The sequence below is a fragment of the Poromitra crassiceps genome, assembly GCF_964638095.1.
Source record: "Poromitra crassiceps genome assembly, chromosome: 2".
Classification (NCBI taxonomy): Eukaryota; Metazoa; Chordata; class Actinopteri; order Beryciformes; family Melamphaidae; genus Poromitra; species Poromitra crassiceps.
Window position 1 is genome coordinate 120030970 of NC_139624.1, and position 72089 is coordinate 120103058.

The 72089-nt window shown below is 45.0% G+C and overlaps 2 pseudogenes across 2 annotated transcripts; both read left to right on the plus strand.

Annotated features, from left to right (window-relative positions):
* The first annotated feature begins 16337 nt into the window (after positions 1–16337).
* On the plus strand, positions 16338–17666 carry LOC310771532 (calreticulin pseudogene; annotated as a pseudogene). The gene has a single exon. The product of its transcript is annotated as a calreticulin pseudogene (transcript).
* A 16580-nt stretch (positions 17667–34246) lies between these two features.
* LOC310771543 (calreticulin pseudogene) lies at positions 34247–35462 on the plus strand (annotated as a pseudogene). The gene has a single exon. The product of its transcript is annotated as a calreticulin pseudogene (transcript).
* Positions 35463–72089: the final 36627 nt, after the last annotated feature.

The following is a 72089-nucleotide window of genomic DNA, read 5'->3' on the forward strand; positions in this document are numbered from 1 at the left end:
TTCGGTTTGTTTGAAGTGGGGTCCTATCAGCTAGTTCGATACACTAACTTAATTAGGTACAGTGTTCTGGAGGCTGGGCGCATTGTGTAACGAGACCCGGCACTCAGAGCAGCAGCCAAACCAGCTTTTTCTCTGTAAGTACGTGGGGTCAACAACTAAAACGTAATTTAGGCACCTAAAACAACGCCCACCTAAACAAATCGATAGGCTATCTGTGTACATGCACGCTCTATTTTGACAATTTTCAGCGCTTTACTTTTCCGCAAAACAGCAGTTTTATTCGGCACTGCTTTTTCTCCCAACCGTACAACTACCGTATTCCTCCCCTAGCCCCTCTAGCCCCACTGAAGGATGGGAACTATCCATGTGGCCATTGTGCCCAGTGTCACAACACATGGAGGACTCCAGTTTTTAGACATCCTAGATCAGGCAAAAGCTTCCCTGTCAAGGGCTTTATCACATGTAGTACAGAAAATGTCATCTATCTATTGAAATGTCCATGTGATAAAATTTATGTAGGTAAAACAACACGTATGCTGAAACAAAGGATTAGTGAACACAAGAGCTCCATCAGACGAAATGATATTAATTATCCTGTAGCTCGTCACTTTAATTTGTGTTCTCATCCTATTTCTTCTTTTCGTTTTCAGGGCATCGAACATATTGAACTGCCAAGAGGGGGAGATATAGATAGGAGATTATGCCAAAGAGAGCTCTTCTGGATTGATACCTTAAATGCTTTAGAACCCACTGGCCTTAATGAGGATTTTGACATGAGTGTTATGCTGTAGATCAGGATGTTTTTTCTGTTTTTTCTGTTCTTGTCTTGTTCACTAATTCTTTCTTTCTTGTGTAGAGTAGGAGGCCTGACAAATGACGGCTCCAACCTGAAACCCTTTCATAGCTCCCTGCTCTATTTTTGATATTTAGTTTTTTATCTTACTTTGATAAAAAATTAAGGTATTTTCTATACCTGTGATATTAGTTTTTTTGTGGCACTTTACTGTAATATGCTTTATGATTGTTTCTTTGTTTTTCTGTATTCCCTGTGTTACACTTTTTTTCAGTTAGTCTGGTAGGTCCCTTCAGTGGGACTCACAGCCTGAGAACTACAAACACCAAAAACTACAATTCCCAGAAGGTGTTGCTTCTACCTGAGTGTGCACAGGTGTTTGGCATACTGCTGATGACCAGAGCAGGAGTCTTAAGCCTGCCTGTCATTTGTGATCTGTATGCTCTGATGAAGGTCTAGTCGACCGAAAGCTTGCTTAATAAATGTGAAATCTGTACAGATTCAAGTGTCCGGAAATTTCTAATTGTTTCAATAAAATCTGTAAGATACATACTGTAGATTGTTTGTTTCCACCAGTTTGATGGTAACTTATTCTTACAAGTCTACACTCAATCTGGGTGAAAGTGTATGTAAAAAAAAAAGTTGTTTAGCGGCCATATTGGTAGCCTACTTACTATGCAAAGTAGAGTGCTATAGATAGATTCAATCATAAATCTGAGTATTACAATGTGTTTCTAAAACTCAAAAACCATAAAATGGACACCGAGTTTACTAAAAGCATCAACAGTTATGGTAAAACTCATATTCAGGTAGTCGCCATCTTGGAAATATGCAGATTAGGGGTCCACACACATCTTCATTAGTAAAGATAAGCATTCCAACACCTTTCTAATGGTCAAAAAACATAAGATAGACACCAAGTCTGTATTTCTAGCTCATCTCTTTCAAAAGTTATAGCCAAAATCTTTTTCAGACAGTGGTCATATTGGATCTGGCCGCCATGGTGACCCCGGGGGTCACCGGCTCGGGCACTCTGGCTCAATTGTTAGAGCATGCCCTGGGCTAATTCTGGGCAAAATCTGGTGCTTTTAGACTTGATTTGCATGAATTTACCCTCAAATGTCCCTAAAAGTCCCGCAACTATTATGTTTTGCATGGTGTTATAAATCGAGTGATAACACACATTTAGCTACCATTGGTGCAATGCTCTCACATATTTTCTAACTCTAGAGATGTATACCTTGCCAAAAATCAATATGAGCATTATTCCCAACCCTTCTGGCCCATGGACTAATATGTAGATAGATTTCTTTTGCAAGATTTTGAGAGTAAATTAGACACTTTTTTCAAATGTTTTTGAGTTTTACTATACCAAACCTGTTAAAATCATTAAAACAACCCTCTCAATCAATTCCTCATGCAGAAATCATACAGAAAAGTGGTGTCATTTGTCTCTGTATGACGTCTAGTTCAAAAGTTATGACCTTATCCATTTTCATCAGACATCGCAATATGCCCGCAAAGATGGCCGCCAAACGGACCCATGGGACACTATTTCAACGGGGTAACAACAAAATTTGTTTATTAGACACCTTGAGGAGTACAAAAATCTATGTTAGAAAAATATATCTTTCGGGTGCGCGGGGACCCCCCGTTCCTACTAGACTAGTTGTAGTCCAGTGAACAGTAATGATGATCACAGGGCATTAGTTGCAGTGATTGTTAAAGGATGGCTTTACCGTGGTGAATATGAAGATTTATTAAATGTAACGCACCTATGGATTTGGAATCCATTGAAATTTTTTGAATCGGTTGTTCATAGCCTGATAAATCAAAGAAAATACACTCTGTGGGGTGGGGGGGGGGGGAGGGGAGGGGAGGGGAGGGTGCCGGGTGCAGAAATCCTCCACTTCCCACAATGCACTGGGCTCGTGGTTTTCTAAGTCCACGCCCACCCCTCAGGCATTTGGCTGATACCAAACTCCAGTAGGTGGCGGTAATGCACATATGTTTGCCAACCGCCATAAAACTCAAAGAAGAAGAAGAAGAAGGCATTTGGCTTGGCTACTCTGAGTAGCTAGCATTAGCAAGCATAGCTAGCAGAACAGCTACATTACAGCTCGTTTGGATCTGGGAGTTTGCAGTCGCCATTTCAAAGAGGACTATACGTGTATGATCCACAATGCTAAGGAGTAAAATAAAAATGGATCAAGGCTTGATATAATAATCCAACGTGAATTCAGCTGAGGGGTTCCCTCCAGAACGAGACTGGCTCAGCCTGTTTCAAGGGGGCTGTTTGCGGTGTCTGCTAACGTTAGGCTATTGTCTTGTTGTATTGGCGTTTGTGGTGTTGTGGCTTTTATTCAATATTGGACAGTAAATATGCCTTCTTGCGATGCAGTTGGCTGTATTAACCGTACCTCAAAGAAGGGTGCTTTCCGCTTTTTCCGGTGAGTGAATGAAGTTGTCAGTGGTCACTGCTAACATTTGACCATGGACTGTAAATAGCGTTTTACATAGCCATCTGTGCTAATTAGGGGTGTCACGATACACTCAGTTCACGATACGATACGGATCACGATACTGGGTTCACGATAACGATACGATACGATACGATTTTAACAATATTTTTTTAAACTTGAATAATGACAATATATGACTGGAAAAGTAGTATTTTATTTGAAATGCACAAATACAAAACATGCTGTTGTGGGAAATTGTTATTACAATAACAACTAGAAAAAACATGAGATTGGAGATAAGGCTTATCTTGAAATAGAATGAGTTACACCGTCACTTAGATTTACTTTGAACTAAAAGGTTTCTCAGCAGTATAAATTCTCATTATGCATCTTCAGTTTTTCTTCAAACTCAAACAACAAGACTTTTCTTAGTCTATTTTTTATGCATCTTCAGTTTTTCCTGTCAAGTAAACAGTTTTGCCAGAAACTCAATTGAATGGTTTCTCTCCTGTATAACTTCTCATGTGTCTCTTCAGAGACTTGTTCAACTGAACTACTTTCCACACATTGAACTTCAACAAACAAAGAAGTTTCTTAGTCTATTTTTGAAAAAAAATAAAAATAAAAATCGCGATATGAGATTTCATCTCAACGATACATATCGTGACGTTTTACTATTACGAGATTTCGTGGGACGATATATTGTGACACCCCTAGTGCTAATAATGCTAGCCTAACTATCCTTTCCACACACACTGAATATACCGAAATGCTAGACTTGATCATGGACAAACGGACGCACTCATAACGTTATATTATCGTTTGACCTAACGATAATATAAATATTCACGTTAATGCACTCCTACTACTGTACTGACATCAGGTGACAAGCTGAAATGTCAATTCTTCTAGCAAATCTAGGTACATTTCAGACTTTAACGTAGTGTCCAGCAGTCTTGTCTGAGGTGAATGCAAGTGAACTATATTTTTCAATCCTGTCTTTGAATAAAAGTTGTACATTGTGTTATACTTGAAAACCATGGCTCTGCTCCCTTTGTTGTGTTTACAATTACAACAAATCTGTATGGTTTATCTGTTGGCATTAAACCATGGTATTTCCTTGGGTGATATTCCATATTTGTCATTAGACCTGTTCACAAATGCATTTTCTACAAATTGGGCTAAATTTGCAATGGTAAATCAAAGCCACATGTGAGCACAAGTACTTTTATTAAAACACCAACGAAAATAAAATGCAAAGAGAGGTTTCCTTCTCTAACTATTGGTGCTTTCACAAAATATTTACACAATGAGATTTTTTATAAATAATCATCGATAACGTGGATAAAGACATAAAGAGATGATGGTGATGACGTCGACGACATCTGCTGCTGCTGGATGAGAGACCGAAGACCAGTCCACCTGAAGGAGATCCACAAGATCTTCCAGCGTGCCACACTCACCCAAGATAAACGCTGCTGTAGGAGTAAAAATAAAGTATGCTTCAAGGAATGACATGAAAAAGTTACATAATGGGGTGGCTATACATTGTTGTTTCACAGTAGCTAATATCTGGCCATAATTCTGCAATTGCCCACTATAATGTCAATAACAGATACATCTTTGGTTCAACTTTTTTATTGTAATTTCATGTAAAATTAGTCTCTAAAACCCAACGATCTATGGTCCAAAACTTTGATGCAACCTTACACACCTTACACAGTGACTTCTTCAAGAAGAAATTGGCCTCTCGCTGTAGCAGAGCGATCCATCGGCAGCGGCACGATGCAGAATTTGTCCCCGCACGGCGAGCCTCGGGGGCCCCGGCCTCTGGTTCGTCTCCGGCGGCCTGTTTAACTGCCTCTCCTTCCATACGGCGCAATTCCTCTGCACTGTATTCTGGCTCATATAAGTAGCCCTGAAAGTCACTGTTTAGTAGCACACTTTCAAAAGTCTTCATCCATATCAAACTCTTCAATTTCATCGGAGATATTTCCTTCAGCCATGGTTCTTTGCTAGCAGCTAGGGGAGCTAAGTTAGCTAGCGTAGCAGGCTATGCTATGGCTGACTGAGTGTTTTGGTTTTGGAGCTGTGGAGGGGTGTGGAGGACCCCTAGAGGCGGGACCATGGCAGCACACACACAAAAGAGTTGTAGTTTAAATCTGCAGCTCTTCCGCATGTGTGGTACACTGCTCTGACGCGGTCGTGACGTAAAACGCGTCAGAGCGGTGTACTAAAAATGTGAATCATAAGGGAGTACAGCCAAGAGGGTTTAGTGAGGGGAAGTAAAGGCTGCCCATTTAATCATACTACTGACATTGTAATGATACAAATCTGGTTGAAAATCAGTAAAGCCGTCCTTTAAGCTGATAAATATAGTATTATAGAGAATGGTAGATTTGAATAATTAAAGGGATTTAGAATAATAATATAGATTAATGGGAATTAATGACCATGTGTTTAGAATATGTTTTGGGGATTATTGAATGTGTTTATGTGCCAATTGAAATATGTTGTCTAAAGAAGTGTGAATTGAAGTGAATATTATTACGGCTATATGAGAAACTGTTGTTAATGTGATAATGTCATAAGTTGGAATTGGAATATGATATGACGTCATCGTTTGCCAGACAGGAAGCCATGTTAGATTCAGAAGGCTACAGTGCGTGAACAGTGACAACGAGACAAGAGCTAACTGAGCTAATCTGAGTGTATTGTGTGTTTCACAGCACCCGGACGAAAACAAATAAATTAAATGTGTTGGCACAAGTTGGACTCCTCGTTCATCTAATAAGTGTAACACTTGCTTCATTTTATCCACAACTTGTCCAACAATATTAATTGACATATCATCCATCCAAGCGGAGACTGTGGGCTATATCTTCCCAAAAGCGCTAATTTAGCATTTGCACTCGTTTAATGCTGTGCGCAATGCAAATTGGGGGCGGACACAAGTGCATGCCTGTGATAATTGTTCTGGGCATTGCCTGCCACAAGCCAAAGCAGGCGTTTCAGCGCAAAAATGTGGTGATAGATTATTATGCATTATGCTATCGTCAGCAGCGTGCTTTGCGCTAAGAGCTTTGAAAAGGACCTCTTACGCGCAAATACCTCTCTGCGCTGGGTTGCACACCATAATCTCCGTGCAGCGCACCGCAGTGCAAGTAAAATCCCTTTTGGATACAGTATGTCATTACAGTATTGTAGCGATCCAGGTAATCGCAGGTATTGTGGTGTTTCCATGCTTACCTAGGAACTGATATGTGTGGGTGTGTTCCTAGGGGGAAGGGGGTATATGGGACCAGCGGCCGCGTGCCGGATGTGAGTCTAGCTATGCGAGCGAGCTGACCGGGTGTCATGTGTAGAGCTAGGTGTGAAGCTAGCTGCTAGGAGCTGAATGAGCCTGTGAATAAAGAACCTGTACCAACTACAAGTCTCCGTTGCTGGACGAATACTCAATTCGTTACATTGGTGTCAGAAGTGAAGCGGTAACGCCTGATTCGGTCGAGAGGGGAGAGAGTGAGGAGGAACGGCGGAGGAAAAGTTGGAGATCAGACGGCTCGAGCGACCTAGCGGTAGCAGGCTAGCTGCGGGTGCTAGCTGCTAGGAGCGCCACGTGTGATGGTGCGCTTAGAAGAACGCCTGTCGGTGGACGGGGAGGAAAAGGAGCTACCGACCCCTGAGTTTAGCTCGGTGCGTGTTAGCATGGAGGGCCGACTGAAGCAGGAGCTCAGCGCGGTACTTGCCGGCGTGGAGGCCCGCTTGATGCAGGAGATCAGACGGCTGTTGGAGGCAACGCCAGCCTAGGCAGAGGGGCTTATGGAGCTGCTACGGGAGGTCGCGCAGCACGGAGAGAAGCGGACGGAGGAGCCGCAAAGAGAGTGTTGGACCTGTGGAGAACCGGGCCACGTGGCGAGGTGGTGCCGAAGCGGTCCCGGGAGACGGACCGGGTATGCAGAGCAAAGGTACTGGGGACAGCAGGGAGCCTGCTGGGCATGCGATGCCTTGGGGCACATAGCCAGAGAGTGTCAAGAAGCTGTCGGGGACTGGAGAACAGCGGGAGAGGAGAGACGTGCAGGCGGCGGACAGGTGAGACTTTGTTGGACATGCCGTTCGCCTGAGCATTTAGCTAGAGACTGCACTAAGAGTGTGAACGCTGGAAGAGACACACAGCCGGGGGAGCAGCCGGAGCAACAGGCAGAGGAGCAGCGGAGTAGCGGAGGAGTGGAGCAGCCTGAGCTACAAGCAGCGGAGCAACGGAGCAGTGCACAGCCGGTTGTTCTGGGCAGGAGAGTGACGTTTGAGCCGGCCCAGGCTAGCTGCTCTGCATACCAGCCGGTAGAGGGTGACATCATCATCAGCGACGAGACCATCAGGAGAGCGGGGATCGTTTTGAACAGCCAGAGGGAAGCGAGAGACATCACCTGCAATGCTGTGGCAGTCGGGGAAGCGACACTCGTGTCTCTGGGTGAGCCTGGGGGGTTACCGCCGGGGGAACCGGCCCAGCCTAAACGCTACACCCCCCCCACGGTTGCACTGCAGAGAGCCGAGGTGGAGATCGACGCCGGTGGTGTTCGCCCTGCTGTCCTCAACACGCCGCCCCCTGGGGGAGCGGGACGGGAGGACGAGCGAGTGCAAGAGGTGGAGCTGACAGACGAGGACATAGACGCCATCATGGATGTCGACGGGGAGGAGTGGAGACGCAGACAGATGGAGGATGCGGATATCGGTCCGGTGTATACGTGGGTATGGGCCGGAAGCCGGCCCCCTGTGGAGGAGATTCACACGTGTTCCGGTGCCACGAAGGGACTGTGGAACCTGTTTTCGGACCTGCGTCTGGATGGAGATGGGATCTTGAAGAGAAAGGGGCACGGAAGCGCGGGGTTCCAGTGGCTTGTACCTAGTTGCCTGTGAGAATTGACACTGAGGGCGACGCACGGGGGGTGCGGCTGGAAGGGTCATTTCGGGCCTGAAGTGACACTCAGCCGGGTTCGTGAACTTTACTACTGGGGCAAACACAAGGAGGATGTGCGGGACTACTGCCTTCGCTGTGTTGACTGTAATGTGCTTCGGGTGGGACAGAAGCTGTAGAAGGGGGGATGGAAATGATGGGGTTGAGTTAAATTGAAGATGAGTGTAAAGAAAAGAGGGAAAACGAAAGAAGGTAAATGTGGGGGTTATTGGTGAATTGAAATGGGTGTAAAGAGAAAAGAGGGAATGTAAATGTTGGGGCTTGTGTTAATTGAAAATGTTGGTGAAAAGGGTGCTAATGGGAAGTAACTAAATGATGGTGGGAGTGAATGCAAAATTAAGTGGTGTTAAAGAAAAGGGCTATTGGAATGGGAATGTTAACTGAAATGTGGGTTGAATTTAAAGGAATGGGAAAAGAGGGAAGGAATGAAAAGGAATGCAAATGGTGGTGGTGGAACGAAGATTAAAGCAGCTACGAGCAACTTTTTCGATTGTTATTAAACAGTATAAATTTAATATCAATGCATCACATCTTACCTCTAATAGTCGACGAGACCAAAGCCGTGTGTATCTGAGATTGCTCCCTTAGGTGATTATTAAGTCTATAGTCTGTCTAAACTCGCGCCAACAGGGGGCTCTCTAGAGCGACCGGACCGGGTAACCCGGAAGTGAAACGCGGAAGTGAAACCAGGAAGTGAAACGCAGCTGCCTTCCCACGCCATTTGCGCTGCCTAGCAACATAACATAAACAATGTGAACGCCACGCATACTCGCGGGAACATCTCTCGTTATATTCTAACAGGTTTTTTGGAAGTTATTTTGTGGTTATGGCCGAAGTGGCTGCTGCAAACCGTTTCATTTCACTTCCTGATCTGCCCTGGCTACAGACACACTAACACTGGCCGATTCACTCGGGGTTCAAGCGAGACTACTCTGCGTTGGTCCGCGGAGACTATTAGAGGTAAGATGTGATGCATTGATATTAAATTTATACTGTTTAATAACAATCGAAAAAGTTGCTCGTAGCTGCTTTAAGAAGTGGTGAAATAAGAAGAGACAAATTGGGGGAATACAAAAAGTGTTGGTGTTGGTGTGTTTTGGTACAGGGGGGATATGTGTGGGTTGTGGGTGTCGCGTGGGAGCGACAATTAAAGTTGAGTGGGGGATATGTAGCGTCCCATATACCCCCTTCCCCCTAGGAACACACCCACACATATCAGTTCCTAGGTAAGCACGGAAACACCACAATACCTGCGATTACCTGGATCGCTACAGTATGCACAGCCTTGTCATGCCAGGATATCAAATTATGCTGCTAAAATTGGGTATTAGTAGATAATTCAGTGAGGCAATCAACTATAACTCACTAAGAAACTTTTATCAGATTGCAAAGAGGGAAATTAATTGAGAAAACTTGTTGGACAATGGACATAGGCTATTTACCTTCATAACCACCCAGAGGATCGTTGGCACCACAGACGATCTGTCAATAAGCTCTCTCTGTCCTCGCACGAGTGAGTACACTCTATTACGCATGGAGAGAATTACAGCATATTGCCTCGCGCAAACAGCCATTGCAAGACAGGAATCTGATTGGTTTTGATTGACGTAATGCCCAGCCTTGCCTGGCCATGCCTGTGAATAATTCTGGTAGTTAAGACCGCCCAAATCCCCTTTGCGCAGGCATTTTGAGGCGCAGATGATTTTGGCAGGGCTCTAATTTGCGCTTGCGACACGTGCCGTGAACCTTTCCGCATCCCGGCCGAGAATTGCATCCCCAACATATTTCAGGGCTGTTTTAACTTAGAGATCATGGAGGTCACGTCTACCAGACAATAATATCACGTTTAAACAGTTACATTTCTGTATAAATCATTGCAAGTATGCTCCCGTGAGGTGGCTTGAGGTGGATGCTTTTTTTATGCTGGGCGGGGGAGCAAAACTCGGCAGAACACCTGGCGGACGGCGGAGTGCTATCTTCCGTGCCTTAAGGCATGCGCAAACAGGTGCGCAAACGCTATTAGGGGATAGCGCCTGTCGGAAGATAAAGAGGCCTGTGTTGTTTGACACTCAGTACGTTTACATGCACTTAAAAAAATCTAGTTATTGCGTTAGTCCGCCTAAAACCGGTCCGGTCCGGTGTTAGCTCGACTGAAATCGAAGTTATAAACTTCACTGTCCTTCACTGGCTTCCCATCTCGGCACGCATTCAATTCAAAACACTGGTTCTGGCCTACAGGGCAGTACACCAGACAGCCCCTCGGTACTTACAATCTATGGTCAGGCTCCAAATCTCTCACCGTTCCCTCCGCTCCTCCACCACCAGCGCAGGACGCCTCGCCCCTCCTTCACTACGGGGGCTCAAAAGTCGCTCATCCCTTTCGCGACTCTTCTCGTCCCTGGCACCTCAATGGTGGAATGAGCTTCCACCTTCGGTCAGGACGGCCGAATCACTGCCGATCTTTCGGAAAAGACTAAAGACACACCTTTTCAGGCTCCATCTGTGCCCTTCTTGATCTAACTTCTTTCTCTCTCTTAAAAAAAAAAAAAAAAAAAAAAAATCTAAACTAACCTTAAAGCAGCTACGAGCAAGATTTTCGATTGTTATTAAACAGTCTAAATTTAATATCAATGCATCACATCTTACCTCTAATAGTAGACGAGACCAACGCAGAGCAGTCTCGCTTGAACCCCGAGTGAATCGGCCAGTGTTAGTCTGTCTGTGGCCAGGGCAGATCAGGAAGTGAAATGAAACGGTTTGCAGCAGCCACTTCGGCCATAACCACAAAATAACTTCCAAAAAACCTGGGTTTATCTGGTCCGCCGGTAAGCAGAGAGAGAGCGAGAGCCCCCTGGTGAGGCGAGTTTAGACAGACACAGACTTAATAATCATCAAGAGAGCAATCTCCGATTCACACGGCTTTGGTCTCAGCTACTATTATAGGTAAGATGTGATGCATCAATATTGTAATTATACTTTTTTAATAACAATCGAAAATCTTGCTCGTAGCTGCTTTAACTTGTACACTGTTCCTTCAGAAGTTGTAGTTATCATAGACTGTTACATAGTGGATTGCTCTATTGCTGACAAAAATGTGTTATTGTAAGTCGCTTTGGATAAAAGCGTCTGCCAAATGACGTAATGTAATGTAATGTAATGTAAAAGTCCGACTAACACACCCAGATAATGCGATTGGTAGTCGATTTACTCCTGCAAGGCTAGTCGGACTGGAACTGAACGAGGCGATCAGCGCATGCGCTGACGTTCTTTGACCCGGAAGTCGAACAGCGTGTAAAACTCTTATGTTAGCGGCCAGGGAGTGATTAGCTAAAGCTAAATGTGAAGTTCATTGATGTAGAGCTAAATCTGTGTCTAGAAAAATATTTTTTTAATGGAATATCTTCGTTTCAACTGTATTCAGCTAACAAGGGGCAGCTTTGTGTTACCTGACCAGTGACCATCCCTGCGTTTGAACGGTTTATCGGCGCTCTCTCTCTCCACATAAACACAACCTCGCTCGACCACATAAACACAGAACACAGAAAAACAATGTCCTATCACTAAAATACACACAAGGCGCAGCATCTCTCAACATGAACACACTGCCACACTTATATCGGCCAGAAGTGATCATTTTGAGGGTAAACGTTTGTATAATTATATCATTTTTTTTAATGAAATAGCTGCATTATTAAGAGACTTGCTGCTGCAGCTGTTAGAATTGGCGGAGCCTGCGGGGAAAGTGCATATCATCACCTATCGTAGCAGAGGCAACATGATTCCATCAAAAAATCTGTTTCCCACCCGTGTTTGTATAGTGGGACAATACAGTAGTCCGAGTAAATAGCCTAATCAAGCTATAGAGACAGTCGGCATGTCTGGGAACGCCCATACAGGCGCTAGGAACGCCCACAATAGATGCTGGGTTAGCTGGCTCAGCCTGGCTGGGGACGTGGTCAGGGTGGGGTAAATCCCCCGTTGTATCCATTCAGCAAAGTTAGAATTGAGCTGCTAGCCCAGCCCAGGCAGACACGACCGGGGATTTAACCACCGCAGTAAACGCACATCTGAGCAGACGTCTTGTGTTCTGCTCTAGAACCCCCAAACCTGTAGTTTAGAGCCGCAGCACCGTCTTTTGGTGAGTCAGCCCATGAGATATATCGGCGGTTTTACCCCACTCGCGCGCCAGCCGTTTACCATTTTGTGGGCGTTCCCACACATGCCGACTGTCTCTATAACCATAGCTCAACTTAACTCTGCATGTAAACGTACTGAATGAGAGCATTGGCTGCTTTCTTGTTGCAGGGAGAATCAGATCTTCAATGATTGAATGAGGCTTTTTTTTTTACTTTAGCCACAAGCAATGACACAGCGTGACACCTCCAGTGCTTTGCTTGACACACTTCCAGGCCAAAGCACAGTGTAGGGGAGTTAACTTACAGGATTTTGGCTGCAGGTGAGTAACTGCGCGGCCCCTCCGCTCAGGCTGAAGGAGCCCAGAGGAGACCCCCGCGGCCCCACCTCTCTGGCCTGTAACAGGAAACCAGTGAATGGGGTCGAGCTTGGAGCCTGGAGCAGAACTGGAAAAACAATTCAGTTAAGTAGGCTATACTCAAAGCCCTAGGTTCACATGAATCACATAAAGAGCATCTCACATAATAAAATTAGTTACACTTATAGCATACCCTGTGTAACTACTGTAGCAGATTAATTACATTAAGCAATATTTTACAGCAGCATAGTACGACTGCGTAGAGCTGCCACAGTAGAAAAGAAATGTGTTCAGGATCTTATGAGAAACTTTTCTCATAACAAGATATTTTCATGTTATGACATCTTTTCTCGTTATGACATACCAACTTATCTAATTATAACAAGGAACATTTCTCATTAGTCTTGTTAATCTCATAACGAGAAAAGCTTCTCGTTATGAGATTTGGTAAGTCATAATAATGAGATAAGTTGGTATGTGATAAGAAAAGATTATAGAAAGATTATAACATGAAAATATCTTTTTATAACGAGAAAAATATCTCGTCATAACGAGAAAGGTTTCTCATTATCATTATCATTTCAGCTGGGTGGTAAATCTGCCTCTCTTACCTGTGATCTCCTCTCCCTCTCTGTAGCTGCTCCGGTCAGTGGTGATGGTGAAGGGCGCTGGGTTCGTCTGCGGGCTGCTGCCGGAGTGGCGGGGTCGCATGTCGTCGCAGCTTCTCATAACCTGACCCGAACTGTAGGACCGAACCGGCGGTACAACGCACGCTAACAGCAACACAACACGGTCCATGGTAATGGAATTATTTGAGTTTATTTAATCCTTTCTATTCAAGAAATGAACGTGAGGTGGAGAGAAAAGAGAGAAACCTGAGATCATTCCCATTCAGTTGAGCAGAGGTTGGTTGCAGTGGAGATACATATGAGGGGGGAGGGAGGTCTGAGCTGTGGGAGGGACTACAGATAGCAACGCACCTGTTCTTTTCATCTGGCTCACAACTATTTCACTGTATAATAATTCTAATCTTACTTTATCATCAAAAGTTCCACATAAAGTTTATTATATTATCAGGTATAAGAATACGAACAAGTAACCTTTATTCTCTCTCTTTCTTGCCCTGTCACACACACACGCGTGCACAGAAGACTGACATTTCCGAGCATTAAGATAAAGTTGAGCCGAGCGTGACTGAGCCCACTTATGAGCCCACTTTGTGACCCAAACCGTGACCCAAACCAACCAACAAAAACAGTGTTTCCAGGAAGAGCTGGCGTGTGTGTGTGTGTGTGTGTGTGTGTCTGTGTGTGTATGAGAGAGAGAGATTGAGTGTGTGAGTGTGAGTGTGGTGTGTGTGTGTGTGTGTGTGTGGGGGGGGGGGGAGTGGGGGGTCTGAAATGATGAATACACTATGACTTGGCAGAATTTGCTCGTGGTGACTCGTCATTCCAGCAGCACTGATGTCTCTGGACTGGAGCAGTCAGAGTTTTGTCTGTGTGGTGATCCATGATGGAAGTTATTGACGAGGGGAAAACTGTAGGATGCCCCAATATAATTGTGGTAACCTCACGTTAAGTGAGCCACTTTAACCTTGACAACACCACCTTCAGGTTTACTGAGCAGAAGGAGCTCAACTTGCAAGACCAATACCATAAATTGCTTTGGTTCGTAAAAAGTCACCCAGAACGAGACATGAGTCAGATATAGCAAAAGTACAAAGTTTTTAATAAAATAAAGAGTAAGTTTACAAAATATGTTAAAAATTCACTTGTTCAGATAAATATATCTGTAAGTAAGTATATCATTCCTCTGGCCAACCTATATAGCACAGTGTCCGTCCTGGTGCTTGGAGTGCACTCCACCACAGCAGCTGTGCGCCTGCAAAGAGTAGAGAGACAACGAGGGGAAAGGCCACAGCACCACAAGACAGCATGCAAAGAAAAGCAAATCACACTTTAAAAAGAATGGGAAACATGCGATCCCTTTATCACTACAAACCATGTGCACACTTATTTTGTATCACTACAACACCTGAGTACAAGAAGAGTTTCCCTTCATCCACCAGCACCAAACCAGAAGCTGCAATGGAGTCGGAACGGCTCTACAGTCTACCCAGGACCAGGACGCACCATGCCGCTGCGAAACGGTGGCCAACTAGAGAGGAGTACAATAGACCGTTCATACAGCACCACAATAATGCACTGTTACATTGACTGGCTGTTCTGATATGATTCACAAGATAGAAATAAAATAAACCCTATAAGGAAACAGTGGCTGATCCTGCACGTTTACTCGTCTGCCCGTCTGGACTGAAACAGAATAGCAACACTATAAGCAATATATTTAACAGAGTACAGAATATGAATGATCAAAAGGCAGAAAACATACTTTGAGTTGTTGCACTTGGCACTGCCAACATACCCAGGTTAGTCTCCTGCATTAAGTCTGAAAAGAGCAACATGACAGTTTACATTTAAGATGCAAATCAACAGAGTCAAAAAACATACTTGATGAATGTCACAATTGGTCAGTTCTCTTCCTACTCCTGACTCACTGGCTTGAGTCTGTGGGCATAAAGGGAGAATTGAATGCACAATCACTACCACACATGCACAGTTAGGTCATGAAACAAACAAACATTGGGGCCTACCCGCAATTGCCTGCTTTGTTACCAAACAAAGAGTCTGTGGCATGACCTGGCTGTCTGAGAGTGAGAGGTGCACACCGATTGAATGCCAAGCCTGGCTCCCTGTTCCCTCAATGGGACTAATAAGCCCTCCCCGCACACATGCAGTGGTGGTGGTTGCACTGTGCCTGTAACTGGCAGCCAGACCTGATCAATTAGGCCTTCACTGGTCCAGGACACCACATAATGGAGGTTTGGTGTCCATGGCATAATGTCCATGGGGGGAGCCCCAGTCATTGCAGAGTCGGTTGTGCTCAGGGGGTCTCAGGGGGGGGGGGGGGTCCCTGTGTCGAGAGGTTCTTGTACTATACTGCCAGACATCAGTCTTCTGCCGTGGGGGAGGACCCTGGAGTTTCTGTCCAGGGTGGGAGTTGTCAGCCATCATTTTCTGAGACTGCTTTAGCATCATGGCCGTGTGTAGGTCCTGAAGGGAGGCAGGGTGCACCCGACCACCTTTTCAGTGCAAAAAGAAAAGTGGCCAGGTCGCCGATGATGTCATACAGTTCTATTTCCACACGAAGGAAGTAAGGTCGCCAGGTCGCTGATGTCCTTCTCCTACGCTGATGTCACCCTGATGACACCGAACAATTGTGATGTCATCGGTGATGATGTCATCAGTGAGTGATGTCATCAGTGATAATGTCATCAGTGAAACAATTGTGATGACATCGTGACGCTGTCAGTGATGATGTAATCAGTGATGTCACTCGAGCAATTGTGATGTCATCAGTGATTATTATGTCATAAGTCACTGATGATGGCATACCCACTGATGATGTCATAGACATTGTGACACCATCAGTGATGTCATAAAGCCTTCCCTGCTGAGGTTATAAATTGGACGACTCACATTTCTTCTAGCCATGCTTTATAACCAGATCCCACCACTAATCATGGTCCTGTTTACTCTACCTGCATGGCTACATATGATGAGGCTCCCAGTGGCAATCCTCACAGTTTTGGCATCAATAGCAGTCACCATTGAGGCTAAGGTCTACTTCAAGGAGCAATTTCTGGATGGAGATGAATGGATGAGCCGGTGGGTGCAGTCCAAGCACAAGTCAGACTATGGCCAGTGGAAACTGAGTGCTGGAAAGTTCTACGGTGATGCAGAGGCTGATAAAGGTCTCCAAACCAGCCAGGATGCCCACTTCTATGCCACATCTGCCCGCTTCGACGCATTCAGCAACGAGGGCAAACCCCTAGTCGTCCAGTTCACCGCCAAGCACGAGCAGGAGATCGACTGCGGGGGCGCCTACGTCAAGATCTTCCCCTCTGACCTGGACCAGAGTGACATGCACCAAGAGTCGCAGTATTACATCATGTTCGGCCCCGATATCTGCGGATACCGCTACAAGAAGGTCCATGTGATCTTCAACTACAAGGGCCAGAACCACCTCATCAAGAAAGGCATCAAATGCAAGGATGACAAGCTGACCCACTTATACACATTGATCCTGAATCCGGACCAGACGTACGAGGTGAAGATTGACAACGAGAAGGTGGAGTCGGGCAGCATGGAGGAAGACTGGGACATGCTGCCTCCCAAGGAGATCAAGGACCCCAAGGTCAAGAAACCCAGCTACTGGGACGACCGGGCCAAGATTGATGACCCCACTGACACCAAGCCTGAGGACTGGGACGAACCAGAGACCATCCCTGACCCTGAGGAAAGGGAGCCTATCTACTGGGATGAGGACACGGATGGAGAGTGGCAACCCCCCATGATGACCAACCCAGACTACCAGTGGAAACCCAAACAGATTGACAACCCTGACTACAAAGGAGCCTGGGTCCACCCTAAGATCGACAACCGTGAGTACTATGCCGATGCCACTATATACAAGTTTGACAAGATTGGAGTTTTGGGCCTGGACCTGTGGCAGGTGAAGTCTGGCACCATCTTTGACAACTTCTTGATCTCTGACGACGTCCAAGAAGCAGAGGAGTTTGGGAAGAAAACCTGGGGAGTTACTAAGGAGCCCGAGAAGAAGATGAAGGAGCAGGAGGAGGTGGAGAGCAAGGAGCATGACGAAGAGGGCGAGGAAGAGGAGAAAGAGAAGGAAAATGAAGCGGAGGAAGAGGGCGAGCAAGAGAAAGAGGGCGAGGAAGAGGAGGAAGATAAGCAAAAGGAAGATGAGGAAGGGGAAGATGAGGAAGAGGAGGAGGAGGATGAAGAGGAAGAGGAGGAGGAAGAAGAGAAAGATGCTCTGACAGGAGAGGATGACGATGCCACTACGCTGAAGGACGAGTTTTAGAGGCTTTTTGGCATCCACGCCTTGCAAACTGAACACCATCGGGGGCCTTAATTAAGCAAAACCCTTTGGGATGCTTTCCAAAATTGGATAATTTATAATGATCTAAGTATTCTGATTCCAACAGGAAATACTTCATACACAAAATAATGTCTTTTACTATTCCAATATTGGCTGTATTTCTAAATGAGATAATATACAAAGAAATATGTAAAATGTAAAATTCAAAAAGCCTGATGATAACTATGACTATCTATGCACCTTTAATATCTGTTACTACCTGACGGATCGCCACCAGGTCATGAAAGTGGACAACCGCACCTCTCCACTGACCATCATTGTAGGAGCGCTGCAGGGCTGTGTCTCCAGCCCCTTCTGGTATGACCTCTATACCCACGACTGCGTGGTGACACAGACTTAAAACACTCCAACGGGCTGATCTCCAACGGTGATGAGACGGACTACAGGAAAGAGGCGAATGCCCTGGAACGGTGCCATTTTTATTATTCATTCTATTTTATTGCTACTCTATAGCTAGCCCCCCCCCCCCCCCCACACACACACACACACACACATTGTTTTCCTTATTTGCCTTAGTATTACTGTACTCTTGAGTATAAAATGTGCTTTTCATTGTGCAAAAAAAATTAAATAAAAAAATACAAACTCTGGGCCTTAATGAAGAACTGCTCGGGTGTTTTCTCTGAAATGGCATTTTGTGCTTTGCACAAAGTATTTCTGATAACAGAATGTCTACATACCTGTGACTCATCTATTTGTAAATAGGAGGGCTCTTGTGGTTTGAACCTACTGTATGTGTTGTTGGCTAGCTGTCTGGAGAGGCTCTCAATTTTTGATAATTCTGTGTTTTACAATTATTCTGAGTAGAGCTCAACAGTCGTGTGACATTTCTTGCCCCGGAAGTGTTTCCCATTCATTTTCCCTAGACACCAAGCCACCCCGTGACCTACTGAATTGTGAGTGACCATAAAACATTATATTTCATTTGGAGCAAAAACAAAAAACTAGAACGACCGCAAGGCGGACTTATGCCTCCGCCATTAGTTCATTCTTGAGTCCAAGTGGATGTTGGAGCCAAATTGGAAGAAATTGCATCAAGGCGTTTCTGTGCAGAATTGGATATTTGAGCCAAATGTGAAGAAATTTAGTCAATGTGTTACTGAGATATGGCGTTACCGAGCTTGAAAATGGCATTTGTTAGGTCACTGTGACCTTGACCTTTGATAACCAAAATGGAATCAGTTCATCCTTGAGCCTAAGTGAATGTTTAAGGCGAATCTGATGAAATTCCGTCCAGGCGTTCCTCAGATATGGCGTTAACAAGCTTGAAAATGGCGTTCGAGAGGTCACAGTGACCTTGACCTTTGACCTTTGACCACCAAAATCTAATCAGATCATCCTTGAGCCTAAGTGAATGTTTAAGGCGAATCTGATGAAATTCCGTCCAGGCGTTCCTCAGATATCGCGTTAACAAGCTTGAAAATGGCGTTCGAGAGGTCACAGTGACCTTGACCTTTGACCTTTGACCACCAAAATCTAATCAGATCATCCTTGAGCCTAAGTGAATGTTTAAGGCGAATCTGATGAAATTCCGTCCAGGCGTTCCTCAGATATCGCGTTAACAAGCTTGAAAATGGCGTTCGAGAGGTCACAGCGACCTTGACCTTTGACCTTTGACCTTTGACCACCAAAATCTAATCAGATCATCCTTGAGCCTAAGTGAATGTTTAAGGCGAATCTGATGAAATTCCGTCCAGGCGTTCCTCAGATATCGCGTTAACAAGCTTGAAAATGGCGTTCGAGAGGTCACAGTGACCTTGACCTTTGACCTTTGACCACCAAAATCTAATCAGATCATCCTTGAGCCTAAGTGAATGTTTAAGGCGAATCTGATGAAATTCCGTCCAGGCGTTCCTCAGATATCGCGTTAACAAGCTTGAAAATGGCGTTCGAGAGGTCACAGTGACCTTGACCTTTGACCTTTGACCACCAAAATCTAATCAGATCATCCTTGAGCCTAAGTGAATGTTTAAGGCGAATCTGATGAAATTCCGTCCAGGCGTTCCTCAGATATCGCGTTAACAAGCTTGAAAATGGCGTTCGAGAGGTCACAGTGACCTTGACCTTTGACCTTTGACCACCAAAATCTAATCAGATCATCCTTGAGCCTAAGTGAATGTTTAAGGCGAATCTGATGAAATTCCGTCAAGGCGTTCCTCAGATATGGCGTTAACAAACATCCGTACGGACGGACATCCGTACGTACGTACGTACGTACGTACGTACGGACGGACAACCCGGATCCATAATGCCTTCGGCCTGGCTTCGCCGGCGGAGGCATAATAAAGATGGGGGGGGGATGTATTCCTTTTTTTTCCCAGTGTTATTTTTTATTTCTGCTCCAACTGAAATGTTTTATTGTCACTCATGATTCAGTAGGTCACGGGTTGGCTAGGTTCCAGCCTTAAAACTCTTTTTCGAAATGTCTATGGAGAAAATGAATGGGAAACTCACTTCCAGTGCAAAAGATGTCAGCTATATTGTCTAAATTTCTTCTCCCATGTAATGCTTTCTACTATATAACGTTTTCTATGATGAAGTTGGTGTACGTCTTCCCTAATATTGTTCCTCATGGTTTTCCACACTGAGTGTAATCATTTTCTATGTACCTGTTTGAATCCCTACCCCCGTGTATTTAAACGTCACGTCCGCTTTGTACATTTCAACACTGATGAAGGCGATTTTCTGAATCTGTCATGATTTTCCCCCCATGTCATGATTGTACATTTATTAGTTAGGATTTAATGCCATTTTTTGATGTCTCTGTGCCCAGCTTCCCCTCTGGCACAACCCCACAAGCCTGTTCCCCATTTTTAATCACAGTAATGAGTCTGATGCAAGGCCAGCCGTGGAGGATCAGGAGGGCGTGGTGTGGCCAGACTGGAGACTACAAAGAGGCAGACTGCTGTGGACTCTGGATCGCACTGTCACATTTTCTTCCGTGTTAACTCTTGGCCAAGGTCAGTTATTTTCATTGAACCAAGCCAAGCAAGCTGCCAAGATTTTTGAGGCAAGACATTTAAACTCTAATTGTTTCACCTACAGGACCAGAGCTCCCACCTTTGTTTCCACAACCCGGATTTCATTTCTGGACTGGACCTGGAGAAATTCCACTGTTTGGCGTTGCCAAAGGACTTTTCATTTCCCGAAATAAAACGTCTGGTTTTTTCTATTCAAGCTATAAATAAAAGCTTTAAAACTTTCTCTGCCTCCTGCGCTTGGATCCTCCCATCACTGGTTCTGACAGAACAGTGCGATCCATGGATCCAGCAGAGGCCGACCATCTGCGCCAGGCTGTTGGCAATCAAGGAAACTTACTGGGCCACCATGACTCGGTTCTTCAAGATCTCGCTGCCGAGGTTCGTGGCCTTACCCAAGCCATGGCTGTACTCCAGATGTCTCCACCACCAGCATCTTCCAGCCCCATGCCATCTGCTCTCCATGCCACACCCCGACCATCTAACATCAAGGCTCCTCACCCTGAACGGTATGACGGCGATCTTGGCAAGTGCGGGGGCTTCATTCTCCAGTGCTCCCTGGTGTTTGAACTTCAAGCTGAGGCTTTCACCACCGACCGGTCCAAGGTGGCGTTTGTGATCAGCTGCCTGAAAGGCCGGGCTCTGGATTGGGCCAAACCTTTGTGGGAAGAACAGGGCAGGCACGCCAATTCGTATGTGGCCTTCACCCGGGAGATGAGCCGAGTATTTGATCATCCCGTCAGAGGTAAAGAAGCTGCCCGCAGGCTGCTACATCTACGCCAAGGTGCACGCAGCGTGGCAGAGTATGCCGTGGAGTTCCGCACCCTGGCCGGTGAGTGCGCCTGGGAGGCTGAACCTCTCACTGAGTTATTTCAGAATGGGCTATCGGAGGGCCTCAAAGACGAGCTGGCTTCTCGAGACGAGCCAGGAGGTCTAGAGGAGTTAATCGCTTTGGCCATCAAGATCGACAACAGGCTCAGAGAGAGAAGACGGGAGCGCCGAGTCCAGTCGCCCCGTAGGACGGACCTGACAGCGATGACCATGCATCACCCGTCTCTGGAGACTTCAGCTATGGCCGAGCCGATGGAGGTCGGTGCCTGGGTCCCGGGACGCGACAAGTGCTCTCCTGTGGAGCGGCTCCGCCGACGTCTCACGGGGAGCTGCTATTACTGTGGTAAGCAGGGCCACCAAAGCTCTGCATGCCCTAACCGACCGCAGGGAAACGACACCGCCCGGTAGCAGGACTTGGCCTGCTAGTGGGCTCTAGTACGACCATGCCCAGCCATGCCTCGCCACACCAGGCCATGACTATGCCTGCCGATCATCGGGGACGGATTCACGCCACCATCCTGTTTCAAGGTATACAGAAATTCCTGTAACTGTATGAATTGATTCTGGAGCTGAAGGGGACTTAATAAGTGAGACTTTTACTAAATTACATAATTTTCCCCTTCAACTGCAATCTCCTATCTCCATCCGAGGACCTTTTAAAGAGTCCAACGTATCTGACATCACTCATCAGACGCTCCCGTTGGTTCTCTTCATGAACGGTAATCACCAGTCGGAGGGAATGTTTGTGGTTACTACTATGACGTCGGATTTTGATATCATCCTAGGTAGACCATGGCTAGCTCTGCACAACCCTCAGATTGACTGGGCCACGTTAACCATCAAAGGGTGGAGTGATTACTGCCATCAACACTGTCTCATGTCTGCTCTCACTCCCTCTCCTTCCACAGAACAAAGAGGACAGCCGGAGGTGTTCCCCGATCTGTCCAAAATCCCCATCGAGTATCATGATCTGGCCCCGGTATTCAGTAAGTTCAAAGCTAAAAGTTTGCCTCCCCACCGTCCCTATGACTGTGCTATTGATCTGGTTCCACACGCTACTTTCCCTAAAAGTCGGTTGTATTCCCTAGCTAAAATGGAACGCGCCGCCATGGAAAACTATATTAAAGAGGCACTTGCCCTGGGCCAGATTCGCAGATCCTCGTCTCCCCTGGGAGCAGGGTTCTTTTTTGTTGAAAAGAAAGATACCACTGAGCTCCGACCTTGTATTGATTACAGAGGACTTAATGACATCACAATCAAAAACGGTTATCCCATACCCCTCACGGAATCCACGTTCACGCCCCTCCAGGGATCCAAAGTTTACACCAAATTGGATCTCCGGAGCGCCTACAATCTGGTTCGTATTCGAGAGGGTGATGAGTGGAAAACTGCGTTTAAAACCCCCCTCGGACATTTCGAGTATCTTGTCATGCCCTTTGGATTGACTAATGCCCCCGCAGTCTTCCAAGCATTTATCAATGATGTTTTGCGGGACTTTCTGGATAGGTTTGTGGTAGTCTATTTGGACGACATCTTGATTTTTTCTCCTGATTTGGCTTCCCACAAAAAGCATGTACACCTAGTGCTCCGCCGTCTCCTGGAGAACCAATTATATGCTAAACCTGAAAAGTGTGAATTCCATGTCAGCAAGACGACATTCCTCGGCTACGTCATATCAGAGGGACAATTTAGCATGTGCAAAGCCAAGACTGACGCGGTGGCGGAGTGGCCTGTACCTACCACTCGCAAACAGCTTCAGCGTTTCTTAGGATTCGCTAACTTCTACCGTCGGTTCATCCGCAACTACAGCCAAGTTGCTGCCCCTCTCACGGATCTGACTTCCCCCAAAATGCCGTACAAATGGTCGGACACAGCGGACGCGGCGTTCCAAGGCTTAAAAGCAAGATTTGTTTCTGCTCCCATCCTCACTAGTCCCGATCCTGCCCTGCAGTTCATCGTTGAGGTTGATGCATCAAACGCGGGTTTGGGCGCGGTACTGTCCCAGCGCTCTCCTGTGGATCACAAACTGCATCCCTGTTCATTTGTCTCACGCAAATTGGACAAACATGAGCGAAATTATGATGCAGGAAATAAGGAATTGCTGGCGATAGTTTGGGCTCTCTTGGAATGGAGACATTGGCTCGAGGGCTCGGCCCAACCATTCATGATTTGGACCGATCACAAGAACCTCATTTATATCCGCAAGGCCAAGCGTCTAAATTCACGCCAAGCTAACTGGGCCATTTTCCTCAGCCGCTTCAATTATGTCCTGACCTACAGGCCCGGGTCAAAAAATATCAAGCCAGATGCCCTCTCTCGCCTATTCCTTGAGGAGAAAGATGAAGAGAAGGCAGGAAAGAACATTGTGCCCTCAGAGCTCATTATTGGGACAGTTATATGGGAGATCGAAGAGTTGGTCAATAAGGCCCTAGAAAACCAGCCAGACCCAGGAACGGGCCCCCCCGGCAGAAGATTTGTGCCCAATTCAGCAAGGGCCCAGGTACTAGACTGGGCTCATTCTTCCAGGCTCAGCTGTCATCCAGGTATTCGCCGGACCAAAGAGTTTGTGCAGAGACATTTCTGGTGGCCTACATTAACAGCTGATGTCATGGAGTTTGTAAGTGCTTGCAATGTATGTCCTTGTAACAAGACTTCAAATCAACCCAGTGCTGGCCTGCTCCATCCTCTGCCGGTGCCACATCGGCCGTGGTCCCACATAGCCCTGGATTTCGTCACGGGACTACCACCTTCTGAAGGTAACACTGTAATCCTCTCCATTATTGACCGATTTTCCAAAGCCTGTCACCTACTTGCCCTGCCTAAACTTCCCTCTGCTAAGGAAACCGGAGCATTGCTTGTGCAACACGTCTTTCGCATCCACGGGTTGCCCAGAGATATGGTGTCGGATCGGGGGCCACAATTCACTTCCCAGGTATGGAAAGCCTTTTGCCAAGCCATGAACATTTCTGTCAGTCTGTCCTCCGGCTTCCATCCTCAGAGCAACGGGCAGACCGAACGTCTGAATCAGGAACTGGAGACGGCACTTCGCTGCCTGACCTCGAGACACCAAACGACGTGGGCAACACAGCTGCCCTGGGCAGAATACTCTCACAACACGCTCATCAGCACGGCGACAGGTATGTCACCCTTTCAATGTTCCCTTGGTTACCAACCCCCACTATTTTCCGAACAGGAACGAGAGGTGGCAGTACCGTCAATTGAGGCGCATGTGCGGCGGTGCCGTCGCACGTGGAGGATCGTGCGGAAATCGCTCATGAAGGCCACGGGACAGTATAGGCAGCAGGCCAACAAACGCAGGAGGCCCGGACCGGTTTACCAGGTGGGCCAAAAGGTATGGTTGTCTGCTTGAATGAATGAATGAATGAAAAAATTTATTGGTCACCACCACCACCACCAACCATACACTTAGGTCATAACCAAAGGTTAGGGGCAGAAGCAAACGCTTATGTAAAGCCCCCCCTTTTTCTTAAAATTAAAATAAGAAAATCATCATGTTCAGACATCTTGGACATTGTCCTTACTTGCCATCATATTAACAACAAAGGATTTCAAGGAAAAAATATCCTAATACAGGAAACAAAAAACACCATTCTGACCTACCATTGAAGACGGAGTCACGGAAACTATCCCCTAGGTTCGTGGGGCCTTTCGAGGTGGAGAGACTGATTAACCCGGTAGCGGTACGGCTGAAACTCCCACAGACCCTGAAGGTACACCCTGTATTTCATGTGTCCAAAATTAAGCCGGTGATTAATAGTGAACTAACCCCCACAGACACACCCCCGCCACCCCCTCGGATGGTCGAGGGTGGGCTGGTTTACACGGTAGCCCGGATTCTGGATGCACGACGCAGAGGCAGAGGTCTGCAATACCTAGTGGACTGGGAAGGATATGGCCCGGAGGAACGGAGTTGGGTTCCCCGGCGTCATATTTTGGATGCCGACATGGTTCGCGGCTTCCATAGACTCAACCCGGACAAACTCCGGCCTGGACAGAACGTCAAGGGACGTCCGTAGGGGGTGATGTCATGATTTTCCCCCCATGTCATGATTGTACATTTATTAGTTAGGATTTAATGCCATTTTTTGATGTCTCTGTGCCCAGCTTCCCCTCTGGCACAACCCCACAAGCCTGTTCCCCATTTTTAATCACAGTAATGAGTCTGATGCAAGGCCAGCCGTGGAGGATCAGGAGGGCGTGGTGTGGCCAGACTGGAGACTACAAAGAGGCAGACTGCTGTGGACTCTGGATCGCACTGTCACATTTTCTTCCGTGTTAACTCTTGTTAGTGCACGGCCAAGGTCAGTTATTTTCATTGAACCAAGCCAAGCAAGCTGCCAAGATTTTTGAGGCAAGACATTTAAACTCTAATTGTTTCACCTACAGGACCAGAGCTCCCACCTTTGTTTCCACAACCCGGATTTCATTTCTGGACTGGACCTGGAGAAATTCCACTGTTTGGCGTTGCCAAAGGACTTTTCATTTCCCGAAATAAAACGTCTGGTTTTTTCTATTCAAGCTATAAATAAAAGCTTTAAAACTTTCTCTGCCTCCTGCGCTTGGATCCTCCCATCACTGGTTCTGACAGAACAGTGCGATCCATGGATCCAGCAGAGGCCGACCATCTGCGCCAGGCTGTTGGCAATCAAGGAAACTTACTGGGCCACCATGACTCGGTTCTTCAAGATCTCGCTGCCGAGGTTCGTGGCCTTACCCAAGCCATGGCTGTACTCCAGATGTCTCCACCACCAGCATCTTCCAGCCCCATGCCATCTGCTCTCCATGCCACACCCCGACCATCTAACATCAAGGCTCCTCACCCTGAACGGTATGACGGCGATCTTGGCAAGTGTGGGGGCTTCATTCTCCAGTGCTCCCTGGTGTTTGAACTTCAAGCTGAGGCTTTCACCACCGACCGGTCCAAGGTGGCGTTTGTGATCAGCTGCCTGAAAGGCCGGGCTCTGGATTGGGCCAAACCTTTGTGGGAAGAACAGGGCAGGCACGCCAATTCGTATGTGGCCTTCACCCGGGAGATGAGCCGAGTATTTGATCATCCCGTCAGAGGTAAAGAAGCTGCCCGCAGGCTGCTACATCTACGCCAAGGTGCACGCAGCGTGGCAGAGTATGCCGTGGAGTTCCGCACCCTGGCCGGTGAGTGCGCCTGGGAGGCTGAACCTCTCACTGAGTTATTTCAGAATGGGCTATCGGAGGGCCTCAAAGACGAGCTGGCTTCTCGAGACGAGCCAGGAGGTCTAGAGGAGTTAATCGCTTTGGCCATCAAGATCGACAACAGGCTCAGAGAGAGAAGACGGGAGCGCCGAGTCCAGTCGCCCCGTAGGACGGACCTGACAGCGATGACCATGCATCACCCGTCTCTGGAGACTTCAGCTATGGCCGAGCCGATGGAGGTCGGTGCCTGGGTCCCGGGACGCGACAAGTGCTCTCCTGTGGAGCGGCTCCGCCGACGTCTCACGGGGAGCTGCTATTACTGTGGTAAGCAGGGCCACCAAAGCTCTGCATGCCCTAACCGACCGCAGGGAAACGACACCGCCCGGTAGCAGGACTTGGCCTGCTAGTGGGCTCTAGTACGACCATGCCCAGCCATGCCTCGCCACACCAGGCCATGACTATGCCTGCCGATCATCGGGGACGGATTCACGCCACCATCCTGTTTCAAGGTACAGAAATTCCTGTAACTGTATGAATTGATTCTGGAGCTGAAGGGGACTTAATAAGTGAGACTTTTACTAAATTACATAATTTTCCCCTTCAACTGCAATCTCCTATCTCCATCCGAGGACCTTTTAAAGAGTCCAACGTATCTGACATCACTCATCAGACGCTCCCGTTGGTTCTCTTCATGAACGGTAATCACCAGTCGGAGGGAATGTTTGTGGTTACTACTATGACGTCGGATTTTGATATCATCCTAGGTAGACCATGGCTAGCTCTGCACAACCCTCAGATTGACTGGGCCACGTTAACCATCAAAGGGTGGAGTGATTACTGCCATCAACACTGTCTCATGTCTGCTCTCACTCCCTCTCCTTCCACAGAACAAAGAGGACAGCCGGAGGTGTTCCCCGATCTGTCCAAAATCCCCATCGAGTATCATGATCTGGCCCCGGTATTCAGTAAGTTCAAAGCTAAAAGTTTGCCTCCCCACCGTCCCTATGACTGTGCTATTGATCTGGTTCCACACGCTACTTTCCCTAAAAGTCGGTTGTATTCCCTAGCTAAAATGGAACGCGCCGCCATGGAAAACTATATTAAAGAGGCACTTGCCCTGGGCCAGATTCGCAGATCCTCGTCTCCCCTGGGAGCAGGGTTCTTTTTTGTTGAAAAGAAAGATACCACTGAGCTCCGACCTTGTATTGATTACAGAGGACTTAATGACATCACAATCAAAAACGGTTATCCCATACCCCTCACGGAATCCACGTTCACGCCCCTCCAGGGATCCAAAGTTTACACCAAATTGGATCTCCGGAGCGCCTACAATCTGGTTCGTATTCGAGAGGGTGATGAGTGGAGTGGAGACTACAAAGAGGCAGACTGCTGTGGACTCTGGATCGCACTGTCACATTTTCTTCCGTGTTAACTCTTGTTAGTGCACGGCCAAGGTCAGTTCTTTTCATTGAACCAAGCAAGCTGCCAAGATTTTTGAGGCAAGACATTTAAACTCTAATTGTTTCACCTACAGGACCAGAGCTCCCACCTTGTTTCCACAACCCGGATTTCATTTCTGGACTGGACCTGGAGAAATTCCACTGTTTGGCGTTGCCAAAGGACTTTTCATTTCCCGAAATAAAACGTCGGGTTTTTTCTATTCAAGCTATAAATAAAAGCTTTAAAACTTTCTCTGCCTCCTGCGCTTGGATCCTCCCATCACTGGTTCTGACAGAATCGCTTATTAATAACATAATTATGTTTGTATGTTACTCTGACACAGATTGATACTTTGAAAAGGACATTGAGAGTGCTCGCCTTATCTACTGGTAGAGGCAGACATGTCAGGAAGACTGCTGTGCATCTCTCTGTTTGAGTTGAGAAAACAAAACTGAAAAATCAACTGAAAACCCTATGGACTCTGCCTTCCATACGGCAGGCAGCCTTTTATTCAGGTGTAGGGGTGAGGAAGGGGTGGAGGGTAGGAATTGGATTTTTATTTATTTATTTATTCATTTAATCATTTATTCATTTATTTTGCAGATATCTGATATATTTCTTTTGGCCGTTTGCCGATATATGCACACAGTTTTCCAACCTAATTTCAGAACATCAAGTCTCTCCTGTAGTGGAATTAACACATTATTATTCCTACTCTTGTCATGAAGGCCCACTGGCAGATGTAGACTGTCTGCATCTGTGTCTGCAGCAGACATAGTAATGCTTTTCAAAATGTACACTTTCAGTGGGCAAAGTAAGAAAACTACTTCAAATTACTTCTGGCATTTGGGTACATCATAATTTTATGGCGAGAAATGTTCATTTCAGGCCGATGCCGATATTTCATTTTAAGGCCTTTATCGGCCGATACCGATTACATGCCAATACCATTGTGCATCCCTATAGAGACAGTCCGCATGTCTGGGAACGCCCATACAGGCTCTAGGAACGCCCACAATAGATGCTGGGTTAGCTGGCTCAGCCTTGCTGGGGGCGGGGTCAGGGTGGGGTAAATTCCCCCGTTCTATCCATTCAGCAAAGTTAGAATTTAGCTGATAGCCCAGCCCAGGCAGACACGATCGGGGATTTAACCACCGCAGTAAACGCACATCTGAGCAGACGTCTTGTGTTCTGCTCTAGAACCCCCAAACATGTAGTTTAGAGCCGCAGCACCGTCTTTTGGTGAGTCAGCCCATGAGATATATTGGCGGTTTTACCCCACTCGCGTGCCAGCCGTTTAACATTTTGTGGGCGTTCCCAGACATGTGGACTGTCTCTATTGGAGGGTGGGGGCAGGTCTGGTTCCCGTTTATCTTTAGCTGTGACCAGTCATGGTCCAGCTCTATAAGTCACTCGGGCTGAGCATGCTGACTTAAGCAATTGTGCGCAGGTGATGTCTCAATGTTAAAGGGATACACCACTTCTTTGGAAGTTTAGCTCATTTGCCACATCCCCCAGTTTCGCTGCAGAGAGATTTTTTCAAACATCTCAAAAAATAGTTCTACCTTCTCAGGGTCAAACTTGGGCACCAAGGAAAAGCATTTGTTCACATCAAAAATTGCTTTCTGCTCCTGACTTTGTCGATCCAAAGCAATCCTAGCTTTCTCAAGATTAAGTTTAATTTTCTCATGTTCCCACTTTTGAGACTCAAAGTCCATTTTTATTTTATCACGCTGTAATTCCCTGTCACTTTCCCAACGTGCCTGCTCTCTTTCCTTCTCTCCCTCTAGGCGCACACGTTCTATCTCTCTCTCCCTCTCTAGGCGCTCATGGTCCCTCTCTAAGCGTACCCGCTCTATCTCTCTCTCCCTCTCTAAGCATACCCGCTCTATCTCTCTCTCTTCAGGGTCACAGTAAACCATTATACATTCTATGAGTTTTGGTTTTTTCGCATCCTCCGGGGCCTCTAATTCTAAGAGCTCCATTAACTTCCATAGCTTAGATTTATGAAGTTTGGTCACGCGCGTGCGTCACATCAGTGTCAAGAAACTCATCTGGATCGAATTACATTTTAAACTAGTGCTTTATGCACAATACAACAGACAGGCAGATAGGCTATGTGAATCAAGTCACCAGAAAAGCAACATCAAATACTGATAGAAAAACGTGTTATGAATAGCATTCCACAATGCACACCAGCTACAAAGAACACGACCACACACGCTACCGAAAAACTCCAGCGTTGGCGTCTTAGCGTCCTCGCTCCTCGCTGTGTGCTCGCTACTCCCAAAAGTCCTCGAGAGTGCGGCCCAGCTGGAACCTGTTAATGAGTCAAACAACACTCCACCCCTTTCGTGTGACGTCAGTCTATCCCTGGCAATAACCTACGCTATCCAAAATACACCTACACCTGTCTCTAAAGGAACCACATCTCCCAGCCTAACACCATATCGTAACAGTTCTTCAAAGAGTAATACAGACATAAAGACACGGTATGGTGTTCTTCAAAGAGTCATAAAGACATAAAGACCCAGCATGGTGTTCTTCAAAGAGTAATACAGACATAAAGACACAGTATGGTGTTCTTCAAAGAGTCATACAGACATAAAGACCCAGCATGGTGTTCTTCAAAGAGTAATACAGACAGATAAAGACACGGTATGGTGTTCTTCAAAGAGTAATACAGACATAAAGACCCAGCATGGTGTTCTTCAAAGAGTTATACAGACAGATAAAGACACGGTATGGTGTTCTTCAAAGAGTCATAAAGACATAAAGACCCAGTATGGTGTTCTTCAAAGAGTAATACAGACATAAAGACCCAGCATGGTGTTCTTCAAAGAGTAATACAGACATAAAGACCCAGCATGGTGTTCTTCAAAGAGTTATACAGACAGATAAAGACACGGTATGGTGTTCTTCAAAGAGTCATAAAGACATAAAGACCCAGTATGGTGTTCTTCAAAGAGTAATACAGACAGATAAAGACACGGTATGGTGTTCTTCAAAGAGTAATACAGACATAAAGACCCAGCATGGTGTTCTTCAAAGAGTTATACAGACAGATACAGACACGGTATGGTGTTCTTCAAAGAGTCATAAAGACATAAAGACCCAGTATGGTGTTCTTCAAAGAGTAATACAGACAGATAAAGACACGGTATGGTGTTCTTCAAAGAGTAATACAGACATAAAGACCCAGCATGGTGTTCTTCAAAGAGTTATACAGACAGATAAAGACACGGTATGGTGTTCTTCAAAGAGTCATAAAGACATAAAGACCCAGCATGGTGTTCTTCAAAGAGTCATACAGACATAAAGACCCAGCATGGTGTTCTTCAAAGAGTTATACAGACAGATAAAGACACAGTATGGTGTTCTTCAAAGAGTAATACAGACAGATAAAGACACTGTATGGTGTTCTTCAAAGAGTCATACAGACATAAAGACCCAGCATGGTGTTCTTCAAAGAGTTATACAGACAGATAAAGACAGTATGGTGTTCTTCAAAGAGTAATACAGACAGATAAAGACACAGTATGGTGTTCTTCAAAGAATAATACAGACAGATAAAAACACAGTATGGTGTTCTTCAAAGAATCATACAGACAGATAAAGACACAGTATGGTGTTCTTCAAAGAGTACAGACAGATAAAGACACAGTATGGTGTTCTTCAAAGAGTACAGACAGATAAAGACACAGTATGGTGTTCTTCAAAGAGTACAGACAGATAAAGACACAGTATGGTGTTCTTCAAAGAATAATACAGACAGATAAAGACACAGTATGGTGTTCTTCAAAGAGTCATACGGACATAAAGACCCAGCATGGTGTTCTTCAAAGAGTAATACAGACAGATAAAGACACAGTATGGTGTTCTTCAAAGAGGTATACAGACAGATAAAGACAGTATGGTGTTCTTCAAAGAGTAATACAGACATAAAGACAGTATGGTGTTCTTCAAAGAATAATACAGACAGATAAAGACACAGTATGGTGTTCTTCAAAGAGTACAGACAGATAAAGACACAGTATGGTGTTCTTCAAAGAGTACAGACAGATAAAGACACAGTAGGCTATGGTGTTCTTCAAAGAATAATACAGACAGATAAAGACACAGTATGGTGTTCTTCAAAGAATAATACAGACGGATAAGGACACAGTATGGTGTTCTTCAAAGAATAATACAGACAGATAAAGACACAGTATGGTGTTCTTCAAAGAGTACAGACAGATAAAGACACAGTATGTTCTTCAAAGAGTACAGACAGATAAAGACACAGTATGGTGTTCTTCAAAGAGTACAGACAGACAAAGACACAGTATGGTGTTCTTCAAAGAGTACAGACAGATAAAGACACAGTATGGTGTTCTTCAAAGAGTACAGACAGATAAAGACACAGTATGTTGTTCTTCAAAGAGTACAGACAGATAAAGACACAGTATGGTGTTCTTCAAAGAGTACAGACAGATAAAGACTAGGGATGGGCATTTCTAGCAAAAACACTATTCGAAATTCGCTGGCCAAATTTTTTTTTTTTTTTTGTGAGTGAAATGTTGCATTGTCTCCCCTGATTCTAAGTCTACGGCTTTATTAATTAATATAAAAAGCTTCTGCTGTGGATTTTTAGCTCAAACAAGCATTGCAAGCAAGCAAGCAAGTAAAGAACATGTTACATGACATTGACATTTTCAAAAATAAAAAACAGTTTTGACAATCATGAGTGGTTCATTAAATATTTAGTAGGCTCAGGTCTGAGTGCCAAAGGGGTGCCAAAGTCACCCCCTCTCCCTCTTCATGGGATTTCATCCGCCATTCATTTTTCCATAAACCTTGCTTAAAATGCTTATAAAAATTGTTTTACTTGCTCAAACCAAGCGATTTGACTATACTTAGAATCAGGGGAGACAATGCAACATTTAACTCAAAAAAAAAAAAAAAAAAAAATCGAATTTCGAATTTCAATAATAAAAGTCGACCTTGATAATAACAACGATTATTCGAAAATTGGAAATTCGATGCCCATCCCTAATAAAGACACAGTATGGTGTTCTTCAAAGAGTATTACAGACTCGGATGGAGGCTACTTAATTGCCAAATCCTTCCTTTATCCCCAAGTCTCTGGATAGCTCATTCCGATCGATCTAGGGCTATCTCCTTAAAGGTTTTCTTTCCTCCTCCTCATGGAGATCCCTCTGAGAAAGCGCCACATCATGGCACAGTATGTTTTACGCACTGCGAATACCAGATGGACACAACAACTGATTGTCAACTACAGAGTCCAGTCGCCAGGAGCCGCGTCTACGCATCGGCTCTCCCACTGGCTCTGTGATGCTATCACAGAGGCCTATACGGCGACAGGAATTGAACCCCGACAGGGCATCAGAGTACACTCCACCAGAGCCATGGCCTCCTCCATGGCTCTGTTGAGAGGCATGTCTGTGGCAGACATCTGTGCAGCAGCATCATGGGCCTCAGCTGGCCCTTTCATCTGCTTTTACCTGAAAGATATCTCTGGGGCCCCTCTGACCACCCATGATCTATGACATAATTAGACATACGTTTGACTCTTTATATAGAATGATCATAACTACACGTTATAAAATCCATAGTAATGAAATGATATTACGGAAAAAAAAACATCTCTCAAAAATCTGAGGGGGCAATTGCCTCCTCAGTTACAATGGGCATGACGCTTCTGGAAACAGCTTTCAGAAAGCGTGTGCAATCATGATGTTATGGTTATGTAACGTTGGCGTATGGCAATTAGTTGGCAGAGAAAAGAGCGAGACAGCTCAGACTCCGTCTCCTCCTTCACGCAGACCCCGGATGTCATCAGTGATGTCACTTGGGCAAGTGTGATTCATCGGTGATGTCATCAATGTGACATCATCAGTGATGTCATAAATCACTAATGATGGCATACCCACTGTGACATCATCAGTGATGTCATAAAACCTTCCCTGCTGAGGGTATAAATTAGATGACTCTTATTCTAGCCATGCTTATAACCACATCCCAATTATGCTCCTGTTCACTCTACCTGCACGGCGACATATGATGAGGCTCCCAGTGGCAATCCTCACAGTTTTGGCATCAATAGCAGTCACCATTGAGGCTACGGTCTACTTCAAGGAACAATTTCTGGATGGAGATGAATGGATGAGCCGGTGGGTGCAGTCCAAGCACAAGTCAGACTATGGCCAGTGGAAACTGAGTGCTGGAAAGTTCTACGGTGATGCAGAGGCTGATAAAGGTCTCCAAACCAGCCAGGATGCCCACTTCTATGCCACGTCTGCCCGCTTCCACGCATTCAGCAATGAGGGGAAGCCCCTGGTCATCCAGTTCACCGTCAAGCACGAGCAGGAGATCGACTGCGGGGGCGCCTACGTCAAGATCTTCCCCTCTGACCTGGACCAGAGTGACATGCACCAGACTCAGTAGTATCATGTTCGGCCCCGATATCTGCGGATACGGTTTCAATAAGGTCCATGTGATCTTCAACTACAAGGGCCAGAACCACCTCATCAAGAAAGGCATCAAATGCAAGGATGACAAGCTGACCCACTTATACACATTGATCCTGAATCCGGACCAGACGTACGAGGTGAAGATTGACAACGAGAAGGTGGAGTCGGGCAGCATGGAGGAAGACTGGGACATGCTGCCTCCCAAGGAGATCAAGGACCCCAAGGTCAAGAAACCCAGCTACTGGGACGACCGGGCCAAGATCGATGACCCCACTGACACCAAGCCTGAGGACTGGGACGAGCCAGAGACCATCCCTGACCCTGAGGAAAGGAAGCCTATTGACTGGGATGAGGACACGGCTGGAGAGTGGCAACCCCCCATGATGACCAACCCAGACTACCAGTGGAAACCCAAACAAATCGACAACCCTGACTACAAAGGAGCCTGGATCCATCCTGAGATCAACAACCCTAAGTACTCTGCAGATGCCACTATGTACAAGTTTGACAAGATTGGAGTGTTGGGCCTGGACCTGTGGCAGGTGAAGTCTGGCACCATCTTTGACAACTTCCTGATCTCTGATGACGTCCAAGAAGCAGAGGAGTTTGGCAAGAAAACCTTGGGAGTTACTAAGGAGCCCAAGAAGAAGATGGAGGAGGAGGTGGAAAGCAAGGAGGACAAGGAAGAGGAGGAAGAGGAAGAGGAGGAGAGAGAGGAAGAGCAGGAGGAAGAGGGAGAGGGGGAGGAAGAAGCTCTGACAGGAGAGGAGGATGACGATGCCGCCACGCTGAAGGATGAGTTGTAGAGGATTTTTGGATCCACACCTTGCAAACTGAACACCATCGTGGCCTTAACCAAAACCCTTTGGAATGCTTTCCAATAATGGATCATTTATAATGATCTAAGTATTCTGATTCTAAATTGAAAAGAAAGTTTGGTCTCCAAATGGAGGACAAGAAAATTTCATTCTTTTGGCAAAATACTTCATACACAAAATAATGTTTTTTGAAAATGATATAACGGAAAGAGATGAACACCCTGGAACAGTGGTGCCAGGACAACCACTTCTCCCTGAACGTCTCTAAGACCAAGGACCTGAATGAGGTCATTGTGGATTATAGGAAGGGGAGGGAGACTCACCCCAGCTTCAAGTACCTGGCAGTCAACATCCACCAGGACCTGACGTGGGCCAGCCACACCACCACTCTAGTAAAAAAAGGCCCGACAGTGCCTGCACGGACTCGTGCGCCTAAAGAAATTTGGCCTGAGGCCCAAAATCCTCTGGGAATTCCTCAGGGAATCCCGAGGCACCATTGAGAGAGAGCCTGCTGACTGGCTTGCTTTCTACCTGGTACAGGAACTACCATGGACCGCAAGGCACTCAGAAGGGTGAGGCGCATGGCCCAGCATGTGATAGGGTTAGGGTTCTGTACACTCAGCGGTGCCAGGAAGTCCCGGAAGATCATCAAGGACCCGACCCACGTGACTGCACCTTGCACTGACGACTGCTGCAATTCTTATTATTCATTCTATTTTATTGCTACTCAATTGGGCGCCCCAACCCCCCTCCCCCCCCCACAAACACACACACACACACACACACACACACACACATACACACACATACACATTTTGTCTTAGTATTACTGTACCTGCTGTACTTGCAATGTCACACACACACACACACACACACACACACACACACACATTTTGCCTTAGTATTACTGTACCTGCTGTACTTGCACTGTCTTATAATGGAGCCCCTAGCATAAGAATCTCACATGTCTACTTGTACAACAGAGTGACAAATATCTTGAATTATTTTATTTTGTGCATCTCCCTTATGTGTTTTTGTTGTTGCTCGGTTTCTTGCTTGAACTGTATTGACTATGAGTACTCTTGAGTATGAAATGTGCCTTTTTGATTGTGCAAAAAAAATAATCAGGGCCAAGTTGCACAAGCACCTGAGGTTAAAATTTCCCTTAGAGTCAGAGTTAAGGTGTCCATAAAATAGAATCGGCTGCACAAAACACCCTTGAATCTTCTCGAGAAAAGATTCTCCATAAGGTTAAACATTTTAAGGAAAACATAAGCACAATATTTAAGGGTGTTTTGTGCAGCCGATTCTATTTTATGGACACTAACTCTGACTCTAAGGGAAATCTTAACCTAAGGTGCTTTGTGCAACTGGGCCCAGCCTGGCCCTTAATGAAGAACTTCTGCTGGGGTGTCTTCTCTGAAATGGCATTTTGTGCTTTGAATCCTCAGTGATTCTTTTATTTTAAATTTCTCTTCTATGTTAGTGTGTTGGCAAGATGTGCCCTTTTTAATCACCAAATAAAACCATACCATAATTTAGTCCCCAAATTAGGGCCACCTAATTGGGGGGGACTCTCTCACACACAAATCTGAGAACATTGTTATTATGTAATTTTGTCCAGAACTCCATAACTGTCTGCAATGTAGAGAGATATGACATATTTGCTGGGGCCTCTGTGTATAATCTAGAGCAGTGGTACTCAGCCTTGCCCTACTCAGGAGACACTGACAAAAACAAAAGCTGTGAAAGAACCACAATCCAAGTCCCTTTCCTCCCATTATTAGGGGTCCAAGCACGAAGTGCGTGGATCCCTATTGTATCTGTTCCGATTTTTTTTTTTTTTCTTCTTCTCCGGTAAAACTGTATGTACAGCAGAAACTGTAATGCTCAGCGTAGCCAGACTGGGCACATAGATTGTAAATGTGCCTCACTACTCAGAAACAAAAAATTACCCATATCGGCCAGATGGTGGCGCTATAACAGACCATTTCGCGTTATGGTCCATATCTTCTGAACCGTGTGTCCTATACTCAAAATTTCACTTCTCAGGGATTCCTTGGATCAATACGCATCTATGCATATAGGCCCCGCCCATTTGCGTGTGCCTAGATTTTCCGCCATTTTGAATTTTATCAAAAACCTACTTTTGCGAACTCCTCCTAGACCGTTTGGCCAAATCACAAGGGGATTTTTCTGGGACTTCTATGGACTACCCCGACCTAAAGTTATTAAAGGATTTTGGATACGTGAAACCGTTTTGAAATGATAAATGTCTAAACTTTTGTATATTTGCTTTTGTTCTTTTCCTACCCTAAAAGTGTGTGGATCTCAGAAACCATACACCCCCCATCACCCAAACTTTCCACACAGGTTCACGACATCACCCACTACTCAGAGTAAAAAAATTACACCAATCCACCAGACGGTGGCGCTATAACAGCCAATTTCACGTTTGTCGGTCCATAACTTCTGAACTGCGAGCTGTAGAATCAAAATTCCACATCTACTGGTTTCCCTGGAGCATCATGTATCTAACCCACTAGGCCACGCCCATTTCTGTGTGGTTGATTTCCCGCCATTTTGAATTTGATCAAAAACCTACTTTTGCGAGCTCCTCCTAGACCGTTTGGCCAAATCACACAAAACTTTTTCTGGGTCATCTATGGACTACCCCGACCTAAGGTTATTAAAGGGTTTTGGATACGTGAAACCGTTTTGAAATGATAAATCTCGAAACTTTTAATGAAACACACGCCAACACTAAATTGCCCACAACTCATTAACCGGTCAATTACAACTACTGCTGCTACTACTGCTACCACTCCCACTACTACCAACACTACTACTACTACTATTACTACTTCTGCTACTATTACTACTACTACTACTACTACTACTACTACTACTACTGGAAGTTGGAATGTAGCATTTTGGGTGGGGTTAATGTGTTTTGGGGTTCTGCATCTGCTGTAACATAATACACAGTTGGTTTAGATGTCACACAGTAATGCCCGATCCACAAAGACTTGACACCCACGTTTGAATAAAAACAAGTTTATGCCATAATAAGGTTACATCCGTGCCTCGTCATTGCTGTGGAAGGATGGTGTAGGGGTAAAGTAGCAGACCCCAAAGCTGGAGGTCCTGGGTTCAAACCACGGCCAGGTAACTGTTTTATTTTTTGAAAATGTAGAATAAAGGTTAATCTGGATATAATTATGTATAACGCTGCTGAATACACACTGTGTACATAGCAGAATAACTGAATATGCCTATTCATGGTAATGTCATATTTCGACGTCATCTTGACATTCCTGTGTAGATGTCTAAATGATCCTCAAATCGGCTGTGATTTGGCCTAGTCCTGGACGTCACTGAAAGATGATATCAGAACATCATCATGATGTAATTGTGTTTGCTGGGAGCCTTCTTTCAGATGAGAGAGGAAAAACATTCCAATACATTATTGTGTCTTCACATGTGAAAGGTCCAAAAAGAGAATTCAATCTGAATTATCCTTGTCACTCATGTGCTCATTGTAACAGCACAACCCACACCAATTAGTTCAAACACCTCCATTCAGGGCATACTTTTAATGTAAAGTGGTGCATTATGTGTGTAATACAAAAATGTCCTTAATGGTAAATGGACTGCATGACAAGCTGCCATGCAGGGTGCTGGCTATAGTCACCAAAAGCAATTTCAGGGATAAACCCCATCAACCTTCTGTAGTGGACGCCACTACGCCCTATGGTTTGATGTGTGTGTGGGAAAGACACAATGACAACTGAAAATTCTGATTTCAGAACACAAAAGCTCCATCATGAGACAAGAACTAACCTCTCCTGTTGCAAAACACGTTCTTGAACACAGCCACGCAATCTCCAGCTAACATTTCCAAGATATTGAAAAAGTTCATGAAACACCGCAAAATAAGGAGGCAGCATGTGGGGTTTTAATTACTGTTACTGACTTACCTGTCTGAAGTTGAAAGTTTTTCATCCCACGTGGGGTTTGAACTTTGAGCAGCAATGGTCTTTAGTTAGCATAAGTCATGTGCTTTACCAAGTGAACTATCCAGACTGTTGTATTTAACTTTGTAGACCATATTATATGTATCTGCAGAGCCAGAGAAGTACTTGTCGTATTGACAGTATGTTCTACCCAAATACCACTTTCTGTCCAGATACTTAAAGGGATATTGTACACAAAAACTGCTTTCTATCCAAGTACTACTTCAAGTTTCAAGACATCACCCACTACTCAGAGGAAAAAATTACACCAATCTACCAGATGGTGGCGCTATAACAGCCAACCACCACTACTGCTGCTGCTGCTACTACTACTACTACTATTGGCTACTAGTGGCGGCTGTGGCTCAGGAGGTAGAGTGGGTTGTCCACTAATTAGAAGGTTGGTGGTTCGTTCCCCGGCTCCTCCAGTCCGCACGTCGAAGTGTCCTTGGGCAAGACACTGAATCCCAAATTGCTCCCGATGGCTGTGCCAGCACCCTGCGTGGCAGCTGGCCGCCTTCGGTGTGTGAATGGGTGAATGTAGGCACATTGTAAAGCGCTTTGGATAAAAGCGCTATATAAATGCAGTCCATTTACCATTTACCATTTACTATTCTTAGTACTTCTGCTGCTACTACTGCTACCACTCCCACTACTACCAACACTATTACTACTACTGCTACTACTACTACTACTAGTACTGCTTGGAAACCGTCAGGTCACCGGATCTCAACCAAACTTTGTTTACTTGTGCATATACCAAGTCTGAATAAATGTGCACTATCTGACATATACCCCCCAAGTCACCGGAAGCTTGGACCCCGCATCGCCGCTTGCGGCTATATTTTTTATTAGATTTGTATTTATTTATTTTAAGTAGCCGCATGTGGCTCTAGAGCCTCGGGTTGAGTATCACTGATCTAGAGAATGAGTGATATTGTACCAGCCTTAAGCTATACTCCGTATTCCTCCGCTTGCAAGCTATAATATATTCATCTAAGACCAACCTCTGACTCCAGAATCTTTATCCAAGTATTTTACATCATGCAGTGTCAACTTTTTACCATTAAAGCTGTTTGGCATATCATCATGTCTACTAAAATGTACCCACTGCATTTGTAGTCAATTCTAAATACTTGAGGGGAAAGGGTGGGCATTGGACCTTTGTAGACCATATTACAGTAGCTATCATTTAGCACAATTTTATCTGTAGCTGATATCCATCCATACCTTAATTGCCTGGAGAGTTTGGTCTTCACCTGCTTTATGTAAAGGGTCATAAGTGTATGATTTGGTGCTGTATAAATACAATTGCCTGACCTATATTTTTTAATTCAGCAAATCAATAATATAGCTGTGTTCAAAATCAAATTTAGTATCTATTTTGTCTGTGTTTAAACAAATGACACATATTCAAACAGTATTTGTAATTTACTTTGAACAAACATATCTAATACATGTGGCAATGCATATTTTGAACAAGCATATGAAATACATGCGGCAATAATACATATTAGGAAATGTAAACCTTTTAAATAAAAAAATAAAAAAAAGACCAAACTGTCTTGTGTGTTCTAGTGAGTGTGATCAATAGAACACATGAAAACAAATAGATTAACAGAACCTTTAAAGGAACACTGCAAAGGATGAAGGTGGGGCATAGATTGCGGTGGGGTAATTAAATCCTGATTGTGGGTACATTGTGGGTAGATTGAGTCCAGGACGTTTATCTTGGGTTTTTGAACAGCTGCCCCTTCAAATGGTCCATTTATTTGAAACAGATACACAAATCACAAGCTGGTCTGGTTAAGTGCCAGTTGATGTATAGTTCAAATTAAGTAGTCGCCCCATGGAGGAAGTGAGCAGGACGAACACAACAGGAGGGTGTCCAGGAGGCTGGGTCGAAGGGTGGAGCAACCCTGGACGATGGCCCGGACACCAATGACACAGGCGGAACCTTTCCGGTGGCTGGGCCGTGCAGAAGACTAAGGATGGGCAAAAACAAAAGGGGTCAGAGGTCACAGACCTAAAAGAGGCCTCTATTGTCATGCCTGGCCTAATGTAAAATTCAAAGCAACAATGGAAAGCTATACACTAAATTACATAACATTCAGTGTGACAGTCAGGCAGACAGTCAGTGGCAGACAGACATCAGTCAGTGAGGTAGACAGGCGAAACACACAGTCACGACAGTCAGTCAGGTAGACAGGCAGACAGTGAGACAGACAGACAGTGAGACAGACAGTCGTGCAGACAGAGTCAGAAAGTCAGTTAGTCACTGACTGAAGGCTACTGACTGTCTGTCTCACTGTCTGTCTATCTGCTGACTGACAGTCAGGTAGACAGACAGTGAGACAGATTGACAGACAAAGAAACATGCAGACGGTCAGACAGACAAGCTAGCTAGTCGCTACGTTATACTGTACAACACCACAACATGAGCGGCAGGTTTGCCTCAAATATAACAGCTGAAAGCTAACGTTAGCTTGCAAGCTAACGTTAATGTAACGTTACATAAACATCTGTTTTAGCTGATATAAGTTTGAAAGCATGGCCACATGGAGAGGACGTTGAAAAGAAAAAAGTCTGCACTCTGGAGCATACTTAAAGACTTGGAGTTTTATTAACGTTTCGGTTCAACAACCTTCATCAGAATGGAGACAACAGGACAAATATTCACATATATGGAACAGCCCTATGTAGGTAAGACGTCTAGACAAATCAAGACGAGGATCTCTGAACATAGGAGTAACATCAGAACACAAGACTTCAAGAATCCAGTGGCCTTACATTTTGCTCAAGCACAACACCCCATTTCATCACTCAAATATATAGGTATTGAGCAGGTCACGACGCCACCTAGAGGTGGAGATATCAATCTTTTACTTCTCAAGAGAGAGGCTTTTTGGATCTCCACTTTGGATACTGTTGCTAGAGGGCTCAATGAGTCTTTTGACCTCAGACCTTTTCTGTAGGCCAACTACACCCCCCCCCCCCCCCTCCCTCCAATTACAGGGATATTGTATGGCATTTTTTCTTGTTTTTCTGTTCTTTCTACCTAGGTTAACTCAAAAAAATTTGATTGCTAGGTTTTTTTTTAAATTTCTACCTATGTTATCTCCATTTCTTGATTGCCAGGCTTTTGAATCCTATTCATTGCATTTTGGTTAATTTTGATATTCCTTAACTTTATTTCTACTGTATTGTATTAACTATGTTTCAGTGGTAGTAGAGTTCCATTTAATCTCTTCCCCATTGTCTTAAAAACATGTATTGTGTTCGCATTGGTTTTTTGTATTATGCATTTTGCATTATTTTGTAATGTGTTTTATAATCAGTCGTGTGGAGTATGATGACAGAGCAGGACCTATGGACACACCCTCTAAACAATTAGTGAACACACCTGTGAGCTATTAAGTGAAATGCTGTGATTGGCTGGGCTGTTCCATATATGTGAATATTTGTCCTGTTGTCTCCATTCTGATGAAGGTTGTTGAACCGAAACGTTAATAAAACTCCAAGTCTTTAAGTATGCTCCAGAGTGCAGACTTTTTTCTTTTCAACGTATAGCTTTGTTAGTCTAGCACCTGGTTTGCATAGTGGATGTGCAGACGCTTCTCTCTACACATGGAGAGGACAACATAAAAACGAGAAACAACATAAAAAATAACGAAATAACGTTACTAACCTGAGTGGAAGCACCAGAAAGCTGCAGAGCGGGGGTCCACCCGCTATGCCGACCACCCGCAATGCCGACCTTAGGTTTAGGCATGGGGGTGGGAGAGGTTAGGTTTTGGGTTAGGGTCTGGGGGAGGTTAGGTTTAGGCATGGGGGGAGGGAGGTTAGGTTTGGCGTAGGGGCTGGAAGAGGTTAGCTCCACCGACACGCTGCACGCCGCCTCGCTCAGCTCGTTCTGCTTGTGGGCTATCGGCATCGCGACCTGTCGGCACTGCGGCTTGTCGGCACATAGACGCGGAACCGCAGAGCGGCACTGATCTCGGAGTATGTTTGTCCACTGTCAAACAGTTCGTGGATCAAGTTATGATAAGGTTCAAGTGTGGCCATAACTGCAATAAGTTGTCAAAACGTAACAAGCAAACTTCAGACCATACAACTCCTCTCTTCCTGTTTTCTGAGACTGAAACCTCCACGGAAATGTCGCGCATGCGCCTCCTCCTCTCCTCGTTTTCCCAGCATTCACAGGGGTTTACAAAAATATCCAAATATCACAGAAACAAAACAACAAAACAAATAAAACTTGATTTTCCCCTCCTGTTTTTTCGTTTTTTGATTTTCCGAAAAAGAAAACGTAAGAACACAACATACACGGATTCAGGAAGACTGCTGTGCATCTCTCCTTTTAAGTAAAAAACAACAAAATAACAGAAAAATCACCTGAAAACGCTATGGACTCTGGCCTTCCACACGGCAGCCTTTTATTCAGGTGTAGGGGTGAATGAGTGGAGGGTAGGATTTGTATTATTTATTTAGTAATTTTTCCCGATATCCGATATGCCAATATTTCTTTTAGCCGTTTGCAAATATGCAAGCATTTTTCCCCAACTAATTTGAGAGAACATCAAGTTTCTCCTGTAGTGTAATTAACATTACCAGTGATGGCCCACTGGCAGATGCAGCCAAATACAAATACAATGCTTTTCAAAATGGACACATTCACTGGGCAAAGTAAGACAACTACTTCAAACTACTTCAACCATTGGGCATTTGGGCATAGCATCATTTTATCGGCCTGTCATATCGGCAGAAATGTTAAGCAATTGTGCGCCGCTGATATCACAATGTCAAGTGTGACCAGTGCATTGACTTTACGACATCATCAGTGATGTCACTCGAATAATTGGTGATTATGTCATCAGTGATGTCACTCGAGCAATTGTAATGGACGTACGCACGGACCCGACCTGCAAAACCTGTACTGCTTACTTTTGAAGTCTTGCTAGCGAAGGAATACAGTATATCTTTAGGGCTGGCACAATGATTCGGCGATTGGCCAAGACAGATGCCAGGGCTTAAATACAGTCAAAAAAGAGGAGCTGTTATCAGTACTGCTGAATAAGGTGAGACATCAATGATAGATAAAGACGCAGTATGGTGTTCCTCAAAGAGTAATACAGACAGATAAAGAAATGCACTTATTAGGACGTTGTGTTCTAAGGAGTAGCAGTCACATTGTATGCTGAGAGATGGGGTCACAGGATATTTTCATATCTGGTGTGTCACGGTGCACGGTGGTACAGTGGTAAGCGCTGTCGCCTCACAGCTCGAAGGTCCTGGGTTCGATTCTCACCTGGGACGCTGTGGGCGCTGGAGTTGTGACCCCCCCATATCTCCTACTGCCCAGGTGGGCTATCTCGTCGAAAGGGCCTTTCTGTGTGGAGTTTGCATGTTCTCCCCGTACCCCCCAGGGGGTTCCTCCGTACATAACCCCCCACTAAAAACATGCAGAAGATCGTCATCCGACCAGTGACGACAACATCTGAAGTTGGTCCAATGATGGAAGGTCCCCGGGCGCTGGAAAGAAATAGCGACCACTGCTCCCGGCCTGCCCCCTGGAGGAAAGGACAAGCCTGGATGGGTCAAATGCAGAGGACATTTCACCGGCCACCGTCAGCATGAGTGTGTGTGTAGTGGCCGCATGCATGTGTTGTAGTGTGTTGTGTGACAATAAAGACGGGCTGCCGTCTGAAATCGTGTCAATGAGGTCATAAATTGGGCAGGATTGAACCAGATAGATAGAGCAGGGCAACTGTGCCATTTTAGTCTATGACTCGAGTGATGTAATCAGTGAGTTTAGTAGAAAATAGTCGTATACTATGGTGGTACTTTTTCTTTTTCTCAAGTCTACTGTTAATTGTCCTTAGATGGGAATGTGTTTCATTATAACTTTAATTTCTATTGTTAATGAGCCGCCCTTTCGTTGTTGTTGTTGTTCGTTGTTGCTAATAATTGCTGCTTATGTTTTCTGTTATTGTGGTGTCTTGTGTCCTTTTTATTTTAAAATAAAATGGTTAATAAAAAGAAAAGTTAAACTTCTTTTTATTTGTGAAACTGCCTTGCTGCCTTCTTGGCCAGGACTCCCTGGAAGAAGAGATCTTGCATTTCAATGGGACCTTCCTAAACAAATAAATAAATACATAAATACTAGATAAATAAATAAATAAATAAAAGAGGAAGATATTTGACTTATGGCAGACCAGCTATAGCTCTCCAGTCTATAGAAGCCAAGACTGTGGCCACCAAATCCTGCACTAGGTGTCACTGTAAGACAGAGAGAGATCCCCGGCTCCAGTGTGCCAGCAGTTTTTTAATAACTAACTTTTTTTAATAACTGTATTTTAATACAGTTCAAATTGTGCTTAGAGGGAATTATTTTACATGTCAGTGTGTGTGTGTGTGTGTGTGTGTGTGTGTGTGTGTGAGAGAGAGAGTATCTGTGTCTCACCCAGAAGGCAGAACATACTGTCTCTCTTTAAACTCATGCCCTCAGGTAGGAGGCTTCAGTCTCTGAGGTGCAGGACCTCCCGTCTCAGGAACAGCACTTATCCTGAGGCGGTTCGCCTCCTGAACTCTGACCCTCTTTGCATTCGCAGCTTAAATCGCACCTTAAATCCGTAGGCTTGAATTGAACTTGAACTTGAATTGCACTTTATAGGCAGCTCGATACTGCTTTTGTAAACAAATGCTGCTTGTAAAACTGTGCACTTTATTTATCTATTTCAGCCTCTCTCATATTTTATGTAGTGTTTTTTTTTCCCACTTTTTTATTCTCTTTTGTGTTTGAATCTGTGATTTGTTATGTTTGTTTTTACGTCTGTTCTTTAGAGCTGCACTGAAACAAATTCCAATCAACTCTGTTGACATGGCAATAAAGTATTGAATCTTGAATCTTACTGTAGGGCAGCAGCAGGTAGATCTGCAGAGACATACACTCAGCAACGCAGTGTGTGTGTGTGTGTGTGTGTGTGTGTGTGTGTGTGTGTGTGTGTGTGTGTGTGTGTGTGTGAGAGAGAGAGTGAGCCTGTGTGTGTGTGTGTGTGTGTGTGTGTGTGTGTGTGTGTGTGTGTGTGTGTGTGAGAGAGAGAGGGAGTGAGCCTGTGTGTGTGTGTGTGTGTGTGTGTGTGTGTGTGTGTGTTCAAGGTTCAAGGTTCAAGGTTCAAGGATATTTATTGTCATTCCAAAACATGAAACATGAGAGGGAACGAAATATGAACTCAAGGTCCTGGTGGATAAATCAACTAGATTAACTAGGATATCATAAATCATAAAATACCATAAAAACAACTGAGTACTAGGAGAGAAAAACAATATAGAAACATAAATTAGAGACATCATAAAAACAACATAATACCTGGTGTAAGAGCAGAGAAAACAGTTTAAAGTGCATGTTTCGCTCAACACGGAGCCACTCAAAGTCCATTTTGTTTCGCTCACAGCTGGCGGCATTAAAGTGCGAGGAGTGTGGCAGCATTCACTACAGGAGCAGCAGATTTTAAATATATACATATATAGATATAATACATACTATGTACTATATATATAAAAAATAATATATATGTATATAATTAGATACGTAGGAAAAGTAATACTAAGGTAAACGTTATGAGAAATAGCAGCAGTATATTGCACGAGCAGCATTTTGAACGTGTGTGTGTGTGTGTGTGTGTGTGTGTGTGTGTGTGTGTGTGTGTGTTTGTCGTCACTGTAGTTCAGAGGTGCCCAAATTCTTTCCGATGAAGGCCAAAAATGTTGGTTATTTGGAACTACATTACATTAAAATGTGTTATATGTTATAGACAATTTACTTTAATTCTAAATCTAAAATGTTCTTTTAAATAATAATAAAACACTACTCCTTTACCTGCTTAACAGTCATTTCATTTAGATTAAAATTTAGAGTTGATTGTAAAAAAGAAGAAGAAAAAATATATATTCAAGGGAACGAAACCTTTCTGACAGAAAGTTTATGCAACTCAAGGTGTGTAGCCCTAACCCGACACATATAACTAGGGCTGCACTATTCTGGATGAAATGAGAATCTCAATTTTCTTGCTCAGAATTGAGATCATGATTCTCTCACGATTCTTAATCAAAACCATTATCCCTATAGCTTACATTGTACTGTGCTCTTTTTTCTTGATGCAGACAGAAACAACAATGGGACTGCCCCCTTCCCTAAAAAAGTGTGCCCAGGGCGCATCGTCTCATCTCTACGTTCCACCCTATAGGAATAAACATGCGCAAGTTCTAGGTATAATTTCATGTGACTTACAGTATGTGGTCGGCCCTTTAGTAAGTGTGCTTCCGGTAGTTTGTGTGTATGTGTGTGTGTAACAATTTTCATAATTTTCTTCTTGTTGCTCTAACCAAGCGACTTGCGGCACACGTTTGTGTTTCAGTGAATAAAATGAAGCTTTTATCTCAAACTAATCAATCAATCAATCAATCAATCAATCAATCAATTAAATGGATAACTCTCTCATAGCCAGGGGCGGTTTTAGGATCAGACCTTAGGGTGGGCTCAGCCCCCAACTAATATCTACAAATAGTGGACCACAGACCCCCTGTAAGAAAATGTTGTACATTTCAAAGTAAAAATGGATCAATCTGGTGCACTTTCAGATCAAAATGAAGAGACTATGGGTCCTATCTTGGTACAGGCGATATCCCCTATTTGTGCTTGCACACCTTTGCACGTGCCTTAAGGCAGGGAAGATTTCAGTCCGCTGTCCAGGTGTTATGCCGAGTTTTGCGCCCCCGCCCAGCAGCAGCTAAATGCATCCCCACCTCACGGGAGCATATTGTAATGATTTATACAGAAACTTAACTGTTTAAAAATAATATAATTGTTTGGGTAGACGTGACCTCCCTGTTTTTAAGTTAAAACAGACCAAAAATGCAATTACTTGCAGGGGAGCATAACTCGTCACAACAACGGACGCAAACGCAGATTGGAGATGTGGCAAATAATTTATGCATGACACAAACGGGATTTGGGTGGTGTTAACCACCAGAATTATTCACAGGTGTGGCCTGGCAATGCCTGGGCGTTACATCAATCAGATTCCCGTCTCGCAGTCCCTGTAATGAATGAATGAATGAATGAATGAATTAATTATTTATTTCGAGTGTTTAAACAAAGAACAACCGAAAAGGATAAGTGAGAAGCCATAGGCTTATGGTAACCTACGCACTTACATCTCATTAATGCTCAATCAATGATGATAGAAGACATGTAACAGTGCCATTCTATTACAATTAATGCTAAGTGACAAAACAAAGATAACAATTGGTAACCGATTGTTGCTAAGAAATGAACAATGACTTAATGTAAATAAAGCAATTTGTGATAAAGAATATAAGATAAGTAAAAAATTAGACATGGTCAACAACTTAGTATAAGTAAATCACTAAAAGTAAGCAATATAATCTAAGTAAACAATTCATATAGAGAAAATAACAATACCTTGATATACACATACATGCATGCTTGTACACACATATACATACGTTCATAAACACAGACTTTCTGCCTGTACAACTCATCCCGCCGGATGTTAGCCCTATGTAATGAGGTCATACATGTCAAGTTTAGTTTTTTTAAAGGTCTTTTTGAATTGATATATATTCCTGCTTTTCTTTAATTCCTCCGGAAGTTTATTCCATAATTTCACACCATTGACCGAAACACACATGCTCTTTAGAGTAGTACATGCCCTGGGCTGTTGGAAAGTTAGTACCCCCCTGTATTCAAACCTCCCTTCTCTATCCCTAAACATTTTCTGTAAATTACTGGGGAGAAGATTATTTCTTGCTTTATAAACTATCTGTGCTGTTTTAAGTTCAACTAAGTCCGGGAATTGTAATGCTCTTAAATGGAAAAACAATTTATTGGTGTGATGAGTGTAGTCAACATTATTTACAATTCTTATAGCCTTTTTTTGCATGACAGAAATGGGATTTAGATTGCTTTTATAGGTGTTTCCCCAGGTTTCAACACAATAAGTCAGATACGGCAATAAGAGAGTGCAGTGGGTGTATAAAGATCTTAAATTTAACAAGTGTCTTGTTTTTCTTAGGATACCAAGGCTTCGCGCCGTTTTCGACCTCACATGGTTTATGTGGGGCTTCCAACTGAGCCTGTGGTCGATAATAACCCCCAGAAATTTATATTCATTGACTCTTTCAAGCCCGACATTATCAATTTTTAACTCAACTTGGGTGTTTGGGTGTACTTGTTTGTTGCCAAACAGAATACATTTTGATTTACTAATATTTAATGAGAGCTTGTTAAAATTGAACCACAATTTCAGCTTACCTAATTCTGCTGTGATGTCCTTCAACAATTGCTGGAGGTTCATTCCTGAACAGAAGATGTTGGTATCATCCGCAAAAAATAACAAATTTAAGTATGTCTGATACCATAATTATATCATTAATATATAATATAAATAATTTCGGGCCGAGTATGGATCCTTGCGGCACACCACACAAAATATCAGAACATAATGATCTATACTCACCCATCTGTACAAATTGTTTTCTGTTTTCTATATATAATACAGTTTGCCTGAGGCATGCTGTAATTATCCCCAACAACAACAACAACAACATTAAGAACAGATAAGGACACATGACACCTAGACGGGGGGCAAAGAAGCAGGAACAAAACAATAATAAAATACTAATAAAATACTGCTGAGGTAGTAAAAGAATATTGCACGTTGATATATTGTATTGCACAAGTTCATGTATTGCACTAACAGAGAATTAACGGCTGCTGCTGTGATTGTTTAGAGTCCGGACGGCCCATGGGAAAAAGCTGTTTTTAGTCTGTTTGTGCGACTCTTGATGCTCCTGTACCTCCTGCCCGAGGGCAGCAGGCTGAGCAGGTGATGACCAGGGTGGAGGTGGTCGTGGATGATCCGCTCTGCCCTGGAGAGACAGCGGGAGCTGGCTATGTCATCTAGGGAGGGGAGAGGACAGCCAGTTATCCTCTCGGCTGTCCTGATCACCCTCTGTAGCCTCTTCCTGTCAGCTGCGGTGGAGCCAGCGTACCATACTGTGATGGCATATGCCAGTACACTTTCGATGGTGGATCGGTAGAAGGTTACCAGCAGCTTCTCCTCAAGATTGTTCCGTCTGAGTACTCTCAGGAAGTGGAGTCGCTGCTGGGCCTTCTTTACCACCGCTGCAGAGTTGACTGACCAGGCGAGGTCCTCAGAGATGTGTGCCCCCAGGAACTTAAAGTGGGGGACCCTCTCCACACAGTCCCCATAGGGGCACGGTGGCTCAGTGGTAGAGCTGTCGCCTCACAGTCAGAAGGTCCTGAGTTCGATTCTCGCCTGGGACACTGTGGGCGCTGTGGTTGTGTTCCCCCCCATATCTTCAGTGTCTACTGCCCAGGTGGGGTATCTCGTCGTAAGGGCCTTTCTGTCTGTGTGGAGTTTGCATGTTCTCCCCGTGCTCCCCCAGGGGGGTTCCTCCGTATATACCCCCCCCCCCCCCCATTAAAAACATGCAGAAGATCAGATCGTCATCGTCATCTGACCAGTGACGACAACATACGAAGTTGGTCCCCGGGCGCTGTACGAGAAAGCGACCACTGCTCCTGACCTATCCCTCCGGAGGAAAGGACAAGCCAGGATGGGTTAAATGCAGAGGACAAATTTCACCGGCCACCGTCAGCATGTGTGTGTTTGTGGCCGTCCGTGCATGTGTTGATGTGTAATCGTGTGACAATAAAGACGGGCTTGTCCGTCTGAAATCATGTTTAATCGTGTTTTGATGTAGAGCGGGGCAGGGGCAGTCTTATTCTTCCTGTAGTCAATGACCACCTCCTTGGTTTTCTTGGTGTTGAGGGAGAGATAGTTCCTGGCACACCACTCCACCAGCCACTGCACCTCGTCCCTGTACGCCGTCTCATCATTATTCGTTATGAGCCCCACCAGGGTGGTGTCATCCGCGAATTTGATGATGGTGTTGGTGGGGTGGGTGGGAATGCAGTCATGGGTGTAGATGCCATACAGGAGCGGGCTCAACACGCGGCCCTGTGGGGAGCCAGTGCTGAGCGTCAGGGTGGAGGAGCTGTGTGTCCCGATTTTAACAGATTGTGGGCAGTTTGTGAGGAAGTCTTTGATCCAGGCACAGGTGGATGAGGGGAGGTCCAGGGCAACCAGCTTGTCCACTAGGATGTCAGGAAGGATGGTGTTAAATGCCAAGCTGTAGTCGACAAAGAGCATCCTGACGGAGGACCCTGGATGTTCCAAGTGGCTCAGAGCTCAGAGCAGCTCAGTGGAGAGCCAAGGAGATGGCATCGTCTGTGGATCTCTTTTCCCTGTATGCAAATTGATGGGGGTCAAAGGCAGGGGGGAGGCAGTCCTTGATGTGGGCTAACATCAGTCTCTCAAAACATTTAGCCACCACAGGTGTAAGTGCGATGGGCCTGTAGTCATTGAGACTCGTGATGGTATTGCTTTTAGGGACCGGGATTATAGTAGCCGTCTTGAGGCAGGGTGGGACAGAGGCCTGTGCGAGGGAGAGATTGAAGATCTTGGTAAAGACCCCCGAGAGCTCGTTGGCACTTGATGAAACTGGCGGGAATCCCATCCGGCCCTGCAGCCTTCCTCGTGTTCACAGACCTGAACACGCGTCTCACTTGATGTTCCTGTAGGGTGAGTGGGCTCGTGGTCTGTGGGGGCAGAACAGCTGAGTGAGGTGGAGTTGTCTCAAAGCGGGCAAACAAATGGTTCAACTCCTCTGCCCGACTGGCATCGACGCTGCCCGCCAACGAGGTGTTATAGTTTGTGAGGTGTTTTAGACCCTGCCACACCTGTCGTGGATTGTTGTCAGCAAGGTGGTCCTCCACCGACCTTTTGTACACCTCCTTGGGCCCTTTAATGCCTCTCCGCAACTCTGCTCTTGTCGCGCTGTACTGGGCCTGATCTCCTGACCTGAATGCAGCGTTGCGGGCTCTCAGGAGTGCCTGGATGTTGCTGGTCATCCAAGGTTTCCGGTTTGGATAATCCCGGATCCGCTTGTCGACCGTGACCTGGTCGATGCAGAACTTGGCATAGGAGAGAGTGGAGTCAGTGAAGCCCTGGAGATCCTGTTGTTCGAACATGCTCCATTCGGTGTTAGCGAAGCAGTCCTTTAGCTGGGCGAGAGCGTCCACTGGCCAGGTTTTGACACACTTCGTGATGGGCCTGGTTTTCCTCCTGAGAGGAGTGTACGCAGGGATGAGGAGCAGAGAGAGATGGTCAGATAGGGCCAAATGAGGGAGGGGGACTGCTCTGTAGGCATGCTTCAGGTTAGAATAGACACGGTCCAGTGTATTATGCCCTCTGGTGTAACATTTAACGTATTGCACAAATTTAGGGAGGACAGTCTTTAGGCATGCTTGATTAAAATCCCCAGCTATGATATGGGCGCCTTCAGGGTGGGCTAGCTGCTGTTTGTTTACAGTGACATGCAAGTGGGCAAGAGCTTGGCTAATGTTAGCATCGAGAGGAATGTAAACAGACGTGATAGATACCACTGTTAGCCCTCTCGGCAGATGGAAGGGTCTGCAAACAACAGTCATTTCTTCAATATCCGGACAGCAGAAGGTGCTAATGATCTTGCTGTTAGTGCACCAGTCATCATGAACATAGACACATAGTCTGTCTCCTCTGCTCTTACCGGAATCTCCGTTCCTGTCATAGTGGTGCGACCGGCTAGCTGTACTGTAGCATCCGGGATCAGCTGATGAAGGCATGTCTCCGTGATGATTAACACACAGCAGTCCCGAACGGAGGCATTTGCAGTGATGTGTAATTCCAATTCATCCATCTTGTTGACGATAGATCTAGCATTAGTCAGGAAGATGCTGGGCAGGGGGGGTTTGAGTGGTTGTTTCGTTAGCCTGGCTAGGCTCGCTTCTGCTTGCGCTCTCGGCGCCTTCTGCGTCGCTTGCTCTGGCCGACTACCATCCAGGCAGAGCCCGAGGGTCTGGTTATATCCAGCGGGATGTTGTTAGACCGCTGGAAGTCGCTCGTGACTGGGATCTGGCATCGGAATCCGATACTTACAAGCTCACTGTAGCTGTAGCCATGTTTGGCATGACACAACATACTAAGACAGACTACATGAACAAACAACGCGATAATAATACAACTCGTGAGAGAGCTAAGAGCCGCTGCGACCGTGCGCGCCACCATCTAGGTCTGTGGTGAACGCTAATTTATTCAAACGCAAACCTGTGTTCAGCAGGATAATCTTCACACATGAGGACCACTTTTATGAGTTTTGAAGCTTTTACGTGCGTTTAAAAGGGCGGCTAGCTAGCAAATGGCTAAATGAGACTACACTGTCGACGGGGATATTATACGTCATCACGCCGAAGGGCGAACACGGAAATTCAATTTCCCTCGCCTCACCGCTCAGTCACACAGGTATTACCCACTCGCTCTTTCAAACTAGATTTATTAGTATTTTCCAATTGTAATATTTTCTAATTGTAGTATTTTCCAATTGTTGTAACAATAGTATTGTATCCCGTGTTGTGATATGTTCCCAGGCTTCCACACGGACGTGTTATAGTGTGACACCAGGAGTGTTGTCAGAGCGCTGAATGAATGAATACAAAGTGTACATTCTAGAATAACAAATTATCTAACAATAGTTTGTTCACAATGGTTTGGTGGAGAGAATCCCCTCTTCACCTGTAGAGACCTGTGTAGTGGTGGGTTTCATGTTTCATGTTAGTTTCATGCCAGTACTTAGTTTATCATTAATGTTAATATATTGCCAGTTGGTTTATGTTTAATAAACTTCTTTATTTTATTTGTGTGTGTATGTCTGTGATTGCTAACTAATTGGGTGCATGTTCCCCCCTCCGTCCCACACACTGCTCTCTGTCAGCTCACAGTAACAATGCTTAGTTTGATAAAAGGTTGAATTTGGCTGTGGTGACGTGGAAGCCTATGCGACAGTAGTTCTGGAATAGCTAGCTTAGCATGAGCTTTTTACCTCTAGTGGTCGTATTTATGCTTCAAAACTCATGAAAGTGGTCCTCATGTGCTGAACACAGGTTCGCGTTTGAATAAGCTTGCATTAACCACAGACCTCATTTTAAGCATCGCGCCAAAAACCCATTCAAAAATCCCATAGGCAGAAACAGTGAAGAACCCGGAAGTCCGCGTTTGTAGTCCGCGTTGCGACTACAAAAATACGTCATCCCTGCGGTACTCTATAGCCCTCTCCACTCCCTCCTCAGGGAGTGAGAGGGAGAGAGAGAGAGAGAGAGAGAGACACACAGGGCATACTGTCGGCCTATAACGTTACTACCGAGCTCAACTGCCTCATCTCTAGCCAGTAACCTAGGTCTACTGCAAAAGTTAACTACTGTATGTTGAAAATTCGATGTCTGGTTTTGTCACGAGTACAGCTGAAGTCCCTCTCGCCATCAAGCAGACAGTGAAGGAAGAATATGTGTGTCTTTATGTGCGCCAAGGGGAAAATAGGGGAAATTCAACTTCAAATAGAGCGGCATCACTCAGCGCGGCTTTCAGTATGCTGCGTAATTACGCATGCAGCAGCCGCGCAGCGGAGATACAGGAGAGAGCCCGAAAAGGAATAAGCATACCGTCCATAACAACATAGAATGAAAGCTTAAAAACATTTATGGCAGTAACACACATACACACCATTCCCATTGTATTTGAGCAAACTTTTATCAACCTTTAGCAACCTTTTATCAAACTAAGCGTTGTTACTGTGAGCTGACAGAGAGCAGTGTGTGGGACGGAGGGGGGAACATGCACCCAATTAGTTAGCAATCACAGACATACACACACAAATAAAATAAAGAAGCCAGCAGTAATTGCACACTTTTTATAATGTCCTAGGTCTAATAACTGTTTGTTTGTTTGTTTTTTTGGTCGGGCTGAATCGGTCTCGGGCTGAGTGTATGTGACAATGGGGAGAGAGTTGAGCTCGGTCTGCGTCTCAAGCGGGTTGGGTCGGGTTAGATTTTTTAGGACCATTGAGAACTCTACATAACAGCCATCAAGAAAGGAGGATAGCACTCCAAGTTGAATACTTTTATTGCCACACAGATGTTTCGGGCAGCAGCCCTTCTTCAGCGTGTGAAATGGCAATGATACACAGGTGATTCACAGGTGGGCATGAGCGCCTTTTATTTGATTTTCTATGGATGACAGCCTCACATCTCCCCCTCTCTCGCTCTCCCCATCTCTCTTTTTCTCTCGCCCCCTCTCTTCCTCTCTCTCACTTAACCTCGCATCACCAGGCTCTTCTCGGCGAGAAAGAGCCTGGCCTCCATTCACAAGTGATTTTGTCACCCTGCCTGCTTCCGGCCTAGAGCCCGCCCTAGACAGGAAGCAACAGCGGAAATAGCTCGTTAACTTGACAATTAGACACAAGGAATCAGAAAATAAAACGGCAAACAACAAAACAAAAGATGGACGTACCGAACAAAGTTTTTGAAGAAGTTCTTGTAGAAACATTGCAGATTCACAATCTCACATATTTTAAGCCAATACAGAAGCTTTGCATCAGACAATTAATCGAGGAAAGAGACGTTCTCGCATGTCTACCAACTGGTTTTGGGAAAAGCTTAGTATTCCAAACCTGGCCGACGGTGTGTGAACTGGAAGAACTTTTGAAACAAATGGCCAGTTGATGGAATAGTTATAGTTGTCTGTCCGCTGTTATCGATAATGGAGGATCAAGTACAACAGTTGAAATCCAAAGGCATCTCTGCTGCCTGTGCTGGGAAAGACATGGACATTGATCATAAGATTTCACATGGCGAGTACTCCATTGTCTTTGGCTCTCCAGAAACCTTCCTCGGCAGTGACTCGAAATGTGCTAACGCTATTGTTGGAGAAAAATATAAGTTCCATGCCATTTCCTAATCAATAAGCTATAAGCTATAATTGCATACACATAATTAACTCATTGAGTGCCAGCCACTTTTGGAGAACGGACGCTCCCAGTGTCAGAGTTTCAGAGCTTTTTTCAGTGATTTCTCGAGGCCCACAGAATATTGTGTGATATTACTATGTAAACACCGAACACGCAAAAATAACGATGGGACTCTCTTCTATCATCAGTAAAAACAGGTTTATTGATATAATTTTCCGTTCTTTAGTTATCAGCCGGAGAAGATAGCTTGATTTAACCAAAAACAGACTTTTTTTTTCTAGAAGCTGAGATAATGAGCCTTTTGTGAAATTAAACATTTCAAGCACATCACTGACTCTGAAGCTAATTTTCTGATGTAGTCACACCTCAAAAATAATTTCCTTCAATAAAACAGTGAAGGCCAGGGAATTTTGTTTGGCAGAATAATATTTTTTAGCTGCAACCAGCAGCGCTGGCCCCTGCGTGCGCTGCTGGTTGCAGCTTCTTGCTGGTCTTGATTTGCTGCTGGTGGGCATCGGATATTCTGGCTTGCGTTTGCCAATCCTGTCCTGCTGTCTGGGTCAGTGTTGTGTGCTGCTCTGCGTGCCCCCCCCCCTCCCCCCCTCAACTGCAAACCCCTCCTCCGTAGTAGGGATGGGCATTTCTAGCAAAAACACTATTCGAAATTCGCTGGCCAAATTCGAATTTAATTCGAATTTCGAAAAAAAAAAAAAAAATGTAAAAAAAAAAAAAATTTTTTTTTTTTTTTTTTTTTTTTTTTGTGAGTGAAATGTTGCATTGTCTCCCCTGATTCTAAGTCTACGGCTTTATTAATTAATATAAAAAGCTTCTGCTGTGGATTTTTAGCTCAAACAAGCATTGCACCACTGAAGTAAAGAACATGTTACATGACATTGACATTTTCGAAAATAAAAAACAGTTTTGACAATCATGAGTGGTTCATTAAATATTTAGTAGGCTCAGGTCTGAGTGCCAAAGGGGTGCCAAAGTCACCCCCTCTCCCTCTTCATGGGATTTCATCTGCCATTAATTTTTCCATAAACCTTGCTTAAAATGCTTATAAAAATTGTTTTACTTGCTCAAACCAAGCGATTTGACTATACTTAGAATCAGGGGAGACAATGCAACATTTCACTCAAAAAAAAAAAATTTTTTTTTTTTTTTTTTTTTTCGAATTTCGAATTTCAATAATAAAAGTCGACCTTGATAATAACAACGATTATTCGAAAATTCGAAATTCGATGCCCATCCCTACTCCGTAGGAGTGTCTGTCTGGTGGCTTTCTGCTGCGTTTGCTGTGCACAGTGAAGGGTGCGCTACATCCAGCTTTTTTACAGCGTTCCGCGTGTGTTTGTCACCGGCTCCCATGCTTCCAGTTGAGAATAATAACAACTCCACGGCTGATCATGCGGATGGGCTGTCACAGCGGACACGGAGGAGCTCAATTGTGGCAGATTGGCTGCTGCAGGCACAGCTAACGTTATGCTTCATGCATATCGATGCATACGGATGCGATGCGATTTCCGTTTCCCCAACGACTTCTTCTCTGTTTTTGCCTCAACTTTCTCTAATCTGGAGAGCACTGTCGCCACCTAATGTCTGTAAAATAGGTTATACACATCCAATAGCTACAATATTTGTACAGGAGATAAAGGAGGCTTTGATCCACGTCCCACCGTCAAAAAACGTATCTGACGTTGATCGACGTCCTTGGCACTCAATGAGTTAATGCTATGAGTCATTAGTCATAAGACATCTCACAAATGCATATTTGCACTATGCAGAGACACATAACTAGCTTATCAAGCAGGAGATTCCTCCCCTTTGCTCTGGCCTTCAGAAACTCAGCATGACAATGGCCATGAGACAGGAACACTTGCTGATACAGACAGGAGACCTGTAGGCTCCAAGTCAGGCCAGAATGCACGACGCACACACATTCCCAAAGTTCATCCCCCCTCCTCTCTGCCTTTCCTCTTCCTTTGCCTATAAAGCGTATGTCAAATTGTGACATCGCCGCTGAATATTTGACTCTATATAATGTGTAGCGTATCGGGTAATTACGTGTATTGGGGTGTTTCCGTGCTTGGCTAGGAACTGATATGTGTGGGTGTGTTCCTAGGGGGAAGGGGATATATGTGACCAGCGGCCGGGGCGGAGGCCAGTCAGGCCAGGGTGGGCGAGCTGACCGGGTGGTTTAGAGCTAGCAGCGAAGCTAGCTGCTAGGAGCGTGTATTGTGAAGACAAGAATAAAAAGCCTGTACCAACTTCAAGTCTCCAGTTCCTCTGGACGAATACCCACTTCGTTACATTGGTGCCAGACAGTAAAGCGGTAACGCCTCTGATTCGGCCGAGAGGGGAGAGGGTGAGAAGGAACGGCAAAAGAGACGGGTGGTGCGGCTTTTTGGCTCTAGAAACTAGCGCTAGTAAGTTAGCTACCAGGGGTGCTAACTGCTAACTGCTAGCTGCAACCACGTGCGATGGTGCGCGGAGAATCAAGTATCTCCGGAGAATGGCCATCGGTGAACGGGAGGAAAGGAGAGCTGACGGCGGGGATCAGCTCGATGCTGGCGGGCATGGAGGCCCGTGTGTTGAGAGAGGTCGGACGGCTGGTAGAAGAGACTCCTGCCTGGGCAGTAGAGGTGATGCGGGCGCTGCGAGAAGTCATGCAGCGGGTGGACTTGATGAGCGCGGAGGTAATGCAGCGGGGAGAGCGGCCGGAAGAGCCACGGAAGAGACTGTGTTGGACCTGCAGAGAGCCGGGCCACGTGGCGAGGTGGTGCCGATGCGGTTCCGGGAGACGGACCGGGTATGCGGGACAACGATATGGACAGCAGGGAGCCTGCTGGGCATGTAGCGCGATCGGACATCTAGCCAGAGAGTGTCCAGAGGCTGTCGGAGATCGGGGGGCAGCGGGAGAAGAGAGACGTGCAGGCGGCAGACAGGTGAGACTCTGCTGGACTTGCCAGTCACCGGAGCACTTGGCCAGGGACTGCACTGAGAGTGTGGAGGCCGGAGGTGAGACGCAGGCTGGGAAGAGCGTGAGCAGCCAGGGAGAAGAGAACGTGGTGACGGATAGGAGAACGGTGCTGCAGGGGAACAGCCAGAGGGACATCGTCTGCAGCGTTGTTACAGTCGGGAGAGCGACGCTCGTGTCTCCGAGTGAGCGAGAGGGGTTACCGCCGGGGGAACCGGCCCAGCCTAACCGCTATACACCCCCTAACGTTGCACTGCGGAGAGCCGAGGGGAAGATCGACGCCGGTGGTGTTCGCTCTGCTGTCCTCAACCCTGGAGGAGGGGGACGGAAAAACGAGCGGAGAGCCGAGGGGAAGATCGACGCCGGTGGTGTTCGCTCTGCTGTCCTCAACCCTGGAGGAGGGGGACGGAAAAACGAGCGAGTGCGAGGCCGGGAGGACGACGCCAGGGTCAGCTGGAGAGTCGACGGGCGCGAGTGGAGACCGGAGGACGAGGATGTCGATCCGGTGCTCGTTCGTGCATTTGGCTACTGGAACAAACAAAAAGGGGGGTTTAAAAGGGACTAAATGTGGGAAATGTGGGTTGAATTTAAATGTGTGAAAAAGCAAGGAAATAATGAAAACTAGACATTATGGAGTGCCTAATGGGAAACTAGACATTATGGGGGTACCTAATGGAAAACTAGACATTACGGAGTACCTAATGAAAAACTGGACATTATGACGGGGGTGCTGAAAAGAAAAGACTTTGTTGGGGAATTAGAATTTGATGTGGTGATGGGAAAAAATATTGTGTTGGGTGTGTTTTGGTACAGGGGGATGTGTGTGGGTTGTGCATGTCGCGTGGAAGCGACATTAAATTTGTGTGGGGGATATGTAGCGTATCGGGTAATTACGTGTATTGGGGTGTTTCCGTGCTTGGCTAGGAACTGATATGTGTGGGTGTGTTCCTAGGGGGAAGGGGATATATGTGACCAGCGGCCGGGGCGGAGGCCAGTCAGGCCAGGGTGGGCGAGCTGACCGGGTGGTTTAGAGCTAGCAGCGAAGCTAGCTGCTAGGAGCGTGTATTGTGAAGACAAGAATAAAAAGCCTGTACCAACTTCAAGTCTCCAGTTCCTCTGGACGAATACCCACTTCGTTACATATGTATCAGAATGTGTACATTGAGATTCAGCCCTCTGACAATACATATTGACAGAGAATGTTATGGTAATAAATATTCTTTCATAAGACATCTTCCTGGACTCCTGGCTTCAAGTTCATTTGGTTTATATTGTTATATATACATTTAGCGGATGTAGAGTGGTTAAAATTCCATTCTCTAACAGCTACTATACAACTTGTGTTGTTCTTTTCAGGCTCTAGCTAACGTAACCTCGCCGCGTCAAGCTAACTGCAACAAAGACGTTTTTTGGCTCACTTATTTCCGGTGTTGCTTCCTGTTCCTTGGTTTACGCCCCCATGACAAAAAGCGGGGTGAAAGGTGCCCAGACTACTCTCACTCTGTCCCTCAATGAGGAGGAAGCTGCTGACATGACTGTGACTTTTAAGGGGGATGGACATGATCACACCTACACAATACTTTTGGGCATAAACACGCCTATATGGAGGTTTGCACCGAGATGATGCCAAGCGCAGCGGGCCGACAAGCCCACTAGGGATTTGCGTGGCGCTATTCAGGCGCAAAACGGGCGCTAGTGCAAAATTACCACCTTTGTGACGACAGAGCCCCATGTGCCGCAGCACTGATCACAGATAGTGCCACTTCAAGCGATCGAATGCTTTCTCAGCATCTAAGGAAAGCATGGCACATGGGGTTGGGCTATTGGAAGATGAATCAATAATATGTAAGAGCCTGGGAATATTGTCTGACGATGAGCCGGATTTGATAAAAAACAGTTTGGTCTGGGTGTATGAGTTTATTCAGGGGCTCCAGTCAAAGGGCCAGCACTTTAGCAAATTGTTTGACATCAGCATTCAGGAGAGAGATAATTAGTGGTACTTAGCACAATCTTTGGGATCTTTGCCTTTTTTCAAGAGCAGATCATCCCTGGAGAAATAACCAATATTTAGTGCATAATTAATCATATTGAGAATCAAAAGACCAAGTTGAGGCCAGAAAGTTAATAAAGATTCAGGAGGAATCCCATCAAAACCTGGAGATTTGCCTCTGTTCATAGTACTGTATGTAATGCGGCTTCCAATTCCAATGGGAAAATGAAAATTAGCAAAAAAAGAGTTAGACTTAGAAGAATCAGGTGATATTTCAGAGCTATAAAGATTAGGGAAAAAAGTGTGAAACATATTGTTGATTTGCGTGGGATCTGTCACCAAATCCCCCTGTGGTGATGTTATATTGGCAAAGTTCTCACAGGCTCTGAGACTCACAGCTAGTGATCTGCTAGTGCTAGGGCGAGCACATTCAAAGTAATGTTTCTGACGTGTGCGATGTATGAGAAATTCAGCGCATTGCCTGAGCAGGGAATTAATGTAATTTCTGTTCCATTGGGACAACAGATCAGGAGTTATATTAGAGTGCATGGCCTGCTCAAGTTGCATGAGGTTTTGTTCCAGGTTTTGTTCTAATTCATATATCCTGCTGTGACATGTTTTATGCAAATTGGACGCAAATGCAATACAGTTATTTCTGATGAAGCCCTTCACTGCGATCGTGGATCGTCTACTGAGTTGTCATTAAAAGTGATGAATTCAGCAAGAGCAGTTTGAAATTGGTTTATGAAACTGTCTTACTGTAACAAGGAGGTGTTAAACTGCCACCGCGGTGCCCAGTTTCTTTGCACAGTAAGGTTGGCCCTGCAGATCACAGCCTTATGGTCAATACTGACGTTTTCAAGGTCTTTGGAAATAAAAAATAAAATGTATTCTAGGGAAGGAGTGATGTCTTGCAGAGAAAAAGGAAAAGTCTTTAGATGTGGGATTAAACATATCAATCAAAACAACATTGTCAGCCCATTTCTTTATTGCAGTAGATGCTCGCCTCTGGTCTCTCACGTCAGCTGTAGCCGTCCTAACTGTCGAGTGATCCCATACACCATTAAAATCCACGGCAATAATTAAACGATATTCCACCAGATCACACATCACTTGAGTTAACAGATAGTAAACATTAACATCAACATTTATATTTTAGGCTAGGCCAGACTATACCGGGTATAGTTTGGTGGAGGGTTAATCTGGCCTGCTAGGCCGGTCCGACTTACTAGGAAGAAGGTACCCCTGTGGAAGGGAGTGGTGGAACTCATAGGGGGTAACATGACAACTCACTGAGTCCCTTTATGAACCCAGAAACTGTGTGGTCTGCCTAAGGCCCGCCCACCTGCCTTCAATGGGAAGGACTAGGGTGTAATAAACAGTGTGTTTACTTATCCGTGGAAGGCAGGTCCCATTGGACAAGGGTGATTGGAATGTTGCAGTGACTGCAGATTCAAATAATGAGCGGAATCTGGTTCAAGTCACAAAACAGGGGGCATCAAAAGGGGCCTTGCATGCATGGGATGTGCTGACTGACGTAGAAAAAAGCAGTGAAATTTCACCTTTGCCAGCCTAGTGAGCCACTCGCATACCTCGCGAGAGTCTCCCTATTGTTAACCCTTTCTCCTGCTGTGCTCCCGATTGGTAATTTCTCTCGTTCATCTCCAAATTTCGATCAAATGGCTGTAGCAGGCTCAATTTTAAAGCCAGAGTGAAGTATCTGGTGTCATATGAAACTATGACAGAACCAACGCATCCATGTAGCTTGTCGAGAAGGTATTATGATTAATTATCCAAAGTTAGGCAAAATCTTGGCGAGGGAGAAACTGGCATGGCCATTTTGAAAGGGGACCCTTGACCTCTCACCTCAAGATATCTGAATGAGAATGGGTTCTATGAATACACACAAGTCTCCCCTTTACAGATAGGGTAGCATGAGCCCTTTAACACAAGGCAGTACAAATTGACACTGATGGACCTTTGACGGACCTGACGGATCTGATTTATTAATTTATGTATATGGGGAGGGGGGGCGGGGGGGGGGGGGGGGGGCAATACCCCAGAAAACCTAACTCTTTTTCACAGAAGAATGTTGGCAGGTATGCACTTGTGGTACACAGGATGGTGGATGGTAGCCCCTTGACCCTGTTGTGACTCAGGTTCAAGAGGCATACATGGATATTAACAAGTTTAGACCATGGCAGGGGTCGAGGGTATGCTGGTGTATGATGATTGGGGGAAAAACCCTCATATAGCTATTCACGAGTTTCATGGTGAGTTTCCAGCTGCCGGTTGCCTGTTTCCGCCCAGGACCGTTCATAGCGAAAGAGACTGAAATATTATAATCAGAATAATTCTTGTGACTTTGTAACTACAGTACATGGCTTGTAATGGAGCCCCCCAGCATAATTTCACACGTGCATAATTGTACAACGGAGTGACAATATCTTGAATCTTGAAAGAGAGAGACCACTAAAGCTCCGTTCAATGACCAAATAGAGTTCCGGTTTGAACGTTTAGCCTTCAAAATAAAAGTGGCCGCTATGCAACCACATACTATTTTTAGCAATTTCAGCTAAAATAAGCAGTAATTGACATTCATCTCATTTTTGTAAAATATCGCCACTATGCAACCACACAACACTACTATTTTTAGCCATTTCTTTGACAGAAAGAAATGTAAACAGGAAGTCGATACCCGGCTACCGCTAAGAATCATGGGAAACGTAAGTCCAGGAAAAAGGTGAATACCCAACCTAGCTGCCTCCTTGGTAAAATATGAGACCCTCACTTTCTTCACCCAAAGTGAGATTTTAATGGGACACTTCATATTGGCCCAAAAGTCACAAGAAAACCTGTTGTTTCTGTAGGAGTCCTGACAGCTGGTTGATGCACTGACTTACTGTTCACCTGTTGGTCTGTCAACCACATGCTGTGTGTGTGTGTGTGTGTGTGTGTGTGTGTGTGTGCCTTTTGTAACGGCGAGTACAGATGCAACACGTTCTCACTCCGAGCACGTAGCATATTGACGCTTTGTCCCGTCCCTTGTGCGTCGCTTGTTACTAACATGGTACCCTTGAGCGACACATGAAACGACTTGGGCTTTCCGACTAAACTCAATGCAAACCCATGGAAGTCATCTTTGACGCTTATGGCAACTGCTCCCCCATTAGCCTAACTGCTCCCCCATTAGTCAACTGCTCCCCCATTAAGATCTGGAGGGAGGTTAGGTTTAGACGTGGAGGGTGGGAGAAGTTAGGTTTAGGGTTTAGTTAGGGTCTGGGGGAGGTTAGGTTTAGGCATGGGGGGTGGGAGAGGTTAGGGTTAGGGTCTGGGGGAGGTTAGGTTTAGGCATGGGGGGTGGGAGAGGTTAGGTTTAGGGTTAGGGTCTGGGAGAGGTTAGCTCCTCCAGACCCTAATGGGGGAGCAGTTGACTAATGGGGGAGCAGTTAGGCTAATAGGGGAGCAGTTGCCATAAGCGTCAAAGATGACTTCCATGGGTTTGCATTGAGTTTAGTCGGAAAGCCCAAGTCGTTTCATGTGTCGCTCAAGGGTACCATGTTAGTAACAAGCGACGCACAAGGGACGGGACAAAGCGTCAATATGCTACGCGCTCGGAGTGAGAACGGGTTGACATATGACACATTTTACTCAGACAATATCCGTGCTCGTTAAAAGTACATTATCGTCATGAGCATTTGGCTAACCCCTACTCTAAATCCACCCCCACACCTCAACCCTAACCCTAGGTACACCTCCAATTGACAATAATGATGTCAATAGACCCTTTTCACAGCAAACGTTTCGAAGTGGTAAAGTAGGAAGTAAAGCAATACCATTAACTCATTGAGTGCCAGCCACTTTTGGAGAACGGACGCTCCCAGTGCCAGAGTTTCAGAGCGTTTTCAGTGATTTCTCGAGGCCCACAGAATATTGTGTGATATTACTATGTAAACACCGAACACGCACAAAGAACAAGGAGACTCTATTGTATCATCAGCAAAAAAAAGTTTATTGATACCATTTTCCGTTCTTTAGTTATGAGCCGGAGAAGATAGGTTGTTTTGAGCAAAAACATGCGTTTCAAATTAGAAGCTGAGTTATTCCGCCTTTTGTGAAATGAAGCATTTCAAGCACATTCACTGAGTCTGAAGCTAATATTTTCTGATGTAGTGACGTGGTGTAGTTGTGTGGTGCCCTGCGTGCCCCACCCCCCTCTCCCCCCCTCAGCTGCAAACTCCTCCCCACACTAACACACAGCCTAACACGCACCCAGTCTATTTTCGGAGTGCTCCGTTTTTGTGCGCCGGCTCCCAGCGCGACACGGAAAAGCCACACCGGACTGCTGAAAATGGTTTGGCCCTTCGGCGTCGGGTGCTGCTTTTCTGGCGGCTAATCGTGTGGAGAAACTATGCAGACAGACAGACAGAGGCAGAGGGGCTCAGTTGTGGGCACGGATTGACTGCTGTTCGCAGCCAACGTCAGCTCCAGTCAGAGCCATCTACTGTATATGGCTCTGGCTGCAGCATGAGCGGTTTCTCTTTCATCACGGGGATTTTTCCTGTTGTTTTCCTGACCTTTCTCTAATCTGGAGAGCACTGTCGCCACCTAATGAGTCCGTAAAATAGGTTATACACCTTCAATAGCTACAATATTTGTACAGGAGATGCAGGAGGCTTTGATCCACGTCCCACCATCAAAAAAACGCATTTGACGTCGATCGACGTCATTGGCACTCAACGTCACTATTTACTTTGACGTCGATCGACGTCCTTGGCACTCAATGAGTTAATGATGGCTCCACTCCATTTAGGTGTTCCAGTGCCAGGGCCCTCATTATTTATTGGTTATACCTTTGCTTTGCTCCCTGCTTTACAAAAAGGGCCTATTGCCTATCAAGTACTTCTAAGCCACAACATAATTTTCTGGAATTTTCCAAGCTGTTTAAAGGCACTGTCAACTCAGTGTACAGTAGGTAAACGTCTGACCCACTAGAGTTGTGATATAGTGAATTGTAAGTGAAATAATAATCTGTAAAGAATTATTTGAAAAATGGATGGTGTCATGCACAGAGTAGCCTAGTCCTAACCAACTTGCCAATATATAATAGTTTAATAAAAATTTAACAATTTAAGTTTGTTAACGTGAAATCTGTGTAGTGGTTAAAAAATATGTTTTAATGACTCCTTCAACCTTAGTGTATGTAAACTTCCAACTTAAACTCTAGAACCAGCATCCTTCCAATCATGAAACGGCCCAGTTCCATATCTGGCTGTCTTTCTGCCTGTCTGTGTGCAGTCTGAAGGGAGGTCATTACAGTATGAGCAGAGGTGAGTCTGCTCAGGCTGATTGGTCTCACTGGTTAATTTGCTTCAGAGGGAATAGGAGACACTAATGGGTTGTTGTGAAGCTAAATGTTCCTGGTCAAACAAACATGTTGTCAGGCTGAGATGACCATCTGCTGCCCTGAGGGAATTCATTATGAGCTCCAGTGAGCTAACTTCCCCTGACGCCTGCCTGGGGACAGGAGCCTGCAGGCTGCATGCTCAACTTACAACAAACTAACTTTGTACAAAATGCCTTTCATTCATGAATATTGTATAAAATGTATGTAACATTTATTTATTTATTTATTGTTTTTGCTTAATTGTAAGTACATGTATTTAGGATTTTTTTGGGGGGGGCAGCTGCAGATAGGCATCCACTGCCTTGCTCAGAGACACTTTGTCAGGGACATAGCATTGGCCAATGTACTGAGAGTGTAACCAGTAGTGTGACATTATTGTTCAGGAGGAGCGACTCTATAAGACAGAGCGTGAACAAAAATAACAATGGCTATTTTTTGTTCTCGCTTAAACCAAATGTTTCATGGTCACTCAAGATTCTCTGGAAGACTTTTTGGCTTGGTTCGAGCCTTAAAACTCGTTATATTTGGATTTATCAAAATGTCTATGAAGAAAATGGACGAGGAACTTACTTCCGGGGCAAACGTACGGCATGTAAAGTCACGTGCCTGTTGAGCTCAATACCAGCACTTTAACAGCGAGCTTTTCCTATGCAGGTTTTTCCATCTCTGCTTGTTTTTAACCCTGGAAGTGCTGTACTATTTCACAAGGTGCGTAACAGCGCTGAAAACATGGATTGCAGGAAAAACGCATCATTGGCGGGGAAGGATTGTCTCATGAATGAGGAGAAATCTTGTCAATGGTGGGGGAAGAGTTAAAACAAGGTGATGCCTCTGATAATTTTAAGTGATCAAAAACAGTTTACATGATTATTTAAATTAATAACACCGATGACCAATATTGCAAAATTAAACATTTTCATGCATGTTCCTGCTCTCCCGTCTCAATTGACAAATCGTAGCTCCAGACCGTTTTTAAGAATAGAGTCGAAATGTTGAGATTAAAGTCGAAATTTCGTGAATAAAGTTGTAATAATGTAACGAGAATAAAGACGAAATGTTGAGAATAAAGGTCCTTACACATCGCAAGTTTTTTTTTCGTGCGATTAATTCGCACATCAATAATATTTTCCGAACCTATCAGTCAATGCAACCGTGCATACCAACGGCGAAGTTTCGCTGAGCGTTATTGCTGTGTTTAGGCAACACTAGGAGGCAGTGATGGTGATAGAGCGCGTCGTGTAACTGTGGACAACCTGTTGTTGAAATGTGACATTTTATGTTTGCAGGAAACCTTTCTACCCAGGCAGGACCTGGGTAAACTGAACTGCTTTAATGATAACTTTTACGGGGCTGGGGAATCCACAACTGACCTGTCTATGGGTATTGTAAGGGGCAGAATAGCAGGAGGCGTGGCTATCCTCTCGCATAAGAAGCTGAACTCTGTAATTAATGTGATCAGGCTCGAAACCGATTGGTGTATTGCCATACAGGTTAAGCTTGATGACAGAGAATTTATCATCCTGAATGTCTACACACCTTATGAATGTTATCAGAATGAGGATGAATACCTGAATAGACTAGCTTTCGTAAATTATTTTATTTCGGATAGCCTGTCTTCAAGTATATATGTGGTAGGTGATATGAATGCGGATTTATCTGACAGAGGTTCTCTGTTCGCTAAACACATGCTTCAGTTCTGTATGGATAACTGTCTTACTCTGTCCAGCCAGCTGCTTTTGCCAGCGGATAGCTACTCATACATAAGTGAAGCATGGCACACCACATCTTGGCTGGACCACTGCATCAGCACCGCTGATGCACATGCCACCTTACAGTCAATGGAGATTCTGTATGAAGCTACTGTGTCTGATCATGTTCCATTTGTTATGTCCTTGGATACAGATAGGCTCCCTAAAATGTCTGAGGAGGCCAATGGTCTCAGTATTCCCAGAGTAGACTGGGCAAAGATAACAGAGTATGATGCTCTGGCTTTCTATGGGAGAACTCATGATCTTTTGAGTGTTGTCTATTTGCCCATAGATGCTATTCTGTGCTCTGATGTAAATTGTAATGTTGCCTCTCACTCTAATGACTTATGTAAAATGTATGACTGTATTGTGGGAGCTTTGCGTGAGGCAAGTACTCCACTCCTCACCCACCCTAGTAAGGCATGTAACATCAAGCCAGGGTGGAATAAATATGTAGCTGCACATCATGCAGAAGCCAAGGAGGCTTACAGGTCCTGGGTTCTAGCCGGCAGGCCTAGACAGGGGCAGGAGCTGGAGTTTAAAAAGCTCACCAATGCCAGGTATAAGTATGCAGTCCGCTATATAGGTAAGCATGAGCAGACCATGAGAGCTGACTCTATGGCTGAAAAGCTGCTGGGTAACGATGTCACAGGCTTCTGGAAGGAGGTTAAGGCTCTGAACAGGGCCGGGGCATTGTTACCCTGCACCATAGAGGGAGTCTCTGGTGCTGCTAATATAGCTGAACTGTGGAGGCAACATTACTCTGTCCTCTTCAACTGTGTCAAAAGTAGTCCTTATAATGTGGGCACCATTGTGAATGACGATGTAGTGTCTGTTACAGCTAAATAAGTTTACCTGGTGATATTACAGCTAGCCGATAACAAAGCATGTGGATTAGATCATATTTCTGCTGAACATCTCAAGTTAGCTAGCCCCAAGGCTGCAGCTCTTCTTGCCATGTGTTTTAATGGCTTTATGACCCACGGTTTTCTGCCGCCATCTATGTTGTCAGTCACTCTGGTGCCTGTTATCAAGGATAAGACTGGCAAAGTTGAGAGCCTAGATAATTACAGGCCTATTGCCCTAGCCAGTGTGATTTCCAAAGTATTTGAAATGGTTTTATTAGATCATTTAAATTTGTTTATATCCAGCACTGACAATCAATTTGGCTTTAAGGCCAAGCATAGCACTGATTTGTGTATCTATGCATTGAAGGAGGTTGTCGAAGCCTATAAAAGGCAGAACTCTTCTGTTTTAGTTGGTTTTATAGATGCATCGAAGGCTTTTGATCGAGTCAATCATCATAAGCTGTTTCTAAAATTAAGTCAAAGAGGTGTGCCTGGCAGCATAATATGCATACTGGCATACTGGTATGCCAACCAGAGTATGCTGGTAAAATGGGGCAATAGTGTTTCTACCCCTTTCTGTGTTGGTAATGGGGTACGGCAGGGGGGGCTACTCTCCCCTGTTCTCTTTAATTTATATATGGATGATCTCTCTGTCCAGCTAAGAGACTGCAGAACAGGATGTATGATCGGTAACGCCTTGATTAACCACCTTATGTATGCGGATGACCTGGCGATCTTCTCCCCCAGCAGCGCTGGGTTTCAACATCTGCTGAATATCTGTTCTGATTACGGGGTCCAATTTGATGTTAAATACAATGCTAAGAAGAGTGTTGTTATGATCTGTAGAACGAAAGAGGACCGGGATCTTGCTTTTCCTGTCTTTCTTTTGTCTGAGCATGCTCTATGTGTCTGTGACAAAACCAAATATCTGGGCCACTTCATCACTGACCATATGGGTGATGATGATGATATGTATAGACAGCAGCGTGTGTTATACATTCAGGCTAACATGTTGGTCAGGAAATTCCACTCCTGTTCTGATGATGTAAAGATCACACTCTTTAGGGCTTATCTATACTGCCCCCTTGTGGGCAAAGTTTAAGAAGGCAAGCATGCATAAACTTCAGGTTGCCTATAATGATTGCATGCGCATCTTGCTGAAAAAGCCCAGGTGGAGCAGTGCTAGTGACCTGTTCTGTAAGGCGGCGGTGGCCACTTTCCAGGCGCTCCTGAGAACTCTGAGGTACAGGTTCATCTGTAGATTGAACGTGTCTCAGAATGTTATCATTAAGTTGCTCACTGATCCTGGGCTAAGCACTGTGAGATACCAGTCACATAGGTGGAAACTCTGGTATGACTCTCTTTTATAATGTACTTTTGTTCTTTTATTGTGCCCTTATGTGTTTTTTGTAATTGTGTATGTGTCATCTATGGACCAAGCGTCTGCCAATAAAGGTTTGATTGATTGATTGATTGATTGATTTAATTTTTTCGAACCACAGTCGATTTTTCTGAAATTCGCTTCCGACGTACACACCCGTGGCACTAAGGTATCGGACCTATCAGTTCTGTCATTATCCTCCAACCCTCTCAGATCACTACCTCATTAAATTTAAAGTTGACCTGCCCCACCAGCAGCCAAGTCAGAATGATACCTACAGCAGTCACCGTATAGATGACTCCACCATCGCTGCACTCACTGACTTGCTACCACAATTTCTTCTCTCCCATGCACATCAACTCTTGATCTCACAAATGATTTTAATTCAATTTTACTCGCCTCGCTGGACTCTACTGCACCCCTGTGCACAAAACCCCGCCGTCCAATAAAATCCTCCTCCTGGTACACTGAGGAGACACGTGCTCAAAAACGAACCTGTAGAAAACTAGAACGGAAATGGCGCTCATCTAAGTTCGAGGTTTTTAAATTAGCCTGGAGTGACAGCCTTTTAAAATACAAACGCATGCTCTCTGCTGCCCGAACCCTTCACCTATCCAATCTCATTAACAACAATAAAGATAATCCGAAATTTCTATTTGACACCATCGCAAAACTTACCCGCCAACCCCCTCCCACCACGAACTCTCCATTTACAGCCAACGATTTCCTCGACTTTTTTAACAGCAAAGTCATCAGTATTAGAGATGAAATCAGCACCTGTCTATCCAATAAGGGCCCAAACCCCTCTCTCAGCCCTCCTCTGAGAGCCCTGGATGAGACTATCACTCTTTCAAACCTCGAGACCATCTCCCTGGAAGCACTCTCCAAAGTAATAATGACATCGAAACCCACAACCTGTTTATTTGACCCTCTTCCCGCAAAACTTATTAAACAACTTTTTCCAATATTAGGCAGCACCATACTCACCATCTTCAATAGGTCCCTGTTATCTGGCGTTGTGCCCACGTCCTTCAAATCAGCAGTCATCAAACCATTACTCAAAAAAACAAATCTCGACCCTGACATCTTAAACAACTTCAGACCAATATCAAATCTCCCATTCCTCTCCAAAGCCCTTGAAAAAATAGTCTCAACCCAACTAATTGATCACTTATCTAACAATAGCCTCCTCGATCCCTTTCAATCCAGTTTTAGATCACTCCACAGCACTGAGACTGCTCTCACTAAAGTCACCAATGACCTTCTGCTAGCATCTGACTCCAATTCCTCCTCACTCCTTA